Source organism: Neomonachus schauinslandi, chromosome 1 (assembly GCF_002201575.2).
Source record: "Neomonachus schauinslandi chromosome 1, ASM220157v2, whole genome shotgun sequence".
Taxonomy (NCBI): domain Eukaryota; kingdom Metazoa; phylum Chordata; class Mammalia; order Carnivora; family Phocidae; genus Neomonachus; species Neomonachus schauinslandi.
The window spans coordinates 3,078,047-3,147,917 of record NC_058403.1 but is presented as its reverse complement, the minus strand read 5'-3'; the positions used below and the strand labels follow the sequence as shown (position 1 = coordinate 3,147,917).

General features: G+C 50.6%; 2 protein-coding genes across 4 annotated transcripts; one reads left to right on the top strand and one right to left on the bottom strand.

Annotated features, from left to right (window-relative positions):
• Nucleotides 1-12,060: 12,060 nt before the first annotated feature.
• WDR4 (WD repeat domain 4) lies at nt 12,061-33,539 on the bottom strand. 2 transcript variants are annotated; one of them, XM_044913343.1, is made up of 12 exons: nt 33,415-33,532; nt 31,613-31,678; nt 30,549-30,692; nt 26,312-26,468; nt 25,471-25,583; nt 23,169-23,229; nt 19,261-19,351; nt 18,510-18,514; nt 17,428-17,492; nt 16,333-16,516; nt 15,373-15,442; nt 12,061-13,125 (listed from the first exon to the last, which is right to left on the bottom strand). In XM_044913343.1, exons 1-12 carry the CDS (start codon nt 33,501-33,503, stop codon nt 12,944-12,946), a joined length of 1,227 nt encoding a protein of 408 aa, XP_044769278.1. In that variant the 5' UTR covers nt 33,504-33,532; the 3' UTR covers nt 12,061-12,943. The 2 variants fall into 2 exon arrangements, with proteins under 2 accessions (XP_044769278.1, XP_021534831.1); XM_021679156.1 differs by lacking the exon at nt 18,510-18,514 and having other exon boundaries at nt 19,253-19,351; nt 33,415-33,539.
• Nucleotides 33,540-46,530: 12,991 nt separating this feature from the next.
• On the top strand, nt 46,531-59,279 carry NDUFV3 (NADH:ubiquinone oxidoreductase subunit V3). Of its 2 annotated transcripts, XM_021679154.1 has the most exons (4): nt 46,535-46,629; nt 47,810-47,930; nt 55,219-56,325; nt 58,498-58,729. In XM_021679154.1, exons 1-4 carry the CDS (start codon nt 46,582-46,584, stop codon nt 58,659-58,661), a joined length of 1,440 nt encoding a protein of 479 aa, XP_021534829.1. In that variant the 5' UTR covers nt 46,535-46,581; the 3' UTR covers nt 58,662-58,729. The 2 variants fall into 2 exon arrangements, with proteins under 2 accessions (XP_021534830.1, XP_021534829.1); XM_021679155.1 differs by lacking the exon at nt 55,219-56,325 and having other exon boundaries at nt 46,531-46,629; nt 58,498-59,279.
• The last annotated feature ends 10,592 nt before the right edge of the window (nt 59,280-69,871 follow it).

The following is a 69,871-nucleotide window of genomic DNA, read 5'->3' as shown; positions in this document are numbered from 1 at the left end:
CTGTGGGGACCGTGAGCACGCTGCACCGCGGGGACCTCGAGCACCCACGGCTATGGGGACTGTGAGCACGCTGCACCGCAGGGACCGTGAGCACCCAGGGCTATAGGGACCGTGAGCACGCTGCACCATAGGGACCATGAGCACGCTGCACCATAAGCCAGACCCAATCTGACAAGTTTAACTGGGCATAGGCCCAGCATGTGGGGGGACCTGCTATTTCTGCTCTTGGGGTCAGATAAAGAAAGCTGGAGAACAGAAGCAAACGATCACATGATCTTAAGTGAAGGACAGTGTCTTCCTTGTTTGCTTCGTAAAACAAGCCAAAAGCATGAAGTAGCACTTTGCACTGATTCGTAAAAACCACTTCATTTTCTTTCATCAGCATATTTCGTACAAGGAGCAGAGGCTCTGCGACGAGTGGTCTGTGAGGTGGCTTTCCCGCTCTCCTGGTGTCCCCCTCTGATAGTCTGTGTGCCGTCCCCTCAGAGAGCACAGACCTGAAATGACTGGCCCTGGAACTGCAGGCTCGCGGGACCACCTCCTTTGTCGTCATTGTCCCTGCACACGCTGACGCACACGAACCACCCGGCGGGGCACACGGATACAGATCCCTGCCCCTGCAGGCCTGCCAGGCCCCCTCGCAGGCTCTTTCCCCTCCAGATATCTTCCCTCTCCCGGCAAGCCAGCAAAAAAGCAAAAACCAGAGAAGCCATGAAAACAGCTTTATTATTCTAGTTTTTTCATTTCTCTGTCACGGAATTGGAACCAACAAAGCATAACGCCAAATGTAGGGCTTGCAATTTTCTGCTTCAAAAACTGGTAAACCCCACCGAAACTCCAAAAAGTGCCACTCTGCTTCCATTTCACAGTAAAAAGCCAGGATTGGGGGGAAAAAACGGAACAGCTTCTGACGTGGAATCAGTCTTTGTGCACGTTGGAATCAGTCTTTGTGCATGTTGGCCTCCCTTCGGGCTCCCATCCCCTCACGGTGGCAGGGGTGATGGTCCTGCCCTCCATCCCACACTGCCGTCCCCCCTTCCTAAACAGACTTTTTCAAAGGTACACAGAGCAGAGAAAACCTTTCTGAATACAGTACGATACCCAGAAATCAGAAATAAAAAGATGGGTAAATTTGGCTACCAAAAAAAAAAAAAAAAAATCTGTACTAAAAAGCAAACAACAGGGGCGCCTGGGTGGCTCAGTCATTAAACGTCTGTCTTCGGTCAAGTCATGATCCCAGGGACCTGGGATCGAGCCTCGCATCAAGCTCCCTGCTCAGCAAGAAGCCTGTTTCTCCTTCTCCCACTCCCCCTGCTTGTGTTCCCTCTCTTGCTGTATCTCTCTCTGTCAAATAAATCTTTAAAAAAAAAAATAATACTTTTTAAAAAAATAATAAAAATAAAAAGCAAACGACATTTAAAAAGCCAAAAGGAGGGGCGCCACGGTTGCTCAGTCAGTTAAGTAACTTGACTTCGGCTCAGGTCATGATCCTGGGGTCCTGGGATCGAGCCCCCCACACCGGGCTCCCTGCTCAGTGGGGAGTCTGTTTCTCCCTCCCCATCTGCTTGATGCTCTCCCTGCTTGTACTCTCTTTCTCTGTCAAACAAATAAATAAAATCTTGAAAAAAAAAAAAGCCAAAAGGAAAAATGGAAAAAATTTGCAATTCATACAACAGATGAGAGGCTAGAAAGATCACTTTCCGAAGAACCAGGCATGGTTCTGGTTGCTGGGGATCGAAAGCCTCCTGCCAGGATACCCCAAGACTTGCTGGGAAGCCACCCGCCGGGGCACCAGCAAGACGGACCAACTAGGAGCTGAGGGTGCCAGGACACAGCCGAGAGGCTAGAAAGATCACTTTCCGAAGAACCAGGCAAAGATTATTCACAGACAGCTCAAGTAAAGATGCTCTACCTCACTTACCACCAGATAAATGTAAATTAAAACTGCAATAAAAACTTCTGCCTCTGACCACAGGGAGCACAATAGCCCTTCCATCATAACCAACCGGAAGAGCGTGGGTCAGCAGTTCCTACGAAAGGCCACATCCTCGAGGATCTGCACCTAGAAGTAACTCCTGACTGCAGCACAGGAAGAGCAACGACCTCCTGAGTCAAGGTGGAGACTGGAACTCAGGCAAGGCAGCTCAAATCTGGGCCAGAGCGCCTAAGAGAGGGGTCCTCACACATGGCTGCACCCCCACGATGCCAGGGAAAGTGAGTTCTGGTAACAATCTCCATGCATCCCCTCCGACCAGTGCATGGACTTCACTGAATTTGCAGGGTGTCCAGCAGGGACACCAGGTGGATGGCATCTCAGAGGTGGGACTACTCCAGATCCGACCCCCAAGGAACTCAAAGGACTGGCTTCATCCACGGCGTGCCTGCCTACCAGAGCAAGTGAATGTTCTTTAAAGGAATGTAACAAATTGCAGCACTCCACCATGAAGACACCATGGCATCAGGCAGTCAATCAGAAACTTTCTAGATGTACTCAAGTCCCTGTATGTGTCCTATAAGCAAAAAATAAACAGTCAATAGAAGCAGACCCCAAAGTGTCAAACACAAAGGAATTAGCAGAAAAGGAAAGCAATTATTCTAAACGGGCTCAAATGTTCAAGGATTTTTTTTTTTAGTGAGCATGAGCAGAAGAGAAATGGAAAACATTTTTTAAAAACCAAAATAAAAAAATACAAGATAATAAAAAGCAAACTTACAAAGATAAAAATTACAGTATCTTTCTTTTTTTAAAAAATTTTATTTTTAAGTGTTCTCTATACCCAACATGGGGCTCGAACTCACAACCCCAAGATCAAGAGTCATAGGCTCCACCGGCTGAGCCAGCAGGGCCCTCGTGAAAATTACAGTATGATACAGAAAATACTCGGCCTTGGATTAACAGCAGCTGAGATGCCACAGAAGAAGAGATCAGGGAACCTGAAGGTGTAGAAACAGAATGTACCCGAAATGAGGCACCAACAGAAAACAGCCTGAAGCAGAAGAGCTGAGGCTCGCCGACAAAGGCTTACCGACTGGGGTGTGTCCACACCCAACAGTCTGAAACACAAGAACCCGAACTGCAGACCGCACAAGGTGGGGAAAGGGAGATATTTGAAGAATAATAGCTGGAATTTCCAAATTTGATAAAAACTGCAAATCCACAGGTCTAACAAACTCAACAAGCCGTAAACAGGATAAACACACCCCCCCAAAGCTAATCATAATCAAATTACAGAAAACCACTGATGAAGAGAAGAATCTTAAAAGCAGCCAGAAAAAAAAACGATGCATTTTCACTTATGTTGGGGGAAAAAAAAGGTGTATCAGTCAAGAGATAGAAACCACACAAATAATCTGGAAAAAGAAAAAATCTAATATAAAGACCTATTGAATAGTAACAGGTTCTCCACTGAAGTGTAAACCAACTGCAGAGAAGAGAGGAATGTGAGGTCTGGGAGCAGCCACCACCTCCAGGGCTGTGACAGAGGGTCCTGGAAGGAACAAACGTGGAGAAGCACCAGACCTCGGCCACAGTGCTAGCATCCCACCAAGGCCGAGAGTCGAGCCCCGTTGGAAGGCACAGCTGTGATGTACCGGCTGGTGGACTTTGCTGGGGATCGAAAGCCTCCTGCCAGGGTACCCCAAGACTTGCTGGGAAGCCGCCCGCCGGGGCACCAGCAAGACGGACCAACTAGGAACTGAAGGTGCCAGGACACAAGCCGGAAGCCTCCCATGGGGTGCCATGCAGACCCACCGGGAAGCCGCCCACTACCTGGGTGTCATGGAGCATCCCCCGTGCTCTGGCAGGCACACACCCCAGGAGCCTGGGAAGAAAACACTGGAACCCAGAGCAGCAGCCAGTCCTCCGGCACTGAATCCCCAGCTCTATCGACCAAGCTTGTCATCGTGCCAAGACACAAAAAGGGACTTTACGGAGTCCAGCGGCAGGGTCACAGAGCCAGGCAAAGCAGGACGCCCGGGCCCTGGAGGCAACGTGTCAGTAACTGGCACAGAGGGAAACAGACCACTGGAGGACCCTATCAGGCCAGGAGACAAGGCGGGAACACTGCTAACAAAATGAAGTCTTTTTAAACTATCCACCTCGAACCATATCCAGTGAAAGTATCTGTCCACAGTGAAGGCCACAGAAGCAGTCAGTAGCCTTCCCAATACATGGTGCTGGGCAGGTGCATGTCCGTAAAAGTGAGCTCATAATGGGTCAGGGACTTAAATGTAAAATGTAAAATCATGAAACTTTTGGAAGACTCCTAGGAGAAAACTTCTAGGATCTAAGTCTCAGCAGAGTTCTTAGACTTGATACCAATAGCACCACCCATCAAAGGAAAAGCAGATAAACCGGATCCCAACGAATTTCAACACATTTGCTCTGCTGAAAACCCTGTGTGAAGGAGATGAAAAGACCAATCACACGCAGAGAGTTTTGTAAACCATGTTTCTGGCAAAGAACTTTATACTAAAGGACTCGCAGAACTCAGTAGTAAAACACAGTCTGTTAGAAAATGACAGCCGAGGGCCATAAGGAGGGCACTTGCGGAATGAGCACTGCGTGATATATGCAGCTGATGAATCACTAAACTCTACCCCGAAACTAGCAATGCATGGTATGTTAACTCAAATTTAAATTAAAAATTTAAAAAGAGAAAGGAAAAGAAAATGACGTGTGTCGAGATCAGACATCTCACTGAGGACGCACAGAGGACACCCAAGCTCGTCCACAGACGGTCGCCACCACCGCCATCAGGGAAATGAAAATTAGAGCCACAATAAGGTAACACTGCACACCCGTCACATGGCTAAAATTAAAAACAGGGACACACCATTGGGGCGCCTGGGTGGCTCAGTCGTTAAGTGGTCTGCCTTCGGCTCAGGTCATGATCCCAGGGGCCTGGGATCGAGCCCCGCATCGGGCTCCCTGCTCCGTGGGAAGCCTGCTTCTCCCTCTCCCACTCCTCCTGCTTGTGTTCCCTCTCTCACTGTGTCTCTGTCAAATACATAAATAAAATCTAAAAAAAAAAACAGGGACACACCAAACGCTGGTGAAGATGCAGAGAAACTGGGTCGGCCACACCCAGGCGGTAGGGACATAAAATGGTACAGCCACTCGGGGAAACAGCGTGGTGCTAACAAAGCTCCGCGTGCTCTAGAGCCCCCTCAGTTGCACTCCGGGGCTTCATCCCAGTGAAAGGGACACACGTTCACACACACACACGCCCGCAAATATCCACAGCAGCTTCATGGATGATCGTCAAACACGGGAGGCGCCTCATGCCCACAGGCCACCGGGAGGCACAGCGCGCAGGAGCCAGAACAAACAAGGAACTCACGCACACGGCGGAATGTTCCAGCGCCATTAACAAAGAATCGACAGTTGACAAAACCCACAACTTGCACGAGTCTTCAGAGAACTGTACTGAGGGAAAGAAGCCAACCTCAAAAGCTTGCACGCTGCATGGTCCCAAGAATTCAAGTATCGAATTCTTGAAAGCAGTGATAATGGACACGGAGGACCCCTCGGCGGGGCAGGGCAGGCGGGAGGCGCGATGGCGACACTGGGCAGCCCGGGGGACGCGGGTGACGGGAACGTCGATGCTGTCCCCTGACCACAGCGTTCACACGAATCCGTAGGTGAGAAAACACTGCAGAGAACGTACACCGCACACAGATGAGCACATGCAGAATGGAGGAAATCTGAGGAGGGATGTGAGGCCCACGTCCGCCGCCTGGCTGAGCCTCTCCCGTAATCACACAGTGAGTCGTCCTTGGGGGAAACGGTCAAGGAAATGGGACCTCCTGGATTTTTTAATCCAACAGCTGCCTGCTAATGCACAATTATCTCAAGGTAAAAAGATTTCTAAAGCTAAGGTGATGGGGCGCCTGGGTGGCTCAGTCGTTAAGCGTCTGCCTTCGGCTCAGGTCATGATCTCAGGGTCCTGGGATCGAGCCCCGCATCGGGCTCTCTGCTCAGCGGGAAGCCTGCTTCTCCCTCTCCCACTCCCCCTGCTTGTGTTCCCTCTCTCACTGTCTCTCTCTGTCAAATAAATAAAATCTAAAAAAAAAATTAAAAATAAAAATAAAACTAAGGTGAGATAAAGTTGGCTTGTTTTTTTTTTAGAAGGACTCCTTAGCAGGTGAGCTGCGATAAAGTACATCTACACAAAGGAATAAACAGTCCTGCAAACGATAAACGTGTAGGAAAATGTAACTTTTTTCTCCTTTCCAATCTCCTGAGAACACTGCCGTCCAGCAGCGCCTCCTGCAACGGCGAGACAGGCTCTTCCTGGGCTGCCCAGCGTGGTGGACACGGGCCGCACTGGGCTGCTGAGCCCAGGGAACACGACTAGTGGGACTGAGGAAGTGAGTTTCAATTCTCATTTGATTTTAATTACTTCAATTAAATAGCTCCACATGAGACCACCTGCTGTAGGGGACAGGACGGGTATAAAGCAAAGATAATTACAGTGTGTTGAAGATTTTACACATAAATGGAATTCGGTGTGTGACGACAGTCTCGGGGTCCCTGAGACACGTCCCGGTCTGCGATTCCCTGGAAGGACCCCAGGGCTCAGCCCGTCATCACACTGACGGCTGGGATTGACTACAGAGAAAGACAAAGAGCACCGTCAGCACAGGGAAAAGGCACACGAGATGGAAGTCTGGGGACACGAGGCACAAGTGCCAATAGTGGACACGTGATGGGCTTCATGCCAACAGAGAGTGGTGACAATTGTGAAGTGTCGTGGCCAGAGATGCGCGTGAGACCTGGTGCCCAGCGTTTTCACTGAGCCTCTGCCTGCCATGCACGAAAACTCCAGACTGCCAGAGGAAAGCAGGTGCTTTACACCTGTGCCGCCCCGAACTGCCTGGGCGGGAGCCACTCCTCGGTCAGGGGGAGTCTCCCCCTGGTCTGGGCAACCACTGGGCAACACCAGCCGAGGGCCACACTGGCCAGCTGGCCTAAGGTCGCGGTGCTGGGCCTGCCACACACTTCGACAGCTGGAGAACAGGAGGGGAACGTGGTACAGTATCATTCGAAGGCAGGCCATGAGAATTGAAAGCTGCATATTTCAACGCTAATCGCTAAAAAAAGAAAACAGGTCTATAGTTAATAAACCCAAGAATGCAACAAAATGGGATATTAAAGAACTATTCGATTCATACCAAAGGAAGCTGGGAAAGAGAAGGGAACAAAACGCACGGGACAAGGAGAAAAGAAGTGACAAGATGACAGCAGACCCCATAGCAGTGAAGGTTAACTGCACATAAATGGCCTATGTCCCCTTGGAACACCACCGGCCAGGCGGGGCCACCAAGCATTGAGACGCGGCTCATCAAAGCTGGAAGGGTACTAGAGCATGAAATACACACCAGATTTCCAACAACTAACATTAGAAATAGAAAATAAAATAGTTCATGAGTAAAATTATATAGAGCCCATGTTGAAATATTTTTGCTGTGTTCGGTGAAATATATTTCACCTGCTTTTTAGAAAATTTTCAGAGTGACTACTGGAAATTTCTAAATTACTTATGTGGCTCAGGTCGTATTTGCACTGAAATCCAGTATTTTGGACATAAAAATATGTTGTCTGCAACAAACCCGCTTTATTTTTTAAGATTTTATTTATTTCTTTGAGAGAGTGTGTGAGCAAGACAGAGAGAAAGAGCACAAGCAGGAGGGAGGGGCAGAGGGAGAGGAAGAAGCAGGCTCCCCACAGAGCAGGGAGCCCGATGCAGGACTCGATCCCAGGATCCCGGGATCATGACCTGAGTGGAAGTCATACTCTTAACCGGCTGAGCCACCCAGGCGCCCCAACAAGCCCACTTTAAATATAAATCCACACATCTGAGAAAAGCAAAGGGGTGGGAAGAGGTCCCACTAACACTCACTGAAGAAACGTGCATCTGTGTTAGCATCAACCATCCAAACCTGAGAACAAGACAGACCTAGGGATGAAAAGGGACATTTCATAACCGTGAAGAGGTCGTTCAACAAGATGATGTCACATTCCTCGGTGAGGAGGCACTAATGTCAGGATTTTTAAATATATGAGACAAAACCCAGTAGGACACAGAGAACTAAACAAACCCACACTTACATTTAAATACGGATTTCAGTAATCGATAGAAGACCACAAAAATCAGGAGGAGGACTGTTCTTCCAGCTGAGGACAACCAAGACCGTCACCAACTGGACCCAACCACGCCACGTGAGCACCCTCCGGCCAACAACTACAGAACACGCACTCTTGTCACGTATGTGCGAGATAACCACCGTGCTGTATGGCATACAAGGCTCAACGAATCTAAAAGGAGTGAAATCAAAGTATACTCTGAGACCACAATGGAATTAAAACAAGAAATCCGTAACAACAAAAAACCCGGAAAAATTCGATGTTTATAAAACTAAACTACACTTCCAAATAATCCACAGATCAAAGAAATCACAAGGGAAGTTAGAAAAATACATGTCAACACATCCAGGGTTCAGGCTACAGTGCCGTAGGAAACAACAGCGTTCTAGATCAGCGTCAGAGCGAGGCGCCTCCGGAACGGCTGGCTCGGGCCGGCCAGTCGATGCTGGCTACTGGCAAGAGACCTGGGCTCCTTGGGCCCGTTGGCCTCTTCACAGGCTGCTTGAGCATCCTCATCACCTGTGGCGGACAGCCCCCGGAGGAGGCGATCCAAGCGCTTCTTTAAGGTGCCCTTGCCGAGAACAAGATCAAATTTCAGTCTGCACACGAGGTGGGCAGCTTCACCGGCTCCCACACCCCAGGTCGTAACTCCCGAGTTTGTGCCTTTGCAAAACTGACCACCACCACAACCCAAATGCTGAGTGTTGAGAACGCAGCGAATTTTACAGTCCGTAGTGAGGGGTTTGAAGTAACAGGCAGTACCATCTAAACGAAACATCTGCAGAACTAAGAGCCAGCAGTTCTCCTGAGTAGGTACCTAACAGAAATGTTTACATATGTTCCTAGACATGAGGGCCAGAATGTTCATCGCAGCCAAAATTTGGAAACTATTCCAAAGCGCACTGACGGAACAGACATGCTGCTGTGGGAACAGTACACAGAAACTAGAGTGAACCATCTATAACCCGCAGCCCCAGTGCAGATGACTGTCACCAAAAGAGCTGAGCCAAAGTGGCCTGAAGCAACACAAGGCAAGCCACCTGCTGGCCTGGCCGCCAGCTGTTTCCGGTGGGCACGGTACACATGCGCGTTCAGCTGGCGGCCGTCTAGTTGGTGCATTCTACATGCGCCTTCCAGCTGTAGCTGAATCAAAATGCACGCAGACCAAGAAAGTGCTGAGAATTGAGAAACAGGACAACCAGATTTTCTTTAAAAGATTTTATTTATTTAGAGAGAGTGCACACGTGAGTGCTCACGCGTCCATGCACGTGCGACTGGAGGAGGAGAGGGACAGGGAGAGAGAGAATCTCAAGCAGACTCCCTACTGAGCACGGAGCCCGACACGGGGCTCCATCCCACGACCCCGAGATCGTGAGAGGAGCCGAAATCAAAAGTCGGATGCTTAACCAACTGAGTGAGCCACCCAAGCGACCCACGACCACCAGATTTTTTAAGTCAATACATGAGCTGGGGGTGCCTGGCTAGTTCAGTCAGTAGAACGTGTGATGCTTGATCTCAGAATTATAAGTTCGAGCCCCATGTTGGGCATAGAGCTCACTTAAAAATAAATCTTTTAAAAACTAAATAAATGAATTGAAACAGACCCAAGGAATCTCCCCAAAACGTAAAATACATAAAAACTAAAAAAAAGGGTGCCTGGGTGGCTCAGTCGTTAGGCGTCTGCCTTCGGCTCACATCATGATCTCGGGGATCCTGGGATCGAGTCCCACATCGGGCTCCCTCCTCGAGGGGAGAGCCTGCTTCTGCCTCTCCCACTCCTGCTGCTTTTGTTCCTGCTCTCGCTGTGTCTCTGTCAAATAAATAAATAAAATCTTAAAAAAAACTGAAAAAAAGTGGAAAATAGGAGATAAATAAAATTAAAGAGGCGTGTAAGGAAGCTCAATCCTTGGCTCCCATAGCTGGTCAGCAGGCGAAACCACAAACAAAAGGCTCTGCTTTGAGCTCAGCAAGTCAGCCACGGGAGAAAGCGGGCATGAGACGTAAAAGCCTTCAAACACAGCACACGGTCATCACAGGTTGGGGTTCAGAGCGACCAACCGAAAAAGAACCGTCTGAGGCAGCTGGGGGTCTCCGGGTATGGACTAGTTACCACGGTCCCCGAGAACACGGCTCCCTCACCTTATGGAGGGACTCATTCCAGAGGCATGGACAGGGTTTCGGGACCAGGAGGCCACTTCTGCCCCAAATGGGTGCAGCCCCCCAGGAAGGCTGCTGCGGCAGAAGGGGGAGCTATGCTCCCTCCTCCCACTCCCGCCTGCTGCCGGAGCCCGAGTCAGCGTGTGCTGGGACAGACAGGGGACAGACGCACCAGTGTGGGCCAATGGAGCACGACCCATCGGCCGGCGTGATCACTGCTGTCGGCAGTCCTGGGGCTCGCGGAGGACATGGGCTGTACCAAGATGAACACGAGAAACGAGCTGAAAGCAGCAGCTGGGAGACGGGATGGGGAGAAGGGCACAGAGCGGGTCACTGTCACAATCAGTTGGCCAAGAGAGTTTAGTCTCCGTCATGTGCACGTGTGACCGTGACAAGAATGAAAGCAATTTGAAAGCAACCATGGGAAAGACGGTGATGGCCATGGCCCCCTCCTACTCCATTCTGATCCTGACCAGCTGCTCGGCACGGCCTCGTACTGACAGGCATGTCTGAGTCTCCCCATCAGGTGCAAGAGGACCCACTTTACACAGCCCCCAGCTCCGGCCAGGTGACCCAGGGACCCCTCCCAACCTGGCCCTGTTTTACAAAGACACCTGCCCACAGAGAACACGAATGAATGTTTGGTGAGAAAGAAGATCAATGTGAACACGGAAAAATACGGTTTGTTCGGTCTTTAAAGAAATGGACCAGTTCATTTTAAAACTACACGGATTTAATGGGGCACCTGGGTGGCTCAGTCATTAAGCGTCTGCCTTCGGCTCTGGTCATGATCCCGGGGTCCTGGGATCGAGCCCCGCACTGGGCTCCCTGCTCCGCGGGAAGCCTGCTTCTCCCTCTCCCTCTCCCACTCCCCCTGCTTGTGTTCCCTCTCTTGCTGTGTCTCTGTCAAATACATACACAAAATCTTAAAAAAAAAAAAAAGACACTACAGATTTAAAAGAGATCTTAAAGAAGGATCAGCAAACTTCTCCGTGAGAGCTAGACCACAAATACCTTGGACTCTGCCAGCCATTTGGTATCTGTGGCAACTGGGCCACCCTGCTGCTGGAGCACAAAACACACGGAGACGGTACCTAACGAACAGGCCAGCTGTGTCCCAGCAAAATTTTATTTAAGAACACCGGAATTTGAATTGCATATGACGGTCACATGCCACGAAATACTATTTTTTTAAATTTGTTTTCAACCATTTAAAAACATAAAAGCCATTCCGAGCTCACAGGCCATACAAAACCAGGCAGCGACAAGCCTTGGCCTGCAGGCCACTTCACAAGACACCAAAAAGACCAAACCAAAGTTCCTCCTAAAGCCAAGAATCTCAAAGCAGACTGTCAAAGAGAACTCTGCCTGTGCCCAGGGCAGTGCTAACGAGGCTCCTACAGGAGGACCCGGGCCCCAGCACCCCCATCCTGGCCCAGGCACGCCCCCTCTGCTCCTTGAACAAAACACTTCTGCCCTCGTGGGAAGGGACCTGAGCAGTTCACACACAGCACTGTGTTCGGATCAATGTGTACAGCAAAACAAGGCACTTAGGGAAAGCTGAAGCATTCCGGCTTCTGATACACAAAAGCATTTGTCTCTAGTATCCCAAAAAACCCCTCACCGAAGTCATCACGGACACACACGGGTTTCCCGTATTCGAGACCAATCACCAGGAAGTGGGTAGAAGCACAGATAACCAAAACAGCAGAGACAACTACAAAGCCCAACCACCAAAGGAACGCTTCTTCGTACTAGGGAGTCGTTTCAGTCACAAACAGTACACGCATCAAAGATGGTTTTGCTCAGTGTATTTTGAAATCAGTTCCCGATGCTGCTGCTACACATTTCCAGAAGCTGCACAAGCTCATCTTTATTAAGTGGTGACGAGAATTCGCTTGACACCCCCGGTCTCTGCATCGTGTGCACAGAGCTCACAGGGAGATCACATGCGCGTGCCGGCCGCAACCACTTCCCTGCAGATCTCCGTTACGGCCAGGGCTCCCAGGTCCTCGCGCACCCCGGGAGAAGCCGAGTCTGTGCCCTGCGCCCCCACTGAGCCCGCATCACATCGGCAGCAGCCGCACTTACACGCGGGGACCCGGCATGGGAGCAGCGCGGGTGCTGACGGAGGAACGGAGTCCTCCACCCCCCTGGCCAGTGGCCCCTGTGCCGGACAGCACGGGACACTGTCCAGAGGGAGACCCGGGGACAGAGCGTGTCTATCGCGCTGCCGTAAACACGTTCAGCATGTGGATCTCGCTGGAGGAAAACGCGTCCAGCGTTCTGGGAACAGTGCGACACCGACAGCCGCCACCGCGGGTTCCGATTTCCTCCAATATGAAGAAAAAGTGCTTCCAGGCACTTGCACTACTCACTTGTAGTATCTCTAGCTGAGTCACATGCGGCACGGCTTCCCTTCAGCCAGCGGGCGCCCGAGACACCAGGCAGGGGAGCCTCTGCGCAGCGGCAGAAAGTTCTAGAGCCCAGGACACCCACCCGTTCTCTGGGACGGCCGACGTGTGTGCTGAGCTGGTGCGGACCAGACTGTCACCAAGCATGGGTCGGGAACGACATCCCCCTTCTGCTTCCCAAAGGGAGCCTTCGGCAGGGAGGGGGCAAGCACAGTCGGCGTGGCTAGGACGAGCACCTCAGGGACGCCTCCCCTGGCTTTATCTTCTTGGCCTGCCCATTGGGCCCAGGGGGCAGGTTCTGCCGCCGCTTCTGCAGCCTCTCCTCCTTCTTCCTCAGGTAGGCTGTCACGTTGTCAAAGGTGGCCTTGTAGAGACCGCTGAAGCCCACGTCCACGCCGGCCGCACCTGCGCGGGAGGAACAAGAACAGAAACTGGGTGGGACGGGGACCCATGTGCCTGCGAGGCCCTGGGGCGGCGGGACTGGCCGGGGCTCGCGGTGGACTTGCACCGCCTGCTCCGAGGCGCCCCCGCGAGGCCCACATCCTGGTGGTCACGCCAACCGGACCTAGGATTGCTTCTAACACAACACACCAAAGCCGGATCACCGCTGGGAGACGAGGCACGAGGGCTGTGGCTTGCACGCTCATTCTGGTGGAGCTGCCCCCACGCGGAGAGCCGCCCCACAGGGGCCCTTGTGCTGGGGACTGAGGGCGGCCTCCAGCCAACAGCCAGCGAGGGAGTGAGGCCCTCGGCCAGCAGCCTGCAGGGACCAGCACGATGCCAACAACTGCTCGTGCACCTGGAATCAGACCTCGCCGCCAGGGAAGTGGTCCTCTCAGGACAGCACTGGGACACTAAGCTTCAGGACCCACACAAACAGCAAGATAAAAAGTGGCGTTGTTTTCACCCACTGACGGCAGGTTACTTGTTACACAGCAACGTAACAGATGCGGACTGATCTAAGTGTCGAGAGTTCAGATGACCACAGACCAGCCCCACAGGGTCGACCTCACCCTGGCCAGAAACTCCATAGGGACTGTTGGCAATGTGCCCACCTGTGCCCTACACGGTGACCTCCCCACTCACTCGGCTTCCCTACGCCTCCTGTGACTTTCAAGCTCAGCTGGCCTGCCTTCCCCATGCTCTCTCCCCCTGCACCTCCCCCACCCCTGCACCGTGAACAGGCTGTTTTATCTGCAGAAGCTCAGGGAAGCTAAGCCCGCCCCGGGCTGGCCCTGCCAGGCAACCCACAGCAGGACGTGCTGGCCCCAGGCCCCAGCAGGGAGGACGGCATGAGCCAGGCGGGGAGCAGGCTCGCCAGTGTCCCCGACACAGTCCTGCCACAGATCCGTTCCACAATGTTGCTGAAGCAAATGCACACAGTGCTGGGGAGGACGGAGCCCTGTCACCGCCCTAGTCCCTCCACTCTAAAAGGAAGGATGGAAATTAACCCCGGAACCCAGAACCAACAAATCACCTCAAGAATGCCTTCCATGAGACATTTAGATCACTGCTAGCTGTCAACAGAAACGGAATTTATGTTTGAATGTCCTGAATTCCGAGGAACTCTGACTTCTCCCTGGGGAATACTTTTGAAAGATGTCTTCTAAGCAATAATTTGTGTACTTAAATGAAAGCGTCTGACTCCCAATGCTGGGTTACCAGTCATCCTTCTGACAGCCGCTTCAAATCTCTGCCCAAGAAGAGCATCACGGGGTCGCTAGAGGCTGTGTAACTAAAGATTTGCCTTCCTCTACCAAGAGAAATGGAATGAGGTCGGGGCGCCTGGGTGGCTCAGTCGGTTAAGCGTCTGCCTTTGGCTCAGGTCGTGGTCCCACGGTCCTGGGATCGAGCCCCGAGTTGGGCTCTCTGCTCAGCGGGGAGTCTGCTTCTCCCTCTGCCTCCCCCCTCATGCTCTCTCTCGTGCACTCGCTCACTCTCTCAAAGAAGTAAAATCTTTTAAGGAAAAAAAAAAGAAACGGAGCGAGGTCTCCTCATTCTGACATTCCCAGACAGGAGGACTAACTGAGGGCAGCACCCAGCGCTCACCTCAGGCCCTTCCACTGACCAGGACATGTGGCTCTCATCGCCTGGCCACCCCCCTCACAGACTGCAGCGCCACAAGGAAGGGGGGGTCCTGCCTTCCCACTACTGCCTCTCCTCTTCCCTCGGCCTAGTGTTCCTACTGGGACCCACCCTGGGCCACAGAGACCCACAGGCAGTCCGCTGTTTGTCCCCACACCTGACTTCGTGGCCAGGAACCACATAACGCCTGTGGTTGCTCAGAGCCAATAATCAGGGCCTGTGAGTCGCCCTGCCACTCCGTCTGGAGGCCCACCAACTACCGGCCCCTCCCAGGGGACCTGCAACACACAGCCCTGACGGCAGAGAGGTGGACAGTACTCCAACTCTGACCCTGGTTCCCATGAAGCTCAATCATCCTGACGCGGAGGACTGCCCGGGCGTGGGTCAGCTCCTCAGTGCCCCGACCAGCTGCCGGCCTTGTGGACAGGGACACAGGCACACGCCACACATCCTGGACTCTCGCCCACAGAAGTGGCTTCCTACTGTGCATGGTATCCTGTAAGCTGGCCCTGTCCGTGGCCAATTCTGGACATCATCCCGAAAAACAGGCCGTGCTCACACTCTCACCTTCCAGCATGGCCCAATTCCCCTGAAGATGGGCGGAGACCTTCTTTAAGGCGGCATCTTCAGGAACAGCCTGAGAAGACAAACGGAAAACGTTTACCAGGAAGACACATGACCACAGCCCCAGCGCGGCCGGCAGCAGCTCCCCAGACCTGCCGGGCGTGGTCCAGGCTGCCAGGCCCTCGGGAGCACCAGGCAAAGCCGGCCAGCCGTCCCGGTGCGGCAGACACAGCAGTCACATTACGTCACGACAAAGACCCATGACGCGTGGGCTGCCAGGGACCCACACGCTGGCTCGTCCTTTTTACCTTGTCTGAGGGGCCCGGCAGGGGACACGTACAAGCTGTTCACCACTACTTTTTAGATGAAAATACCCAAAAAGTTCAGGGGCACCCCCGAAGCCCTCAGTCAAGTGAGCACGTGTAAAGCACGAGACAATCTGCACAGTGCTCTGGTGGGCTTTATCAGATCCCCTCCCCTCAGTGTCACAGGAGATCCCGGACAGGCAGGAGACGGCCCCGCTTTACAGACAGGGCAGCCAGCTCGGAGAAGGGGTAAGGTTCGCACGTCACCCGGTGAAGAGAGGCTCGCTCAGCCCACAGCCCACATGCCTCTCTACTCCTGATTCCATGCCCCAGATACAAGGCCATGCTAAGCCTGCCAACGTCAAGGACACCAACTGCTGGTTTCTCTACTAAAAAGAGAGGTGACCAGCACAATCACAAGAAAAAATAGGCCCATGAGGGAGACTATCCCACAAAGAAACACTGCAAGCATCATGACATTAGATGAGCTGGCCGGGCGCCCCGGCTCCCTGAACCCCCGGCACAAGTCCTCCAGCCACCACCCCCCAAGGACGCAGCCCCCAGCACCAAGACATGATCAAGCTACAAGTGGCACAGCTGTTGGCCCCCCCAACCCCGACCCCAGGCTTAGGGGCGGCAGGGACCCAACACGTCTCACCTGCCACCAGCCGTCCACAGGCCTGCAGAGCACAAGGGGGGCTTCCCGGAAGTCCTGCAGGACCCACAGTCCCTGGCCCTCCTCGAAAGCAATGTCCCACACTCTGTGCTGAAAAGCCAGCTGCTGTCTGTAACCCAGCTGCTGTCTGTGGGCATCGAGCTGGAAGATGTAGACAACAGGAACGCTTTCCGCAAAGAGAGAGAGAAAAATTATTACAACTACCATGAGGCCCATGTGGGTATCATTGGACAACAGACAGCAGCTCAGCACTGTGCCCGGATCTGCCCCGAACACAAGACCCAGCCACCACCAGCATCTTGACTCTAAGCCCACGAGACTCAGACAGAAACACCCAGCCAAGCCACTTCCCAACCCAAGAGCCACAGGAACCAAGAGATAATAAAGGTCTAAGCCAGTAAGCTGGTCATGCTATGACAGGGAACCAGTACGGGACAAAGAAATAAGACGTGGGGAAGGGGGCTGTCCCAACTACAGTAGCAGATGGCGCTGGGCGCAGGCACCTCCTGGCTCTAAACCTGCATCCTATTTTAAAACAAACTAAGGTGCCCTCTGCAGGCTTGTTGTAAGGACAAACTAGACAGGCAGAAACACCAGATACCTAGCCAGCACATAAACAGTGCTCCAGAACCCGCTGGGTGGCACGCGGTCCCGAAATCCTCCTCCTCACCACCACGAGCCGTCGGGTGGGTCCTACTGTGACCTGCCCTAGGTCGGGTGTAAGGGCTCTATCAAGACCAGCCCCCGGGTGGGGCTGACTGAAGCGTATTCTACAACTTTGCTCTCACCCTCAGGTGGGGCTTTATCATGCACAAAAGGCCAACTGGAGACCAGTGAATTTAAACAGCAAGTGAAAGAGCGCCACTCCACTCTAAGGAAAGGAACCCACACCCCTCAGGCAACAGCCATCCTCCCAGAGCGAAACTCACTGCAGGGACAGGTTGTACAAATAAAAGCGTGTGAAGCCTCCCAACAAGGAGACAGCACACGGGGCCAATGAACCACCCGCGTGTCCCCTCCCTTACGGCGGGGGCGTGGGGCCCTGAAGCAACGTCCCCAGCGCGTGAGCTCACCCACCAGTCACACAGCAGTGCCACGCAGCCCTCGGGGCTCCAGTAGGTGATCCTGGATGCGGCGAACCTCTGCAAGGAAAAGCAGTAACATTAACAGCACGCTCGCCTGTCAGGGACCTGACTCGGGACTATTCTGTTCAAAGCGAGATCAGACACAGCAAGATCGTGACAGTGGCCACTACGGTCAAGGAAGGAAAACAAGAAAACAGTCCTGGAACTTTCTGGAAATCAGAAAGAGAAAAGAAAGGCACAGCAAACTACCCGTTTCACAATTCCAACGTGCCACGGCAGATAGAAGCCTCTCTCGTGGCTCTGGCCTTCCTTCAATGTCTCTAAAGCCAACTGACTGGTCAAGAAGGACAGGAGGTGACAAAGAACCCAAGGGATCGTTAACAAGACACAACTGCGTGTGCAAGGTCCACACATCCCAGAGTGGGAACATCCAGATGCCAGTCAGGAGAAGTGGGAGAAAAGGCCTGATGTTCACCAAGCCCAGCCCAAGGGGAGAGGCCATGGCCTGGGGGCTCCTGAAAGGAAGCGAGGAACCCAAGAGGCAGGGCCATCCACAGCTCGTGCAGCCCTTGTGTGCCAGGCCCGAGGTCAGAAACCTACTGGTTCGTGGTTCTCTCTCTGCCTCACACTCCCTCCCCTGACCTCTGAGAAAGAGACCAAAGTCAACCTCACTATCCCAGAGCACCAGGAGGTTAATTGAGAGCATGAATGTGAAAAAGTATGTGAAAAAGTTACCAGAACAAATCAGGCATCCATGCGCTATGGCCTTGTGGGGGGTGGAGAGCACCAGGACTGCAGACACCCAAGCAGGGGGTGCCATGAGCCGGAAGCCAGAACAGCAGAGTCCGCTGACCTGGGGGCCCAGGCAGCCCCTTGGCTGGGTGGCCACAGCCCCAGGGTCTTTGAGGCTCTGGCCCATGGTCAGGCCTGGCCTGCCCACTTCTGAGGCCGAGTAAGGGCAGTGGCTAGAGAGCCGTCTCTGGGGGGAGGAGAGAAAGCAGCCATCCCGAGGATGAGGCAGATGAGCCCCTCAACTCTGGCCCAGGTCTCCTGCAGGCTGGCAGGGGGCCACACGGGGGCTCCCAGGGAAAGTGCAAAGCTCCCCTGATAACAGCCAGGACACCTGGTCATCAAGAAACCACCCCAAGGGCCAGCTCTGCGGGCCTGGAGAGCCACGTAAGCAGACTGCTCCCTCCCTGCCAGGCCCAGGGGGGCCTCTATAGGAAAACGGGTGGAGCCATCCTCAGGTGACCAACCTGGACCTCAGCCCTACAGGGCATGAGCCCAGGAGCATCACAGAGCTAGGTGTCCATGACGACAGAATCCAGAGCACCCCCAAAAGGCAACCCACACATTCTCCCCTGAAAATCTCTCACAATCAAAGGCTCAGGTGACCTGACCTGGGGATACACTGGCCAGTGTGGAGTCCCAGGGGTAAGGGGGTGGTCATCGAGATTAATCCATGACAGACAAAGGGAGAGATGCAGGAAGGGTGCTCAGCTCCCTGACTGGCTATAAACCCCTGGGGAAACTCTCTGCTCAGGCACCACTGTCTTTTCCATTTCCAAGCAGGACTGGAGGAGGCATTTCTGTACCATGGTCATTCAAACACAAATAAAGCAAGAGAAGTTATTGCCCACTTACGGGACTGGACACCTTTAGAGTTTGAAGTACATGATCTCTCCCAAACTCGATGACGTCTGTGCTGACGACAAAAAAATGTTTCCAACACAAAAGTGGTTTTGTTCGCAGGATTCCAGTGACTGAAGAGGTGCCCTATAAGCCCTGATAAACCCGAGACAGAAGCATGACGTTACCTTGTCACCCCACGGCTCCGCCGGCTCCCGCAGGCTGGTCAGGTGACAGCAGTGCAGCTCTCGGCCACTTCGGTACTCCCAGAGCCTCAGGGTGCGGTCCTGCACACAGCGCGGACAGGTCAGCACACGTGCTTGGGGGGCAGGCCAGCCTCTGAGTGCGGGGGCTTCCGGCAGGGGCTGGAATACCGCTCAGCGGCAGCCAGCGCCACGGTGCTCTGTTCTGAGGGAGGGCTGTGCGGCCACGCCGATCGTTAGCAAAACACCCGTGACCCCCACACGGCAGAATGGGCAGAAGACACGAGACAAGCTGCCTCGTTCACATGCAGGACGTCAAAGACCGCGGCTGCTGTACTCGCGCCAGGAGGATACACGCGCTTCAAGGGTCACCCATAGCACAGGAGACACGTGGGTGGGGCTGCTGAGCACGACAACTGTCCCGCTTCCCTGTTCAGGAAGGGGCGAAAAGCGGGCATCCGCCTGTTACCCGTGAGATTGTCACCTGGTGCAGATAAGGAAACTGGCATGTGTACCGAGAGCCTTAGTGCTCCAAAAATAAGCATCAATGCAAGAGAGAGCTCTATTAACAACTGCTCATCACAGATCTCACTAGAAAGACAGGACATAGAAAGAACTGCATATCTGAGAACACTCAGGACACACAGGGCATGAAACGGAGCCTAGCTAGCTCGGCCGCTCGGCCGGCACACCGGGGACCCCCATCCCGTGGACCCCCACCCCGTGCACCAGAGTCCATCGCTGACAACAGGCATGCACAGGCCCACATGCACATGAAGCCCAGATTCTGAGCAAACCAACAAGACGGCATTGACACAGCACACGCGGAGTTCCTAAATGACTGGGAGAAAAGGAAGAAGAGCAATTCCCCCAGAGCATTAAGAGCCGGGGTGTGCGGTGCTGGGCAGGAGCACAAACACCTGCCAGGAAACTACAGACATGGAGGCAAAGGCCCACCTGCCCCAACCTCCCTCTGCAGGGACTGGAAAGGGATGTTCCCGAAGCGTGAAGCCTTGAGGACAGAGACGTGAGGAGACAAGACAATGGTGAGGCCGTCTGGGAGCAGACGAAGGCAGGGGGACTGGCCACAGGAGGCCGTGACACAGAGGCTGGGCCCAGCAGGCCCGCGGCAGCACGGCCACCCGGGGGGCAGTCAGGGCGGCCGGACTCCCCACCCCTGCGGCTTACAGAGCCGCGGGTTCACCATGTGCCGCCAGGGAGCAAGAGACCGCAGTCTTAGGGACGTCAGATCCGTGCCAAGGGGCACCACCAGCCCTTCCCAGTCACCTCCCGGAACACGGGGACAGGCCTGACGCCCAGAAAGGTGAAGACTGAGCCAAGTAACCACCAAGAGAGGGCTGATCCAGATGGCCCGTGGGTGCCCGACTCCAACACCCTGGGCTCCCAGACACAGCCTCCACCACGCTGGCCAGTGCCCCGTCCCCATCATAAATGGACAGATGCAACCACCAGACATCCGCAGGAAACCTCCACGAGGAAAGGTGGACACCACACAGGGGGAAGGAAACACACATGAGCTCAGGGAGATCGAAGATCCTGCACTCGGGACCAACACAATTGGGGCCAGGACCCTGGGATCGAGCCCCGTATCGGGCCCCCTGCTTGGTGAGCCTGCTTCTCCCTCTCCCTCTGCCGCTCCCCCTGCTTGTGCTCGCGCTGTCAAATAAATAAATCTTAAAAAAAGAAAGAAAGAAAAAAGGACACTTGGAGGACGAGAAAAAGCTCGTGACAATTACCAGGAACAGCAGAAATGAAATCCCCACAGGACACTATGAAATAAAGTTGAGGACAAGTTCCAAAAAGCAGATATAGGACATGAGACAGAGGCCAAAGGAAAGAGAAAGAACCAGGCAACCAACGTAGCCCAACATCCCACAACACAGATTCAAGGAGAAGCGCCCGAGTGAGGACACTCCCGGTACCAAGAACCTTGAATCACAGGGGCCACTGACCGTGCAAGCTGGTCTCCAGAGCCCAGCCCCTATCTCCCCCAACTTCAGAGCACAGGGGCAAGAAGGCCCCCAAAATGTTCAGGAAAGGGGGAACAGATTCCACAGAAAGGACCCAAACTCAGAATGGCCTCAGATTTTTCAAGTGAAAGTGGGGAGAAAGCCAAGCACGGAAACCAACCAGAGAAAACACAGGCCCCTCACCTTCCAAATCCCTGGGAGGAACTCTCACCTCGAGCTCTATGCCCGCCCACCCACCAGTCGTTGGGGGTTAAGGGCACTTCCAGGGCCCAGGACAGCAGCCTTATGACAACACCCTCCCCCCACCTTCAGAGGCACTGCTCGGAAACACAGAAGAGAAAGACAGAGACAGACAAACACGGACACAGAGAGGATGAATATGAATATGGGGGTAGGGGTACTACGGGAGGTGTAGCCCACCAGGAAAGGGGACGACGGGCACAGAGAGGGCGGGAGGGCACACAGAAAATGCATGTTCCTGTTTCTCGACTGCTCGAGTTCTCTGGATACGCCGGGCAGCCATTAAGAAGGCTGTGAAGCCCAAGGGCACACCTTATAGGGGCGTTGGGAGCCACGGCCATTTTCCTGTAGGCCCAACAGCAGAATTTCACTTTACAAGTATATTGCTTCTGATGAAAATGCGAAGTGCACTCTGCAAGGTGTGGGGCACACGGCAGGCCACGCACCCCGCCACTGGAGCACCACCCCACCTGTATCTTCAAACAGGGTCACGGGCAAAATGCCCGAACTTGCCAAGCTAGTGCTAAAATCAAAGGTGTTCGTTTTACTTTTCTGGGAGCTTGAATATTTTTTTTATCATGCAAAAGACTGGAAGACGTAGGTACAACAAAATTCACAAAAACTGGCCACCTCTGGGGACTCCAGCCATATCTATTTTGTTTGCTATCGCAGGACCATGCACTGCTGTGAAGAACAGGACACGGGACGGCAGAAACTGTAAGAACACAAATGTGGCAAAGGAATCAAACACAGACACGCAGACAGTGGCCAGATATCTGCAGGACACTAGGGAGGCGGCTCTTCCCACCCAGAAACCCTAACTCTTTTTTTTTTTTTTTTTTTTTAAAGATTTTATTTATTTATTTGAGACAGAGAGAATGAGAGACAGAGAGCATGAGAGGGAGGAGGGTCAGAGGGAGAAGCAGACTCCCTGCCGAGCAGGGAGCCCGATGCGGGACTCGATCCCGGGACTCCAGGATCATGACCTGAGCCGAAGGCAGTCGCTTAACCAACTGAGCCACCCAGGCGCCCAGAAACCCTAACTCTTAAGAGGTCCAGGCACCTCCCGTGCAGCCCCCCCCCCACCTCCCACTGCCAGGCACCTGAGTCCCACAAAACACTAAGGGGCAGGAAAGACAAGAGGAGGAACAGGACAGAGCTTTCACAAAAAAAGAAAAAATGAGACACCATCAGTAATTCAAACCCTTCGCTTTGGCAAAAACTACTGCTTAATGAACCTTTTAAAGATTATTCCTTAGAACCAAGTCTCTGATCACTAAACCATCGAGCCCCAACTGCCAGGACATAGAAGTTTTCGTCACCAATCAAAGCCCCCACCAGGCCGGGGTGAAGAGCCAGCATGGCAGTAACTGGATGGAACCCAAGTCCCCTGGAATTCAGAAGGGGTCTTCCCACCTTCCCACCTGACTGCCAGAACAGAGGTCACAATGCTGTTACAGATGTGGCCCCTGAATGGAAGGCCCTAAGCAAGGAGCCAGCCACAGGCAGCTCCAAAATTCGGAAAACAAGCACCATCTAGTGGACAGCCACCAAGTGAAAGAGCCACAACTGGGAACAAAAGAGCTCGTGGCTGGCACACCCATCCCCCCCCGCGTGGCTCCCCGGCCGAAAGGCACCCAGAGGCACACAGGGCAGAGCGAAGCACTTACCCCAGAGGAGGACAACAGCAGCTCGGGGTGGTCAGGCACCACGAAGATGCGGCTCACAAACCTACAGGGCAAAGAGAAGCAAAGGGGGAGCCGAGTTCCAGGGAGCTGCTGTGACGTCTGCTCAACCCATCTGTCATCTCAGAGAGATTCTCCCTCCAAACCCCTGACCCCCAACAAAAACTGCCATGGCTCCCACGGGTAGCTAGACAGCACTGAGCAAGCATGAGGAGCACACCGTGCCATTCTCCGGGCCCCAACAGCCATGACAACTCCCAAGCAGGAGCGGGCCCCAGCCATGCTACTGGAAAGATCCATGAACATCTGTGTTGCTCACTCCAGCTGCCCTGCTCACAGCCCAAGACCTTCCCTGCAGGTCCGTGACGACAGGGAGCCTCGGGCGGAGACCTGCCGGACAGAGCAGGGGCAGAGGGCGAGCAGAAACGCTGGCCGGCGGACTGACTCAGACCTCCTGTCCTTTACCCCAGGGCAGCCCCGCACCCAGCGGTCCCCAGAAGCCCACCCGGGGTCCGCAGGCTATGAGCCAGCCTCTAGCCTCGCAAGGGGGGCAGCCTTCCCTGCTTCTCTCCCAACGATAACGTGACCACTAGCTCACGGCTCCTGGGGATGCCCATGACTGGCTGGCCCAAGCAGTCCCCTGACGCAAGACGGCCATTACAGAGGCCGTGAGTCACCTCAATGACTCAAGAGGAAGGAAGGGAAACCGGTTTCCACAGATTTTACACGAGATTCTTAAGCACCTACTTTTACTCCTTATTCACTCACGGAAATACCTCCTGAGCGCCTACTACCTGCCAGGCAGTGCTGAGGGCTGGCGACAGCACTGGGCGCAGCCGCAAAGGCCCCCGTCCAGGGCGCCGGCAGGAGATGGGCCAGCGGAGGCCTCGGAAGAGCGCCGCCCAACATAAACACGGTGCCGGCCACGCCGTTTACGTTTGCAAGTGACCACGTTAAGAAACAGATAGAGATGAAAATAACTGACACCCTTCTTCCTTAACTTCATTTATCCAGAATATCACCATCTAACGTACAACCTAAATTAAAAATTAGTAACACGCTGTTTTTATGGCTTTTTTATATGAAGTCTTCAACATCAGGTCTTGTACATGGCACATCTCACTTCAGACTTCAGGGCTCGGGGCTCCTGTCTGGACAGTGCAAGCTAAGAGAAAAGCGGAGCAGGGCGGGACAAGGGGGGGCCTTCCTGAGAAGGCAGGTGGCATCTAGCCGGACACTGAAGAAGTGGAGGAGAGCACAGGGTCCTGTGGGGAGAGCATGCCCATCAGTGAGAACAGCACATGCAAAGGCCCTGAGACAGGAGTGTGCCGGGTGGTGGTGGGTGGGGAGTAGGAGACCCCAGTGAGAAACAGCAATGGAGAGAAGGCCACGGGGGGCTTACAGGTCATAAGTCTGGATGCTGGATTACTAGAGAGCTGAACCAAAGCCCCCATCAGCTGTCCAGAGCTACAAACTAGGCCACCAGTGACCTTCAGAGATCACTTTACATTCTGTTCAAAACCAAGGAACAGGAGCAATCTCAAAATTAAATTAAGTCTCTCCAATATATTCCGCTGCCTCCAATAACGCAGTGTTAAACATTTTAGCAAATGAAACGAAGGGCTTCTCCTCTCCTCTGCAATTAGCCTTGAGCCCAAGAAGCCCGAGAAGAGCAGTGGGTCTCAGAAACGCCTCCCTTGCAAAATACCAAAATTCAGTTACTGAAAGAGAGCTCACCTGCCAGAAAAGAGGTCATAAAGGAAGAACCACTGCCCAGGCTTGGAGGCAACATAAGTCCTGGACGTTCAAATTACCGAAGTATGTTCCCCCTGGCACACACCCTCTACCGGCTACTGACCACTGTAGGCACTGACAAGCGTCTACGCTGAGGAAGGAGTGTTCCGGAAACAAGCCCTCACCTGGAGGCCAACATGGAAACCACTGGTGAGTGCTAACAGCAGGAGGCGGTGGGCTTAGAGGGAAGGCCTCTCACACTGAGCCCTATGCTGGCTCCCGTGGGCAGCACCACCACCACCGTGTGCGGCGACCATGCCCTGGGGTGTCAGACCTCGGTGCCAACAAGAAAACCTCTCCCTGAAACCCATGGGAAGGGAAGGGAAGGGAAGGAGGAGGCAGAGGTCCTGACGGCCCCTGGGCAGAAGCCTGCACCAAATGGGGCCTCGCCGGGGAGCAGGCAGCCCTGGCTTCGCCACCGGCTGCCCAAGCTGAGCGACCCACCCGTCCCTTGAACCTGAGCTTCCTCCTGGGGGGCAGGAAGGGGACTCACTCTGTGTGCCCGAGGCAGAAGGACTCGATGCTGTGCGGCGCCGCGGCCCAGCTGACCCGGATCTTCTCGTCCCGGTCGGCGGTGAGGACATAGCGGTCGTCGGGACTCACAGCCTACACACGGGGGTTAGAAAGAACAGACCTGCTGGTGGGGGTGGCCAGAGCTGGCCCACCCACCCCACCGCCCCAGGACCTGTCCCCAGGTATGCACGGTACCACAGCGGTGGTACCAGACACCTGTCTCAATGCAGCTCCGCCCTCCCACCACCCCGCCCCTCGTTCTCCAGCACCTGCTCGCCTTCGTCTCCTTCCTCCTTCAAGTGTCCCCATGGCCAACCCATCACCAAGTCCTGGGGGGGCTGTCCTTCAAGAACCCCTCCCTCGTTATCCCGGCCTCTCTCGCCGGGTCCCACCCCAGCTCCACCTCCCACTGGCTGCCCCCAGCCCTCACCGGGCCTCTTGGGGGAAACAGCTCCTGGCTCAGGGGTTGGAAGGACACTGAGGTGAGGCCCGTAAAGCACGAGGACAAGCTTAGGCCTTGAGATGGTGTCTGCCCTTCCCACATGCCTCCTCTACCTCGTCACCCAAACCCAGGCTGTCCCTTACTTCCGGAACCACCCAGCCACCTCCTAAGTGGCCCATGGGCATTCACCCTGTCAGCCTCACCATCCTGAATTCCATTCTCACAAACTCCTGCTCACAAATCTGCAGAGCTGTCCCTGCTACAGAACCCAAACCCCAACAGCTGGGCTCACATCCCCGGCCTTACTGCCCCATCAGACCCCCTGCCCCTGCCCCCAGCTGACTGTAGCAGACTTAAATTAGGCCCATCACCCACGTACCACATCCAACAACATCGACAGGTGCCCAAGCTCAAGCTTGCCGCATCCCTGTGGCTCCAGCACCGAAAAGGAATAAACATCCCCAGACTTGTCGGCCACCAAAAGCTTCTCCTCCGAGGCCGTGAAGGTCAGGGCCGTGCACCTCCTCACCACAGTCCTGGAAGGCAAGAGACGCCCACCATCGGCTTGCACAGGTCAGCACGAGATGGGCCGACAGACCTGCAGGCTGGCCCTTCTGCTGGTGTGTCGGCTCCACACCACCTGTCTCCCCTTCAAGTCACCAAAGGCAGTGCCAAAAAAATAAAGCAATTAAGAGAACAGAAACAAAGCCAGTGCCTTAGACCGATTTTACTTTGGAATAACTTTGCTTTTGTGACAGCAGAATCTGGGTGGTGGACCTCTAGGTGTCCAGCATGACATCTTCTCAAATTTGTTGTGTGTTTGAAGACTGTCATGATAAAATGTTGGGAGAACTGCCTCTTGACCCCAGCACCTCTACTGGGCATTCTGGGGAAAAAAACGGTCAGCTTCGTAAACACCCAGTGTGCTCTGATCAGAACCAGAAGCACACTCACCATGTAGGGCCCTCCTACCCCTGCAGCTTCCCGTCCACGACCGCGGACCCGGGGCGTGGGGGGGGGGGGCCTGCCGTGCGGGAATCCCACGTGCTGCTGGTGCACAACACCCCTGGGGATGGGGCAACACACCCATCGGCAGGCGCGGTCGCCGTCCCTCCCCCTGGGATGACTCCGGAGGAGGGCGAGCCACGGCCAACAGCATGCACTGCTGGGGACGTCTGCGTCCCGGCTCCGGCTGCGTGACAGTCACCACACTCCTGAATTCAAACCCTCGGTCCAAATTCACAAGATCTGCCTCATCTGCCCGCTGGCTCCACACCGCGCCAGCCTAAGAAACAGTTACAGCTCCCGCCACACACACACCTACTCCTCCGGGTCTCACTGCTGGTGGGGAGCGGGGTCCATGCAGCTTCCCGCCACTGGTGCTCTCACCGTTCACCTCCTTGCCACCGGCATCTCTACAGCAGATCGCGCTTTCCACAAGGCAAGACCCTGCACTTTTCATCCCACGCTAGATACCACGCGTGACCCTGCTTCACACACGAACCCCAGGCTTGTCCACGTTACCTAACTCTGTGCCTCTCCCTGCCCTCCTCTGTCACCAGAGGGGGTAGAAGGGGACTCCCTTTCCAACAAGAGCCAGTCAGCGTCTGTGCACACGGCGCTTGGCCCCCTGCAGCTGGGGCCCCCCATGTTACAGTAAATAGGAACTAGAGCTTGAAGAAGCCACATCTCCAACACGAGGACCACACAAAGACCTCCCAGGTTCTCGGGAGCAGAGGGACAGAAGGAAAGAAAACGCAGGGCAGAGGGCCTGCAGCCGCGTCCCGGGACTCCACCTCCCACAGCAGCTGAAACTCCTCCTGCGCTTACCTGAGCCGGTGGACAGTGGACAGAAGGACAAGGAGGGACATAAACACAGAGAACACAACAGAAGAAAGAGCATGGGGCTGCGGGCAAGACTAACCAACTCTCCGAGCACACGGTCACTGAAATGCCACCATACGTTCAGACAGGCCCTCACACGGCCACGCGGCCACCAGTCCGGACAGCGGCCTGGGCTGGTCCCACAGGAGTATCGGGCGTGGACTCACACGAGCACCCGCCACTGCCCCCCCACCCCCCCCCCAGCCCCAGCTCAGTCCAGAATCTTGTCCCTTTGCCTTCTGCCAGTGGAGGAACTTTCATCTTCTCGGGCCAAGTTAGTCCTGGCCAGGATTCTAGGACGCTGCTTGGCTGTACAGAGTAGGTGGGGGTGAGGGTCTGAGGGGTCAGGTCACAGACGTGGGCAGGCAGGTCATGAGACTGGACAGTGGGTGGGCTGGCCACTTTGCCCCATCAGAAGGCGTGGGCCTCACCATTCTTCGGGATCTCTGCACTCCCCCCTCCCCCCAGAGTCACGGGGTTCACAGCCCTGCGTTCCCATCCTCATGCCCCCCAGGGCCAGCCTGACCCTCTCCCCTGCGCCACCGCCAAGCAGAGCACTGCTGGTCAGGTAGCCGAGCCCTAAAATCCCCCCCCAAGCCCACCTCCAACGAGCCACACTTGTTCAACAAACTGAGTGTGGGGGGGCCCTGCAGGGCACCAAGGATACCAAGCTCTCCAACACCACACACCTCCAGCAGCCAGGCAGCTTCGGGCAGAACAATCTCATCTCCTGGGGCTCTGCCTTTCCACATACTTGCATTATTTCAATTCAGGCATTTTCTGAACCGGTGTGATTTCCTATGTAAGATTTCTCACTAATAAATGCACACATCACAAGAGAAAATATCATGTCACCCCAAGTGTCCTACTTTTAGTTCAGAAAACCTGGCCTTGGTTCTGGGCCTTTGTCATTGTAAACCGAAACCTTGAAACCAATCATTGCTATGCACTATTTCCATTTGGGCTATTCCTTAAAATCCTCCATGATGAAGCATTAAAGCCACTGGAGAGCTCCGAGCTGTGAGCAACTCTTGGTCAAATGTGGGTATCAGGAGCCCAGGACACCCCCAACACCGAACTGAACGTCAGATGCATGAAGGATGGGTGTTTTTCTGAGGAAGGGGTCCATCTGTCTGTGCCTCCCCCCAAGTGTTAAAGGCCACTGGACCAGGCAGCAGCGCATCTTACACTGAGGTCAGCATACATCCACAGGACAAGGCAACGTGAGAAAGGCAGCCCCTAGACCTGTGATGTGATCTGGCCCGACCCCTTCATTCAGTGGCTGACGCAGACGGGATGGGAGTTATCCAGGGTCCCGCAAGCAACATCTACACGCGCAACGTACCTCCCATAGGCAACACGAGGCCCTGCACACCTAATGCAGAGGTTTCCAACACAAAGCTATTCTGCTGGTATCAATGTAAAAACCAAGATGAAAAATACAATTAAGCAGGGAAAAAAAGGCAACTGCCAGCCACTGTTTGCTAAAGTATAACTGCCCACCCTGAGTGTTCTTAGATCTCTACGTGAAGACAATCGCCAACACGCTACCTTCAAAAGACAAAACAAACAAAAACACAGCATCTTCCCCTCAAACGCCCACAGACCACAATGCAGAAGGAACCAGACATATACACATAGGACTCTGTGCCTAAACACCCATCCTGAGCCTTACACTCCAGAGGCCTTGCCCTGCATTCCCCAATAGCCTGACAGCCACAGGGACGCGGTGACAGTCAAGAGAAGTCTAGATTCCTCCTTCCAGACCGTGCACAATGCCAGGAGCCCTCGGAGAACGGCCAGAGCCCCGCCAGGAGCCCTGAGCACTCGCCCTTCAGTCAAGGTGCAAGCTCCACCACAGGACGCAGGGGCCTGTTGGCAGGCTGTGTGGGTGTCCCCGTCCCAAGTTCAGGATGAAGGGCTACCCCTAAGCAGGGAGCACATACCAACATAGACTGCCACCTGCAATTTGCCTTTTTATTCTTCTCTTAGAAAATAAGATGCAAGAGGAATCCAAAAAGCACAGGTCTCCCCGATATAGGTGTGAGCCAGCTACGAAGTGAAATCCTTAACCTTGGCTGTTAGACAGTTAGACGTTAACATTATAACCTGCATGTATTTCTCTCTTACTCTCGAGGGACAGTTAAGCTGTGCAGCCTCAGGGAGGCAAGGATGAGGGGAAGGCTGACTCTGCTCCATGGGGGTGTTTCCATCCCGGTCACAGACATCATAATTCCAGCCCTCACCCACTTGAGGAAATAAAGCACTTACTATCAGGACACTGTCCGAGTAAGACAAATTTACACCTACCCAGGGCCTGTATCAGCATCACCCACCTCCTCTCCTAAGCCTGCTGATTTTCTTCATTTCTGCCAGCACGAGGCTGGAGGAACACTGGAAAGCAGGATGGCATAGTGGCCAAGGGCACCGCCTCTGGAGCCAGAGTGACCAGGGCCAGGGGCCAGCTCTGCCCTCTGAGCTGACTGACTGGGATCAGCTTCCAGACTCCCAGCAGGGATGTGGGTGAGAACAACGTCCCGCCCCCTCACACAGGGTTGTTTCGAGGGTTTAGTCAGCTAACACCGTAAGGCCCTGACAACAGTGCCTGGCACATGGCTGAGACTACGTGTTAGTCGCTTGTTCACCACATCACTGTCACTGCTGCGGGCATGCAAGTGTAAGCTGTGCGTTGGTAAATAACATGGTAATTAGTCCACGTTAGCATTTCATACCTGACACTCAGACATTGCCATGGTTTTGTACGGAAAAGAATCAGACGCTTACTGTCATCAGTTAAAGCAAAATAGCTGCCAGACTTGGAGAAGGTGGACGCCAGAATCGTGTCACTCCCCTTATCCGTGGGCTGCCCGTCCTCCCTGAGAAAGAAAAGGACAAGAATGATTAGGGATTGCCTGAGTAAACAAGGCTGCATTCCTCCAGGTTGGCCTTGTTCATTTATAACATGAGCAAAGATAGAGAATGGCATGAGGTTCATGTAGCCAGAATATAAACGCATTATTAAGCAGACAAGGGGAGGTTCAAAACAGCTCTAATTTTTAAGGAATAAATCTAACTAAACAGAAAAATCTCTCAGCACACACACCTGAATCCAAAGAGCTGAGCCAGAAAGACCCTCAGAGATCACACGGCTCACTCCCTCACAGATATGAACGAATCGAAGACTAGAGTCAAGGATTAAATCATATTAAAACAAAACTGAACCGGGACGCCTGGGTGGCTCAGTCGTTAAGCGTCTGCCTTCAGCTCAGGTCATGATCCCAGAGTCCTGGGATCGAGTCCCGCATCGGGCTCCTTGCTCAGCGGGGAGCCTGCTTCTCCCTCTGCCTGCCTCTCTGCTTGCGCGCTCTCTCTCTCTCTGACAAATAAATAAATAAAATCTTTAAAAAAAAAAAAAAAAACTGAACCATAAGACCAATTCTACTAGAAAAAGGCACCATACAAAATTATCACACTCTGCTTTCCTTATCTTTCAATTAACTAAAGCTAACTTAAACGCATTTAAAGTTACATTGCATTATTTCAAGATGCCCACAAGAGTTAGTTACTGACAGAAACTGGAATTATTTAGAAAAATCCTACTATTCTTAACACCATATTTAAAGTTAGTTCCACGTTTCTTTGCTGAGGTCCTGGTTCATCCACAGGACAGTATAAATGGAAACAAAGAATTCTGTGCAGAAGCAACTTACTCGACACAACAATTTACTTCTTAGGCTACCCTGTCCCATTTAGTCCAAGCATGATTAGGCCTGAAGAGGCTGCCCCATCAGCTCACCCTTTATTCTCCTGTGACTTCTTTTCTGCAGTGCTGCAATCATACGTGAAGAGGACGTCATCATCACTAAGGAAAAACAGAAAGATTTTAAAGGGAGCACTTCATGAACAAAAATGTGAGGTTTTTTTTTCCTGGAGCACAAATATTCTCATACTCAATAAATTAAGGGTTTTATCCATGACAAGAAATTGTCTGGGTCCAGTACTTCAGAGAAAGGCTAAGGAGCTTTAGTTGCTTAATCTTTTCAGATTTGCCATACACAACTGGCATGGTTCCATACCAAATAATCTGTTAAGTAAAACAAATGAGAAAAACTCAACAGGAAGTAATACATGATTCTTTTACTCCCAAAAAAATCAATGCAAGATGGTTATGCTAGAAGAAATTATGTTCTGATGTTTTTTGGTGAGATTCCTGCATCTCAATTTAAAACTGCCACCATTTAAAAATGTCTCAACTACCCAAGAAAGCTCCCATGGCGGCCAAGCACCTGCCAGTACTGGAGTCAGACCCTAAGCTCTCTGCAGTTTATGCCCATCTCCTCCCTTCCAGTGCTTGGCAGAGACCAGATATCTTGTACAAACTCATAGCCTTTGAAGTAACTGTGCTCAGACTCTTTTCCCAAGGAACACTGTGGTGTTGGAAAGAGTAGTTCTCCCAGTCAGAAACTTTGCCACCACCATTCTATTTCCTCAAAAGGCACACAGAAGAATCATATTAAAAAAAAAAAAAAATGATGGGGACGCCTGGGTGGCTCAGTCGGTGAAGCATCTGCCTTCAGCTCAGGTTATGATCCCAGGGTCCTGGGATGGAGTCCTGAGTGGGGCTCTTTGCTCAGTGGCGAGTCTGCTTCTCCCTCTCCTCCCTGCTCGTGCTCTCTCTCTTTCTCAACTAAAAAATGAATCTTAAAAAAATGATGGGTTTATTGCATTTGATATGAATCAAATGTACTATCAAGTATAATAAACCCATGTCTCCCAATGGCATGCGTTAGATACCATGAGCCTCTAAAACTAATCTGGAATATACCACAAGTTTGTGAGTAAATGTTTTGTGAAAACTAAATCTAACATTAAGTTGGATTTCTGAAATCCAGCTTTGAGCAAAGAGCAGAGCGTATTTACATTTGACAGACACATGCTCCGTTTCAAGTATGAATCCAAACTACCCGGGAAAGAAGTAAGGGGCCGAAACTGACCATGGGACAAGACTACTCGATCAACACTTATTGTTAAAAACCCAGGGTGCTGTGTGAGAAAGAGCATGAAATTGGGGAAAGCTAAAGCAGAACCGTGTGCAGGCGCACTGGGGGGAAGAGGGTAAGACCTAGAGCGAGGCGAGGCGAGGCAAAGCGAGGCGGGCGGGGGGGGGGGGGGGGGGGGGGGGGGGGGGGGAGGCAGGCGCCACGTCCGGAGACGGAGTGCGCCCGGGACTCAGGCCCAACCCGGTCCCCAAGGGCAGGAGCCGCCTTCCTCCCGGCGCCCGAGAGCCGGGGTGGCCGCCGACCCAGAGACCGCGCGGTGGCCGGGGCCTGGCTCGCGTCTCCCCACGTGACCCGCCCGAAGCGTCCCGAAGCTCCCGACACCCACGCGGCCGAGAACGCGGGGCCCGCGGGCGCCGGCGAGAGGCGCGCCGGGGGCGGGTCTTGAGAGAAGGCGCGGGCACGCGGCCTGATCGAGGAGAAGGCGGCGGCTGGGCGCGCCGGGGGTCTCCCCAGGGCCTCGCGGCGCGAGGAAATGATTCTCCAGGCCCCGACGCGCGCCCGCAGCCTGGTCTCCCCGCTGCAGGCCCAACCCCCTCACCTGCTCGCAGTGGAGGTGGCCAGGAACCGACTGCCGCCCCGCACCACCAGCGCCTGCCCGCACAGGGCCAACCCCGCAGAACTCGCCATGCGCCCTCCCGCCGCGCCTCCCCCCACGTGCGCCGCCGAGCCCCTCTTCCTGCTGGCGCCGCACAGTGACGTCACGCGCAGGCGCCGCGAGGTGGCGCCACTCGGCCCGCCCCCACGGTGGCCGAGGCCCCGGACATGCGCAGAAGGTGCGTTCCGCCTTCGCCGGCTTGGTGGCGTGTTCTCTGTAGGTGGCGGGTTTAGTGCAGTGGGAATATTCGCCCACGTGGGAACGCATGCTGAGCGTTGCTCTTTTCCTCCACACTGGGCAGGGCCGCTTCTGGATCTTTCTCCGCTGCAGCTGGGCGACGTGGCCCTGCTGGTACCTGCTGGGCTCTTAGTAAGCGTTCCTGCAAGAGGTGGGTGGGGGTGAGCCTGCACCTGTCCGGGGTGGCTCAGAGTTCAGGCGCTGGAAGGGAGCCTCCGCAGCTTCCCCTCGGAGGTCAGCCCCAGGCGCCGCAAGTCTCTCCCACCGCCAGAGATAGCTCTTTGCCCGTGTTCTTTTGTTCATGGAGTTCGAACAAGGTGACTTCTCAAGACACGCCGCCCACACGCCCCATCCTGTTCATCTAGTCACTTAAATCCCTCTGCTGCACGCCCCTTTTCTCCATCTCCGTGGCTTCCGCCACCATCCAAACCACAGCAGTCCGCAGCTTTGCTAATCCCCGCAGCTGCCCTTGTCCCCCACCGATCTGCTTGCCACACCGAAGCCAGAGAGATCCTTGCAGAACACAGATCTGATCATTGCATCCCCCTGCTTAAAACCAACAGGTGGCTTCTCGTTGCTTTCATGGCAAAGACCCAAGTCCTGATCATGCTCTAGCGAACCGCCTGTGGTCTGGCTCCCATCTACTCCGCAGCCTCTTTCATTCTCTGTGCTGTAGCCAGGACTGCCCTTCATTCACTGGCACAATGCACTCACTCGAGGGACTTAGCACATGCCATTGTTTCTGACTGAAATGCTCTCCCCGGCACCCTATCTATTTACTGTAACTAGTTAATTCCAGTCACTCGATTTCATTTCAGTGGCATCATCAGTCAGGGAAGCTTTCCCTGCCTTTCCATTATTTGTATTCACGTTTATTTGTTTAATGTCTCTCCAAGACTACAAATGCCTAATTTTGCAGGTTATGGTCATCCCAACTTGCAGCACAATACCTGGCAAGAAGTCAGTGCTCAATCAATATTTGCTAAGTACATGAATGGAACGAGTAACTGTCTTAAAGGAGCAGCTACTGTTACAGAAGAGTGAAGGCGTAGGAAACTTGGAGAATGCTGGCCCTGACCCCACCTCCTGTATGACTCAAGGATGAATTTATACCCAAAATCAAAGGCAGCTGCTGTATCCACGGAGGGGTTGCTGCTGGGCAGTAACCACAGTGGAAGCAGGAGACTTCCCAAGGTTTCTGAAAATGAATCTGTGAACATCTCTATTAGACTAATCTAGCTGGCACAGTGGAAGTCCATATGCGTGGTCTGGGGTGTTTTTCAGGCATGCCAGTGAGGTTACCGTTTCTCTCCTGGGCAGGATAGTAATACTAGGACCATAGAGATCCTAGGCAGGGGCCAGTCATCACTAGGCTCATGAACAAATTCAACTTCCTTTACAGTCGTCATTTACATCTTAGAAAATACTCCATGACACACATTCTAACAGATAAAATTAACTATAATACACCTATTTGAACTGACCTTGAAGTTTGCCTTCGTGTTATAAGTTACAACCTAGAGAAGTAAGTACAATTTTTGAAAAACCGTGGAGACTGAATAACAGAGATTTAAGGGAATTCATGCATTATATCACAAGATGCGGAGCATGCATAAATGAAAACTTACAGAACTGTGCTTGATCATCAGACGTAAACACAGCCTAGTCATTCTGATCTTTTTGAGGTGATGAACCATGTGCCTCACGCTCTGAATTCTTACAGTACTTGTGCCAACAAGATTTATTTGCCTAAAGATCTTTTTCTCAGCAAAGTCCAGGATAACCCAAGCCTTTTCTTTGTAATTTTAATCCAGTCTGAGTTGAAATGGTGTTAAGCTTATTTTTATTTTCACAATTTTCCCTTTTGTGGCTCCTCTGGTGCTACTTCAGTTCATCTTGTGTGGGCTATCAGATGTTAACGCAGGTCCATGAACGTGTTGTCTGAGGCCTCTTTACCCGTCATTACTCTTACATATATGTGTAAACTATTTCAGCATTAATATGATGTGTTGATATTTTACTATCTAATGTTCTTAGTATATTACCCCAAACCCACAACTCAAATTTCAGTTCGTATAATTTGGGGTTTTTTTTAATTTGTTAATGTAGCTACTAAAGTTGTAACCAAGTTTTTACCTCTGAAATTTACAAAACGATGAGGGCATATTCATCGTTTACAGCTTGGATAAAATTGGAGAGCCCTTAGGTTTTGTCCCATTTCCCTTGGTGATTTTCTCAAAGGAGTCAGCTGTGTTGATAGTAGCTGTAGTTAGTAACTGTTTTAGTAACTGTATCCATTTTCTGTTGTCATAAAATACATAGTAAATACATAACAAGTACTATATAACAACAAATTGTGTAGCCTAAAACAGTAATAATTTACTTAGCTCACAATTCTGCGGGTTGGCCATTTGGGCTGGTCTTAGTTGGCTGTCTTTGCTCATGTGTCTGTGGCCTGCCACCTGGTTGGAAGAGAACTAGCCAGTCTAGGATGGCCTGGGACAACTTGTCTCCACTCCATGTCATCCTCCAGGAGGGTACTGGGGCTTACCTACATGGTAGGCACAGTCAGGAAAAAACCCACAGGCCTTGTGAGGTCCAGGTGTGGAACCAGTGTACTGTTTCTTCTGACACATCCTATTGGCCAACGCAAGACACAAGGGCAACAAGATCCAAAGGCGGGGGAAATAAACCCCCTCTTGGTGAAAGGAGCATCAAAGTTGCATTACCGAGGTCCTGGGTAAAGGGAGGGGTGGAGAATTGAGGCCATTTTTGTGGTCAAATCTACTACAATCCATCCTTTGGCCCCAATTATTCACATTTCTCCACCCAAAAAAAACCTCACTTCCTCCCAAGATCCCCAGAAGTCTCACCCAATCCCAGTACCAGGCTCAAAGTGCAGGGTCTCATGATCTATACTAGGTTGAATGTGGCTCCTCAGGTGCAGTTCCTCTTGATCCACAGATGGATAAACTAAAAATATCAATTATCTGCCCCCCACACAGCATACACTGGTCAAAGGGGAAAGGACCACCACAGTGAATACTTCCATTTGAAAAGGAAAAGAATGGGGGGTCCCTGGGTGGCACAGTCGGTTAGGCATCCGACTCTTGGTTTCGGCTCAGGTTGTGATCTCAGGGTGGTAGGATCGAGCCCCGCGTTGGACTCCACACTCAGCATGGAGTCTGCTTGGGATTCTTTCTCCCTCTCCCTCTGCCCCTCCAGCCTGTGCACGCACGCGCGCTCTCTCTAAAAAAAATAAATAGATCTTTAGAAGAAAAGAAAAAAGGAAGAATGGGTGCACAGAGCAATCACTGGTGCAGAGCAATTCCTAAATCCATAGGGATAATGTTCACAGGACCATAGGACAAGGGAGTGCTCCCCGATGAGGCTGAGTTCTGCCTGCTGGGAACATTCCCCAGGCTGTACCCCAGCGCGACTCTTACCTCTGCGCTCCTGGAGATCCCTCCTTTTCCAACACCTCTTGCTCACTCTGAAAAATGTGCCCTTTGAGCAACTCTTAAACTCTTACTGCCCTTAGCAAATTGGGAGCCCAGAGGCCTTTTTTCACTTTAAACTGTCCAGTCCCCTGAAGGTGGTACTTTGTTCATACAGTTCCCTTAAACACTTTGTGAAGATGTCAGCATTGTGGCTGAATAAGATACCCCTCGCCATGTCCCCCCACTCAACAGCAGTTCAGCATCCATCCACAGACAGAGTGCCTTTCTGGGAACTGTGGGACCCAGCCCCACACACGAAGGAACCCAGGCAGTCTCACCCACCCACGTGTCCGGTAATAGGCACACAGACTTTGGTCCCACCTGTGAAGCTTGCCATGGCCTATGAAGTGGCTCCACCCCCTCTTGGCCATGCTCTGGGAGCCCCTGGAAAACACCATCTTAGACAATCCCCCCCCCCAAAGGAAAGAGCTTTTGTGGAAGCCCAGGTTTCCAGCAGACAAATTCCAGCACATCGTTAGAACAACAACAACAAAATATATGAGTTTGGGTGCATTGGAGAGGGTAAGAGGAACAGTGTGACTTTACCCGTATCATCCCTCCCCCAGGGCCTTACAGCTTAGCATCAAGAGAGAGCTCCTTAGCCCAGGATTTCTCTCACAGGGGAAAGCGAGAGCATGTGAGTGAGCACCTGACTTCCCCAGCCATGTGAGATGCTGCCAAAGACACCTGTGTCTCTAGCCTCTTCCAGAGTATTGGTCATGAGTACTGGGGGCAGGAAGAGCTAGGAGAGCAGCAAATAGAACTCTCAGGGGCAAAAAAGGGGCCCCAACACTCCCATCAAAAAGCCTGCCCATGAGCCACTAGGGACACCTTGCTCACAGATCCCCCAACTGGCCCACTGGCACCCCCAGGGCTCCATGCACCTCACCCCCACACACTCCCACACTGTGACCAGCTCCCTGTGTGCACTCCCAATGGCAGTAAAAGTGAGTTTCGGCAAACAGCTAGTGAGCACGCACAAATAATGGGCCCAAATCTGCAGGCCAGGGAGAGACCACAGCTTGAGCACCACCTTGGGGAAACAAAGGGGAGGCTGTCAGCACTCAACCTAGTTAATTGTGGGGTGGAGAGAAGGCATACAAGCTTAAGAATCAGCCACAAGAGGGAGCAAGAAATAAGAAGGCACATCCACCCGAGGTCTGGGATCGCCCCAGAATCCCTAGCAGGGCTGAGGGAAGGTATTTCTCTCCCAAAGGCAGTTAGTAGAGTCCAGAGGAGGGGATGGCAACTTGAGATGTGAACACAGCAGCGCCAGACTTCAAGGAACATGCAAAATCAAAGAAACATGATGCCACCAAAGGATCATAAGAACCTTCTAGCAACCACCCCCAAAGACTTGGAGACCTGTGATTTACCTGATAATTCAAAATAGCTGTTTTCAGGAATGAGCTACAAGAAAACAAGCAAACAAAAAAGACAATTCAACAAAATCAGGAAAACAAAATATGAACAAAATGAAAAGCCTAGCAAAGATGGAAATCATAAACAAGAACCAAACAAAAAATCCTGGAGCTGAAGAATACAGTGAATGAAGTGAAAAGTGCAATGGAGAGCACCCACAGCAGAATGGATGTAGCAGAAGAAAATCCGTGAAGTGGACAGGAACTTGGACGTCATCCAGTCAAAGGAGGACAAAGGAGAGAGGATGAGAGAGTGAAGAAATCCCGGTTGACCTGTGGGACCAACAAAAGAAACAGTCTGTGATTTATTGGAGGTCCAGAGAAGGAGAGCGGGAGAAAGCGGCAGAAAGCTTATTTAAAAGAAATAATGGTGGGGCGCCTGGGTGGCTCAGTCGTTAAGCGTCTGCCTTCGGCTCGGGTCATGATCCCGGGGTCCTGGGATCGAGCCCCGCATCGGGCTCCCTGCTCGGCGGGAAGCCTGCTTCTCCCTCTCCCATTCCCCCTGCTTGTGTTCCCTCTCTCGCTGTGTCTCTCTCTGTCAAATGAATAAAATCTTTAAATGAATGAATGAATGAATGAATGAATGAATGAATGAATGAAATAAAAGAAATAATGGCCGAGAACTTCCCAAATCAGGGGAGAGATTTGGACACTCAAGGTCCTGAAGCTCATGGGTCACCAAACTCAACTTGAAGAGATCCTTTCCAAGACACATTATAATAAAACTGCCAAAAATCAAGGACAAAGAGGGAATCTTAAGTGCAGCAAGAGAAAAGAGGCTTGTAAGTTACAAGCTACCCCCATCAAGCAATCAGCAGATTTCTCCGCAGGAGCCTTACAGGCCAGGACAGGGCAGTACGGTATAGTCAAAGGAAGACCCTGCCAACCTAGAATCCTCCACCTGGCAAAGCTGCCCTTCAGAAATGAAGGGGAGATAAAGATATCCCAAAAGACAAAAGCTGAGGGAGTTCATCCCCACTGGACCTGCTCTGCAAGAAACACAGAAAGGAGTTTTTCCAGCTGAAATGGAAGGACGCTAACCAGTAATGTGGATACACAGAAAAACATACAACACATGGTAAGGGTGCGGGGGCAAAGTCGGATTCTGGATCCTGCTAATACTCTAATGTGATGTGCTAACCACTTAACTCTGTGTAAAGGTTAAAGGACAATAGAATCCAAAATACCTGCAGCTACGATCATTTGTGTATGAATATAGAGAACATGAAGATGTAAACCGTAACAGCAAAAACATCCAGGGGAGGATGTGGAAAGGTAGAGATTTTGTATGCAGTCAAGTTGTAATCAGTGTAAAACTTACTGTTGTATCTATAAGGTGGTTTATTTAAGCCTCATGGTAACCACAAAGCAAAAACCTACAGTAGATTCACAAAGGAGAAACAAGGGAATCAGAGCTTACCACTGTGGAAAATCATCACTCCACAAAGGAAGGCAACAAGAGACTGTCCAGGACATTCCTAAATAGATATAGATATATAGATATTCATATTGATATATATAAATATATACTTGATATCCATGTATATATGAATATATTCAATATATATTGAATATGTACTTGATATATACCAAGTCATTTCACTGTATACCTTAAACTTACACAACATTATATATATCAATTATATTTCAATAGAGCTGGAAAAAAAAGAATTTCCTTAAAAAAATAAAGTCATGGGCGCCTGGGTGGCTCAGTTGGTTAAGCGACTGCCTTCAGCTCAGGTCATGATCCCGGAGTCCTGGGATCAAGTCCCACATCGGGCTCCCAGCTCAGTGGGGAGCCTGCTTCTCCCTCAGACCCTCTCCCCTCTCATGCTGTTTCTCTCTCTCTCTTTCTCTCCAATAAATAAATAAAATCTTAAAAAAAAATAAAAAATAAAGTCACTTGTATTTTCCCGTCTGATGTGGTTTTGACATGTTATAGGTGGAGTTACATTTTCCCCCAAAAAGACAAGTTGAAATCCTAACCCCTGGTACTTGAAATGTGACCTTATTTGGAGATAGTCTTTATAGAGGATTTCAAGTTCAAATGATGTCATCAGAGCAGGCCCTAATCCAGTATGACTTGTGTCTTTATAAAAAGGGGAAATTGAGACACAGAGACAGACATGCACAGAAGAAAGACACACAAAGAAAAACCATATGAGGACAGGCAGAGATTGGAGCAATGCAGCCACAAAGCAGGGAATGCCAGGGATTGGTGGCCACCCCCAGAAGCTCGGGAGAGGCAGGGGAGGATTCTACCCAGGGTCTCAGGGGATGCTTTTCCCGCTGCCACCCTCATTTAGGACTGTATCCTCCAGAACGGTGAGACAACACCTTTCTGTTGTCTTCAGCCAGCCAGGCTGTGGTCCTTTGTTATTGTAGCTCTAACAAACTAATACAACATACATTTGTATTTTGAGGACAGTGCTATTCTAACAACTAAGTTCTTACTCCATGCCAGCACTCAGCTCTTCACCCTTACTTGGTAGTGATGTTTGGCCATTAGAATGTAGGCTAGGCAAGATGTCCATCGACAGATGAATAGATAAAGAAGATGTGGTATATATATACAATGGAATATTATGCAGCCATCAAAAGGATTGAGATCTTGCCATTTGCAACGACGTGGATGGAACTGGAGGGTATTATGCTGAGCGAAATAAGTCAAACAGAGAAAGACATGTATCATATGATCTCACTGATATGAGGAATTCTTAATCGCAGGAAACAAACTGAGGGTTGCTGGAGTGGGGGGTGGGGTGGGAGGGATGGGCTGACTGGGTGATAGACACTGGGGAGGGTATGTGCTCTGGTAAGCACTGTGAATTGTGCAAGACTGTTGAATCTCAGATCTGTACCTCTGAAACAAATAATGCAATATATGTTAAGAAAAAAGAAGAAGAAGAAGAAGAAGGTAGCAGGAAGGGAAGAATGAAGTGGGGGAAATCGGAGGGGTAGACGAACCATGAGAGACGATGGACTCTGAAAAACAAACTGAGGGTTCTAGAGGGGAGGGGGGTGGGAGGAAGGGTTAGCCTGGTGGTGGGTATTGAGGAGGGCACGTTCTGCATGGAGCACTGGGTGTTATGCACAAACAATGAATCATGGAACACTACATCTAAAACTAATGATGTAATGTATGGGGATTAACATAAGAATAAAAAAAAAAAGAAAGAATGTAGGCTAGGCTCCAGTAATGGCCCACTTGATGAGGCAGGAGAAACATGAAGGCATAGAGCTGGGTTATATATGTAGGTTCATATACACAGGATCTTGCCGGACAAACCTTTTCATCGTTTCAGTATACGGGAAGATAGAATTTCTAGTAGTATTGGAATCTGTATCTTTTCCATCAAAAAGTGGGCATCTAAAACTACCATATAACTTTGGGGCACCAAATAAATCACTCGTGGCTTTTTTACTCATTAAAATGCATTATGAAGTATTTCATACATATCAAAAATACACAAGAGCAAACATTCCTGTGCCCATAGCACACCGTAAGAAACAAACAAACATTACTAAAAGAAGACAAGTCCCAAGGCTCCCTTCCATATGGACCTCACCCGTCCCTCCACCCCCTCCAGAGGTAGTCACTAACCTATTCTGGGTGGCTCATCCTTGTTAGTGAGTAGGAAACTTTATGTTCTGGATACCGATTCATTATGAGTTAAATGATTTCCCAGTTTGTGTCTTGTCTTCTTACTTTCTCTACTGCCTTTTGCTAAACAGTTTTCAATTTTAATATAAATAGATTGGAATGTCCTATGCCATGGGAAGTATGTGTGTATGTTAACCCCAAATTCAAGAGAGGGTAGGCCTTGAGACATTTTTTTCCCCACCCAGTGCCCAGGCTGAGATACACATTTCCTGTTACCTTTTTTGCAAGCAGGTGGCTTTGCCCATGTTCACCCTGCCACTGAGGGGCAGCTCTACAAGGGCTTCCTCCTGTGCTTCCCAGCCCACTCCCAGGGCTCATGGCTCCAAAGTCCTCTTGACATCAGTTAAACCAAGACTTAAACTTACTGAGATCAGCAAATGCTCCCAGAGCAATGTGACTTCTTGTGGTTTCTTGCTTGTGTTTTAGTCCCTGGGAACACACACTTCCTGTGGTCCAGCACATTCCAAACGATGAAAAAAATGATCACACTACTCTCTCACTCTCTCTCTCTCAAATAAATAAATAAAATCTTAAAAAAAAAAAAAAAAGGGCGCCTGGGTGGCTCAGTTGGTTAAGCAACTGCCTTCAGCTCAGGTCGTGATCCTGGAGTCCCAGGATCGAGTCCCGCATCGGGCTCCCTGCTCAGCGGGGAGTCTGCTTCTCCCTCTGACCCTCTCCCCTCTCATGCTCTCTCTCACTCTCTCTCTCTCAAATAAATAAATAAAATCTTTAAAAAAGAAAAAAAGAAAAAAATGATCACACTAGACCAAGATAGGCAGCACTGAAAAGAGCCTGGTGGACACAAACACCAAATCAATTCAGGAGGAATGCACACTGACCCTAGGGCTTGGGAATTCCCACAGATAAGGGCCCAGAAACACATGAGTTTCAAGTCCATCATGACACAGCAATCATGGACAAGAGCACGGATCTGGACATGGGAACAGAACTGATCATTTGAAATTATGCTTGTGATATTTCACCCAGCATTGTGAAATATTCGGTAGTCCAGCGGTTTTTCATAATATCTAGTGACCAGATACTCTCAGAGACAGAAGTCACTATCTGTGTTTTAAAAGATAGTTTAGAGGCTCCTGGGTGACTGAGCCAGTTGAGCATCCGACTCTTGATTTCTGCTCGGTCATGGTCTCAGAGTTGTGGAATAGAGCCCCAAGTCAGGCTTCATGCTCAGCAGGGAGTCTACTTCCTCCTCCTCCCTCTACCCCTCCCCCTGCACGCTCTCTCTCTCAAATAAATCTTAAAAATATATATATAATTGAGGGGTGCCTAGGTGGCTCGGTCAGTTAAGTGTGTCCCTTGATCGCAATTCAGGTCTTGATCTCAGGGTCATGAGTTCAAGCACAGCATTGGGCTCCATGCTGGGCATGAAGCCTACTTAAAAAACAAATAAATAAAATAATAATAATAATAAAACATAGCTTAGACATATTCAATTTCACTTTAACTTTCCTTATTTTGTCTTGACAAAAAAAAAAAAGCTTTTAAATTTACTTTTCCTATTTGCCGAGCTGTTTTTTCCTTAAAGATTTTATATTTATTTATTTATTTACGAGAGAGAGAGAGAGAGAGAGAGAGCACACATGAGCAGGGGGAGAAGCAGAGGAGGAGGGAGAGGGAACCCAAAGCAGACTCCTTGTTGAGCATGGAGTCTGACTGGGGGCTTGATCCCTTGATGGCAAGATCATGACCCAAGCAGAAACCAGGAGTCGGATGCTTAACCCACTGTGCCATCCAGGCACCCACTGAGCTAGCTACCTGTTTTTATTTTCTCTTATTAAAAAGAAAATTATCTTACTAAGAGTAAAGCATACTATATATGGCCATCCTGAACAGTATTTAGGAGCACCTGGGTGGCTCAGTCAGTTAAGCATCTGACTCTTGATTTCCGCTCAGATCATGATCTCAGTGATTGAGTCCCAAGTTGAGCTCTGTGCTCGGCATGGAGTCGGCTTGAGAATCTCTCTCCCTCTACCTCTGCCCTTCCCACTCATGCTCTCTCTAAAATAAACAAATAAATCTTTAAAACAACAACAACATTTTAAAACCACAGTGTTATTGAAAGCTTTGTGAAAAAACAAAAAAAAAAAAAAAGGAAAAAACCATGCTTCATTTGAAACACCTAATTAAGTTGTATTAATTTACATAGAAAAATGGCATAATACATTTCCTTTGGGGCTTAAAAGGAATGTATGTCTTAGACAAGAATGCAGAGCTAGGGCATGTGTGAGGATGGCAGGAACCTGAATATTTTTATTTTCCTTTTTGGCCTAAACACCTTTGAGTTCAGGGTTGGGTCCAAGTGATGCTCCATTTTCTAGTTATCTTGAAAAGAAGTTTAATTTGCCCTTAGGAGACTGAAGGGGGATCTGGAGTAATTTAGATAGACCTTTATGTGATTAATAAGAAAATATATGCCAACATAAGTTTTTGAGGTTTTTGTCTAAAAACTGCTGAGTTAGTACTTGCTAGGCAAGGTGATGGGTGCAGGAGAAATGATATCTAGTCTACAGTTTTCCAGCTGATTAGAAAACACGATCTACTCCCCTTTCCACAAATACTCGTGAAAACAGGGTTCCTCTCTCTGGCTTCTGCCTCTTTGATTTTTCTGCAAAACCTTATATTTGCCTCTTGCACTTGGCCCTGTTCTTTCTGTTCCCTTTGTTCTAATGTAGTGTAGGCCCACCTCGACTGCCCTACCTGAGTACATTAGCTTCCTAGTAGGTCCTGCTCCCTCCAGGCTCAGACAGTGGTCTTCCACATTTTTGCCATAGTTACCTTCACACACAGTCATGTTGCTTCTTTAAAAACCGCCAACATGGCTACCCCCACTCGCTGTGTCTCTTCTCCAGGGCTCCCCTCAACCTATGTGCCCTCTCCTCAAGCCACTCTGGCTGGTGACCACACTGGTCCCAATGGGGTTGGCCTCTTCGTTTTATTCTTGAAGCTGACATTTTATTCTTGAGGCTTCACAACGCAAGCCTGAACTTTCCACTGGAGTCAACAGAGTGAATTTGGTTTGAGTAAAGGATAGTTCTGTTGGGGCACCTGGGTGGCTCAGTGGGTTAAGTGTCTGCCTTCTGCTCAGGTCATGATTCCAGGGTCCTGGGATAGAGCCCCATGTCTGGCTCCCTGCTCAGCGGGGAGCCTGCTTCTCCCTCTCCCTCTGCTGCTCCCCCTACTTGTTCTCTCTCTCTCTCAAATTAATAAAAAATTTTTTAAAGGATAATTCTGTTATTAAGGTTTTCCCTTCTCCTGGAGAGACCAAGGACCTCTTTCTCATTATTATCCTAAGACCTCAGATTGTCCACTGCCACCCTGGATGACTGGTGGCAGGTCGCATTGCATTCACAGGGCTCCAGAGTCCCCTTTGATAAGGGTCTGGGGGCACCTGTTTCTGCCCATTTATCTTGACCCCTGAATGAGTCTCCACTTCGCCCGGGTGGAGTCAGAGGAGCGGGCACGTTCATCTTCTAGGAAGCACTGGACAAGGCAGGAGTGCGGGTGGGGGGGGCACGATCAATAACGGAGCGAGGGGTCAGTAACTACGCCTGCCCTGCTATTACGCCTTACTTTGGGGGAAGTCTTTGCACTGCAAGCCATAAACATTCAGGTAAAATAAAGCTTGCACTGCTGACACGCCCAGCTCCGGCACTGGTGCTGTCATGGGCTCAAAGCATGCCCACGGTCCCGCCCGAGGTGGCCTGCAGGATGGGCAATGAACAGCGGTGACCACTGCTGACCGTGTGCATCGCAGGATGGGGTCCGACCTGACGCCGCCCAGTGGCAGCCGAGGGAGGCCGGGCGCGCGCTGAGGCCCGGACCTAAAGTGCCGCGGGGCCACCAAATCGACGACTCTGGGTCAGGGCCAGAGTCGCCAGGTCACGGTCTGAAGTCTGTGCACCTGGGGAAGAGACACTGGCAGACGTCGCGCCGGCCCTCCGGAGACAACGACACCGCAAGACCACTCCAACGGCCACGCGCGCAGCCAGCCCCGGGGCCCCTCGGACGAGAACCGCCCCGCCGGTGACTGGCAGCTCCACCTGGGGGCGTGGCCTGGGGCGCCGAGCTGGGAGCCCGGAGGCGGCTGGGATGCGCCCGCAGGCCCCGGCCTCTGCCCCGCTCCGCCCCGCCCCCGTGCCTGCCTGTGATTGGTGCCCTCGGCCCAGGGGCGGGACCTCGGCGGTGGAGCGCGCGCAGCGGTGGCGTCAGTCCGGGTGCGACCTCCGGCGCGTCGGGCCGTCCCCCGGCGCTCCCCAGTGTCTCAGTCATGGCGGCCTCGCTTATGCTGCGGCAAGGACGGTCCGGGGCGCTGAAGGTAAAGGGGAGCCGGGCCGGCGGCGGGGAGGCCGTGTAGGGCCAGGGCCATCTCCGGCCGTCCTGGTGGGCCGTTGACCCGCCTCCCGGGTGCAGGAGAGGACCCCGGGCCGGAGCAAGTGGCCGTGGGGCGGGCCTGGCGGGCCGGCGAGCGGGCGCTGAGCCCGGCCACAGCCCCTTGGCTGACCCTGATCACCTGAGGAGCGCCAGGCGCGCGGGGCCGGGGCCACGGGGCAGGTGCGAGGGCTCCCAGGTGTCAGAACCGTTAAGGACAGCGTCTTGACCTCTTGTTTAGCCCGGAGAGGAGAGGAGGGGACTTTCAGGTACCTGGTTCACCTGGTAACTTACCGGGCAGCCACTGGGAAGTCAGCCTACATTACCCCATCTGTGAAAAGAGGAAGGAAGAAGGGCTTTCTTTTTCCATATAGAAAAAAATGTAAGGCCCCTTAATTGTAAGTTTTAAACGGCTCTTACTACAAAAGCACTAACTGTTCATTGCAAAGTAGAGTATAGATAGATGGGGTTACCTGTTTCAGAGAGTCCGCCATTTAGTCCTTGAAATACCTGCTTCTAAATGATTGTTTCAGCTCTCATGTGTACACATAGACACGTACTTGCAGTCATAAACATAGAAAACATATTTTTACCTTCACATATGTAGGAGAGGCACCTCTGTTCTTTATCCAGCTTCTAGAAAAGTGCTCAGCCCATAGCAGCTCTTAGTAAGTACATGCTGAGTGAATTATCAGTTTATAAGATGTTTGCCACTTACAATATAAACAGTTCAGAAGCAGTTATTATTCGTCTACATCATTATTAACAGCCAAATAGTATTTCTTCTACTTAGCGTTCTAAGTATAGGAAAACATTTTACAAAAAAATCAGAGTATTTTGTAGGTTAATAGGTAATTGGGGACTACAAAAAGTGTGCACGGGAGAAGATCTGTTTTGACATTTCTTAGAGTTACATAATTAATAATGACTGTCCTGTGGTTTTTTTTTCTTGCAGTTTTTTTTTTGTATTTTCCAAAAGTTCCATAACACATACGTTATGGAAATTGTAATAACTATGAGAAATATACCATATGAATGCTAAGTAATAACACATAGTATTTCTATGTTGTAACAGCTTCTAAATGGCATTACTCTAAAATGTCCATATTTGTTAATTCTTCTGTCAGACTATGCTCCTAGAAGCACGAGTGTTTCGAGGACTTGCTTCCACGGTTTCTCTCTCTGCAGAATCAGGGAAGAGTGAAAAGGGACTGCCACCGAATTCCAAGAGGCAAAGTCCACCAAAAAGTAAGATTTTAATGATAGTCGTAAGGGAAAGAGAATGCAAAGCAAATGAATCAGTGTGCTTTCCAAGCATGAAAAGTTTTACTAACTACGTAATTTGATTCTTCATTTCCAGCAGTGTCCAGATTATAATCAGACATAAGATCTGTGATGGATTTTAGACCAAACATATCAGTCATGTAACAGTCTTTGACTCAATATTTAGCCCCGAACCAGTTCTGCTTGTGTTTTCTAAGTGCCATACTCTAACACGCAGCAAGGGGATGCGGAGTGCAAAGGCGGGGGCATTTAGATGGCCCAGGTACAGATCCCACACTCCCATGGTAGCTCTGAACTCCACCTTGCTTTTCTTTTTTAAATTTTTTTTTTTTTTAAGATTTTATTTATTTGAGAGAGAGAGAATGAGAGACAGAGAGCATGAGAGAAAGGAGGGTCAGAGGGAGAAGCAGACTCCCTGCTGAGCAGGGAGCCCGATGTGGGACTCGATCCCGGGACTCCAGGATCATGACCTGAGCCGAAGGCAGTCGCTTAACCAACTGAGCCACCCAGGCGCCCCCACCTTGCTTTTCTTCCCCCAGTTGTGGCTTTTCTCAGCGTCTCTGAAACTCAGATGTGGCTTCCCAGGCTTTGGTTGGCCATGGTCCAGGGTTGCAGGCATCTTTTTATGACCGTGGAGAGGGAGTTAAGGGCAGGCACCGTTCTCCATTACAACTTACTTTGATGAAGCATGATGTCTGATCTGTTTCCAGCTCTTTTCATAGTCATTTTGATTGTTATTGCTGGTTTTTACTTTTTTTTTTCCCTCCTGAATACCAATGTAGCATATCCTCATGGAAGGAAAATAGAAAGTGCGACAGTATATTTTAAATACTTCTAGGAATTTTATTTTCTACTCCTTGTTCATTACTAATAACTGATTATAGGGGCATCTGGCTGGCTCAGTCCCTGGAGCATGCGACTCTCCATCTCCAGGTTGTGAGTTTGAGCCCCACATTGGGTGTAGAGATTACTTAAAATCTTAAAAAATAAAAAAATGAAAGATGTATATGTACAGTCTCTGCAAACCTTTGACTTTTATATGTGGTTCAGAATGATAATTTGAGTTTGTCTTATTTTCATCATTTACCATTTCCTCAGTTTGAATATTTGAAAGTGCTTAGATATTTTTTGTTTTATCCCTCCTTGGAGTGCACACAAAACCACTGGTAGCATTTAAAATATTGGCCCAGTTGAGTGCCTTGCTTCCACGCCATCATGACTGCCTTTCATGCCCCATCGATTGAGGAAACACCCCTTCCTGATGGTGGCTCATTGCCTGGAGGCCTGAATGCAGCTCAGGTGAATTCTGTTTAACTCAGAATGTTCTATTCTGTTTAACTCAGTCCAGTTTTAAATCCAGTGTTCTTTCTTTTTTTTTTTTTTAATGAAACCAGAGTGCCATGATCACTCCTAAAAAAACGTTTACAGCCAGGATATCGGTTCAGTTCTGCATTATGCCTGGCACATTTTTGACATTCTTTCACTGTTTACTGATGATTAGTTGCATCTCATTACTAATGTTATCGCTGCCTTTGGTGAATTTTAGTCTTGTGTCTGCTCTCCTACCTCCTAGGTTTATGACACTGAACTAATGAATGAATGGAATGGGGTGCTGGGTCATGGGACAGTTTTGGGTGCAGTTATGAGAAGGGAGCACTGAGCTGGGAGTTGGGCTTGGGCCTGTGTCGTTTCCGCCCTTGGACGCAGTACCTCCCTGCCAGAGCGGAGCCAGCGCAAGATGCGCGTGCGTGCTGTGTCCATCATAGAGTGCTTCCAGGTGGGAAGACAGGATCCAGAACCACAGTGTCTCTAATGCACATTACATTTATGTCCCATAATTTTTTTTTTAAAGATTTTATTTATTCATCTGAGAGACACAGATGCAGGGAGAGAGGCAGAGGGAGAGGGAGAAGCAGGCTCCCCGCCGAGCCAGGAGCCCGACGCGGGGCTCAATCCCAGGACCCCGGGATCATGACCCGAGCCGAAGGCAGACGCTCAACCATCTGAGCCACCCAGGCGCCCCTGTGTCCCATAATTTAAAAATAATTTTAGGGGCGCCTGGGTGGCTCAGTCGTTAAGCGTCTGCCTTCGGCTAAGGTCATGATCCCGGGGTCCTGGGATCGAGCCCCGCATCGGGCTCTCTGCTCGGCAGGAAGCCTGTTTCTCCCTCTCCTACTCCCCCTGCTTGTGTTCCCTCTCTCGCTGTCTCTCTCTCTCTCTCTGTCAAATAAATAAATAAAATCTTTAAAAAAAAAGACAAAAACTATCATTATAAAAAAAGTTATGGGGCGCCTGGGTGGCTCAGTTGGTTAAGCGACTGCCTTTGGCTCAGGTCATGATCCTGGAGTCCCGGGATCGAGTCCCACGTCGGGCTCCCTGCTCAGCAGGGAGTCTGCCTCTCTCTCTGACCCTCCCCCCTCTCATGCTCTCTATCTCATTCTCTCTCTCAAATAAATAAATAAAATCTTTAAAAAAAAAAGTTATAATAATTTTAATCCGTGTATGAAGATGCTTCTAAATTGACATGTGCAGGTCTCCATGTCTACCTGAAGTGTCAGTACTTAAAAGACTGGTTGAGTGTCAGATGCACCAATGCTTTTTGCCTGCTGGTGGCACATTGCCAGCTTAAACCCCTGTCCACTCTCAGTGGCTTTGGAAGCTCTAACAGAAGTTGCCTGCATGCAGACTGGTCCCTGAGCACTCACCCTTAGGGTCCCATCTCTAGTCAAAGGGACTGCCTCAGAGTCAGGAGCCGGGTATTACAGAACGCCTTCTGCCTCATTCTCTCTGGAGCTCCAGCTTCTTATGGCCTGTGCTTCCTTCCTGCGGGGACCCACCAGTACAGATATGAGTCCAGGGTCTCCTGGTAGGTCCCCCCTCCCACAGAACTGCCTGGCTCCCTGGCTTTGATGTTCCTTTGAATCCGGGCACTAGGCTGAGGCTTACCACAATCTGTATTCAATCATTGACTGCTGTGTCGCTTTTTAAAGAATCTGCCAGGAAGCCAAAGTTAATTATCCATTTCAAGTCCTTATTTCAGTTTGAAACGTGAGGAATCTCTGGAAATAGGGATTCTTTGTGTTTAATCCTAACCGACGGTGCCAGGCACTGTTCCATGCACTCCATATAGTCTCTTGTCTGGTCCTCACAACCCCGTGAGTAGATACTAGTAGTATCCCTGCAACGTAGATGAGAAAGTAGAGGGAAGAGAGCCATGAGCTGCTCAGGGTCACACATATGTCGGTAGCGGAGCCGGTCATGAACCCAGGTAGTAAGCCCCCACTGTCTGTGTTTTTAATCACTGTGCTGTCTTGCCTCTGAAAAAAATCTAGATTCTCATGTATTCATTAAAAAAAAAAAAAACTTTAGGGGCACCTCGGTGGCTCAGTCGTTACGCATCTGCCTTCGGCTCAGGTCATGATCCCGGAGTCCCGGGATCGAGCCCCGCATCGGGCTCCCTCCTCCGTGGGGAGCCTGCTTCTCCCTCTCCCACTCCCTCTGCTTGTGTTCCCTCTCTCGCTGTGTCTCTGTCTGTCAAATAAATAATTAAAAAAAAAACAAACAAACAAAAAAACTTTATAGCCCTGTACATCTAAAAAAAAAAAGCTTTTAATTAGCATATAAAATTTGAGTAACTGATTCCTTCATGTTGTCAAAATGTGCGTTTGTTTTTGAATATGCTTTGTTTCCAAGATGAGTTTTGCGACCCAGTGAGAAGATATGGACGAATTCTAAGGTGGCTAATCCATTTCAAACACCAATAGTCATTTTTGCCTTTAATAGGGAGACTACTAGGGGTGCCCGGCTGGCTCAGGGAGCACACGACTCTTGATCTCGGGCTTGTAAGTTCGAGCCCCACATTGGGTGTAGAGGTTATACTTAAAAATAAAATCTTTAAAAAAAAAAAAAGCTTTGATAGGGAGACCACTAAAAACTTGAAGGTCATGCCCTCACTTTTCAACTGAGCAGAAAAGAGATTCGGGAAATGTAAGTTCTGTTTTGAGAGGAGATAGAGAAGCAGTAGGACTTCTCTCGGTGCTGTTACTAGAATTTGTAGGCCTTTATTGTGCGTAGGCTGTTATGGTCATTTATGTGATCCCTCACAGAGTAGAAACAGTCCACAAAAGTCCCCGGTTTGTGCTGTGAAACAGGCCTCCGTGGCTAGACTTATTTACGTAGCGTTGTGCTTTCATATGATTTTCAAGGAAGGCCAGCATCAAACTAAAATATAGAGTGTATGGGCACCCTGCCTCTAGATAGAAGTAAGAGACTTCATGTAAACAAACCAGTAGGGTCATAAAGTGAGAGCCCTCATTCCTCTACATCAGAGGGCTGTTTTTCGGGTGACCTCATTCTGCACTGCACGGTTGGGTGCAGACTCTGGAACAGCGTTTACTAGTGGCAGCTCCAGATCATTGCGGCAACTTCCTTTTGAGTCACAAGAGGACACTGGGCCCGGGCTGCAGAGGGCCAGAAATTGGCTGTCATTAAAAAGCAAAATGCAGGGGCACCTGGGTGGCTCAGTCGGTGAAGCATCTGCCTTCAGCTCAGGTCATGATTTCGGGGTCCTGTGATCAAGTCCCCACATCAGGCTCCTTGCTCAGCGGGAGTCGGCTTCTCCCTTTCCCTCTGCCCTTCCCTCCAGCTCATGCTCTCTTGCTCTCTTTCTCTCTCAAATAAATAAAATATTAAAAAAAAAAAAAAGCAAAATGCGGGGCACCTGGGTGGCTCAGTCGTTAAGCATCTGCCTTTGGCTCAGGTCATGATCCCAGGGTCCTGGGATCGAGCCCCGCATCGGGCTCCCTGCTCGGCGGGAAGCCTGCTTCTCCCTCTCCCACTCCCCCTGCTTGTGTTCCCTCTCTCGCTGTGTCTCTGTCAAATAAATAAAATCTAAAAAAAAAAAAAAAGCAAAATGCATTACCCTGTTTTAGTCTATTAGCCTTTCTATGAAATTCTTCCAATAATTTAGCGTGAATAAAAGAAACCTTAAAACATTCTTATTTCAGGGTGCCTGGGTGGCTCAGTTGGTTAAGCGACTGCCTTCGGCTCAGGTCATGATCCTGGAGTCCCGGGATCGAGTCCCGCATCGGGCTCCCTGCTCAGCAGGGAGTCTGCTTCTCCTTCTGACACTCCCCTCTCTCATGCTCTCTCTCTATCTCATTCTCTCTCTCAAATAAATAAATAAAATCTTTAAAAAAAAAAAAACATTCTTATTTCATATCATAGAAATTTCCTTTTCAAACAGAATTTCTAAATGATATCACTGTTGATCCCATTTGAAATTTTCTTTCCATTTTCAGTAGATGATAAACCAACCTATAGTGTGATTTTGGTAACTTATTTGCAGTTTTTTAAATCTCCACAACATATTTTGGAAGATTCAGGCATTGTAACTTTTCTATTCAAAGCAGCCTATCTAAGATGCGCCTTATTTTAACTTAATTTTTCATACTTGGAAAATTTAGGCTCCACATAAACATGGATGAATGATAGAGGTGAGCAGGCTGGGGGGTGTAGGGGCCACGAGGAGTTTCTGAGCTGATTCAGGTAGAATTTAGAGAGAGAGAGAGTTCAAGTGCATGTACACTCCTTCGCCTCATTTTTATGTTTAACGTGATCCTGGAGTTCTGTGTGAGTTCTGAGAGTTAGCTGCATCAGCACCTGCTCGGCATTCAGAATGCAGATTCTGGGCTGGTAGGTAGCCACAGCCTCAGACGTGGCATGGAGGAGGTGGTGCTGCTGGTGCTGGGGGAGACGATGGCGGAGGGGGAGGTGATGGTGGAGGTGGTGGTGCAGGTGGTAGGTGTGAACAGTCACTCTGCTCTGCCGTGCCGTCGTGCCCTTTCACACTGCCCATTTTCCTCTCTGTGGCCCATGTCTGATTTGTGGTTACTCCTCCGTTTTCTGTGATCATTTCCTGTCATTCTGTCACGTGCAGGTCCCTGAGCTCAGAAAACAGTGAGAACCTGCTGTGGATACTGGTAAGACAGTGAAGTTAGGAATACATTTTTTCCACTTGAGAGAAGTAGGATTGAAATCTCTTCAGTATCAAATAGACTCCTACACTTGAAAATAAAGACTCTGCATTTGGAGTTTGCTCATCTGTAATGTATTTTTAAGATTTGCTTTAGATTTGGAAAGTAATTTTAACTTAGAAACACTTGTCTTATCTTTTTCCTCAAATCTGTATGGTTAGAAAAGATTTTCCACCTGAGAAAATTGAATGAAGTTGGTTCTAATCAATGTACTATGCAATTTTATTTTTTTAATAATTGACTCTACAAAATGCAAGGGTTTTATATTAGCACTTACTCTTTTTTTTTTTTTCCAGCTTAAAACCTGCTGTTTCCAATGATATACACATCAAGTTATTTTAGACTTTTTTGGTCATGTAATACTTTTCTCTGGCTAAAGAAGTCCCCAAATGACTTGTGATTTTGAAGGACTTCTCTTCCCCATGGGGCACATTCATTTGAACGAAATTCTTCCCACCCCATGACCCCCCCAATGCTCACACACACATATGCATACACCCAAATGATGCAAACCAGGCTCTTGTCCCTGTTCTGCTCTACTGTTTTGTTCAGAAAGTTCAGGCTCATCCAGTATGGATGACTTTCTTAATATTTGAGAAGCATCAGTTTTTTAAAGATTTAAGAAATTACACATTTTTTTTTTTAAGATTTTATTTATTTATTTGAGAGAGAGTGAGAAACAGCATGAGAGGGGAGGGGGGTCAGAGGGAGAAGCAGGCTCCTCGCTGAGCCGGGAGCCCGATGTGGGACTCGATCCCAGGACTCCAGGATCATGACCTGAGCCGAAGGCAGTCACTTAACCAACTGAGCCTCCCAGGCGCCCCAAGAAATGACACATTTCTAAAACCTGTAGTAGTCATTTGGAAATATCTTAAGTTTAACCATTTGAAATTTGGATGAAATAGTAGTTTAAAAATTATCATCAAAGAAGCTCTCATTGTGAAAAGTGGAGACAAGTTTGTTACTTCTGTTGGTAAAAATCCCTGTTTTTAAATTTTTTAGCTTCAAAGAGAAACATATACATTCCTTACTGTTCTCTTGTCGTGTGGCTTGGCTTTGACCTAAGAATGTGTTCTCGTGGAACATTTCTTAGGATAATTACATTGAAGATATTATAATAACAAGCTGTTAATAATGAAATGTCTGTGACTTACTGATGAATTTAGATTGTTTTACAAAATATTGAAAATAATATTCCTCTTTATGCCATTTCCTAGATGTAGTGGAACCAAAGGAGAGGGGCAAGCTACTAGCCACCCCAACAGCAGCTGAATTGTCCAAAAACTTGTCTTCACCCAGTTCTTACCCATCAGTTGTGAATCAGGGCGGGATGGTAGCTAGCCCTCGCCCCAGTCCCGATGATAGCATGCTATTCACAGATGAAGGGGTTCCAGAGTTTTTGTCAAGAAAGACTTTGGTAGAGTTTCCTCAAAAAGTTCTGCCTCCATTCAGAAAACAGGGTTCGGATTCAAAAGCTCTTCAGGAGAACAGGAGAGGGACAGATGATTCATCGTCCTCTTCGTCTAGCTCCTCCGACTCAGAGTCTGACGAGGAGGGCAGCGCCTCCAAAGTTGATCCTCAGATGATGAGGAATGGCAAAGGAGGGCTTCCAAAACCGCAGGCCTCCCGTTCCCTTGAAAACAGAGCCCCCAAAATTGCAACATCAGCCAAAGAGAAGACCCAGTCACAGCAGGGACAGCCAGACCCCAGCCCTCCAGAGAGACCCCGTCAGGCAAAGAAGAAAGGGCCCACTGTGAAGCCATTAGAGGACAGAAAAGACACTAAACCAAAAACCACAACACCCAAGTTACAAGCAGACAAAGAGTTTATGACGCAAAACGTCAAGGAAAAACAAATGGAGAAAATATTTAGATCAAGTGAAAAAGATAAAGAAAGTCAAACGCCACCTGAAGTTAAAAAAGTCTTAGCTGACCGTACAAAGTCAAGATCGTCTACACGGCCGGCTGGCAGCCCGGTGCCCGTGCAGTTGTCTGAAGGAACCGGAGAAACCCGAGCGGCAGGACAGCTGCACGCACCTCCTGCGACCAGAGAAAGGCATTTGGAAAAACAGGTATTGGAACATGATGGAGAGGTGGCATTTCCCCCCGTCGACAAGGAAAGTTTGGGAAAGCAGGTAACGGGAGGAATCCTGAAGGCTCAAGAGGAGATTTTGGAAGACCAGGTACCAGGACGACATCTGAAGCCAGCTCCTGTTCCTAAGGAAGGCGTTTTCGAGGACGAGACCGCAGGCCCGGAGCTTGAGGGAAGAGACGAGATGGCTGTAGAGTCGGCGCCTCGCCTGGAAGAGCCGGACGACACACAGGGTATAGCTTGACTTGTGCTCTCTTGAGAACCTCCTTTCCTGTGTGGGTGGCGGGCCGCTGGAGGCCCATGCGGTGTGCACAAGTGTTCCAGGTAGTCGGCCCGTTCCGCGGTCTCAGCTAAGCAGAGGATGCCGTGATTGTGAATACTGCACACCTTAGCACGGCCCCTGGGGCACTTTCCGCTGACTCTGCAGTGGAAGTGGGAGCGCTGGGTCATTTCTGCCCCCCGGCACCTCCCTTAACTTTGGAGGCGGTCCACGGGTCCGTTTCGTGAACCTGCCGAGCCTCTTCTCAGAGGAAGGGGTCCCGGGTGACGCCCTCGGCCGTGCTCGCCCTGCTGGGAGGGTCCGAAGGGCAGCTGCTCGGAGCAGTGCCTTCACATTCCTTAGGCCTGAGGGGCAATCCACGTGTTAGGAATCAGAGCAGGAAGTGACCCAGGGGCAGCCCAGAGCCGCTTCCATCTTCTTTCCACCGGATGACGTTTCCTTCTCTGATTCACCCGGAAAACACAGTGGGCTGCTTTGTTTTTCCATACTGAATTTTTATGAAGGGCTATTTTGCTATCATAAATGTTTAGTATTTTATTCCTTTTATGCTGCCGTCTGGCGGTGCACTGACACTTACAGAGGCATGTGCAGTCGGGGGTCCTGGCGACGCAGGGAGGGCAGGCTCCGGGTTCAGAGCCTGGTTCCGCAGAATGCCTGTAAAATGCATTACTAACAAACCCGGCCCCTTCCTGTTTGCTCTGCAGTCTTCCTAAAGCCTCCCCCTTGCCTGATGTTATGTGATCATTGTTACTGGTTACTGGTTATGTGGACAGAATTTATGTGTCTTCTTCCCTCCGTTTTCTCCCTCTGTTATTAATACGCAAAAGTGCCCACGCTTGCCAGACTGGTCAAGACATCAAGAACCGCATTTCCTGATTCTACTGCTTCAGTCATTCTGCTATGAACTGGAGAGGAATGCCCAAACCTTTAGGATGATGACAGGGTTTTCACATTGCAAACCATTTTGAAAACAGTTTGCTTCTAATTTTTCATGGACATGTCCTTTTCCCCGCATCCCTTATGCCCTTCGGAGGCTATGGCCACCACCACCCTGGAGCACAGCCCATTGGCGGGTGTCCCTAAGTCTTCCTGCTCCCGCCGCCTGGCCCCTTGCCCTCTGGCGGGATTGATTTTCATACAAGTTTTCTGAACCCACATTTCCCTTCAGTTAACACCATCCCTGTATCTGCTTTGAAGATGTCCCTACCCCACATTGGGAGTCTCTGCTCCTTGAGATTGGGAAGATGTCAGGTCTGAATAAGACATCGTTTTTGTTTAATACAACTGAACACATGAAAAACAAAGCTTTTGATATGAATTCAAATAGGGAAACTATTTAGGTTATTTTCTGTGCAGCCCGTGTAGAAGTTGGGAGAGCCCCAGTGGCAGAAGTCTAGGATCAGCAGGCACATCACCCGGCCCTCTGCCCGCCACCCCCACAAGCCACACCTCGTGCCCTCTTACCACCTGGCCCGGGGCAGGAGAGCTGCATTTCTTTTGCTTCAACCACACACTTTTAGTTCTACGATTACCAAACATTTTTTCTCCACGAAAAGAAAGAAAATCTAGTTTGTATATTTTCATCTGAATCTAAAGTATACCAACAACTTTTTCAGAAAACGTTGAAAACTGTACACCTCATTTCCATTTCCCCTTAAGTTGGTTGTTATGTTATTACAACAGGGTCTGTCTAATTTTCTTGTATCCAGAGACTTAACAGCCTTAACTTAAAGCTCCTGCTTTCTGTAAATGGTTTATTTCTAAGACAGATTTCTAATAGATCTGGTTTTTTTTTTTTCTTGCATCTTTAAGTGGCCTGAAAGTCCCTCCATAACCATTATAGGCATTTTCAAAATTCTGCCAAGTACAGGACCTAGAAGTCTACAAAGTCAGGTATTAGGACACATCGTAAGAACCATCCCATTGCCCCCATTGTGAAGGCTGTGTGTTTTAGAATACATTTTCCTTGATTTGGCTTCTGAAGATCCTGTTGCTTTCACAGGTTTTCTAATTAGTTTATTTCAAGCAGGGTGTGTGAGGAATGCTGGGTGCACGGGTGTCTGAGTTGAGCCCTGCGGAGGCACTTTCTGTCCCGTGTTCTCACAGGCCTTGCTTTTCCCCACAGAGCCTGCTCAAGCCGCTGGCCTTGCCAAGCCATTCGATAACACCACGTACAGGAACCTCCAGCACCATGACTACACCCCGTACACCTTCTTAGACCTCAACCTGGACCTGTCCAAGTTCAGGATGCCTCAGCCCTCTTCAGGACGGGAGTCACCTCGCCACTGAGTGCTCCCTTGAGAGAGTAAACCTTCTGGTGTCTGGGCAGCAGAAATAAAATCCGCACCAGTCATGAGGCCTGACGTGTGTAATCGGTGTCCCTTTTACCGTGAACAGTGAATTAACAACACTTCTCTTCGTTCAGCATGCATTTAGAAACATCTGTACAGAAGGATTTTTCTCCCATGATCCATAACCTCAGAGAATTGTAGGCACTTTCCATCACTGTGATCCCACTATGTCGAATCCCTGGCCAGTTTAACGTTAGTCTGTTTCACCAGCTAGGTGTTGAGAAATGTAATGATAACTTCTAATTTGGTAGACCTAGTTCTTGATAAAGCAAAATTAGGAGTTTTACTAATTTTAACTACTGTACTGCAAAGGAATTAAACATTAAATATAGCACTTTATTATTAGAGAAGGAACAGAATCCTTCTGTTCACCTGAACTAAGTATTAGATGTAGACTCAGGGAAGTTTTCAGCGGTGGGATTAGGGAGAGGTGAAAGTTTCGTAGGGTCCAGCAGAGCAGCTCTGCCCCCAGATGGCCACCGTGGACTCTGAGCTATTTTGGCTACAAAGGGTTTCTGGGTTGGCTGAGTGACCTTCCAACGCTCATGATAATGTCACTCACGTGCCTGGGGATGTAAGTGGTGTGAACAGGCTCAGGTGTGCGTTGGGTGGTGTGTCTGCACTCACACCCCCTGGGGATGAAATAAACCATCTCCTCGGAGAAAATTACAGCTGGAGGTGAGGTTACTCCCCGACCGCAAGAGCGGACATGGAAGATGGGCCCGTTTGTTAGGGCAACACGGCTCCACCGGAAGGGGAAGCCCCGCCCCCTCCACGAATCCGTGTCATTTTCATGGTCCACTTTGTTCTCGGGCGGCCCTTGTTGATGTGCCCAAACTGCATTATCTCACTTCGTTTGAATTCTGGTCGTTGGCCTCTATAGTCAGTTTACAGCAAACAACATAGTGTATTTGTAATTATGTCTCATTTCTGTAATCCTGCATTGCTTATGTTAGTCCAGGTAAGTACTGAAATTGAAGACTAGTATTGTGATTATCTGCCTCGCGTCTTACTGCTTCTGAGGGCTTAGCATCTCGGTGAGATTCTCCTCATTACATTTTTTTATTGTAAAAGTAGTAAAACCATGTTACCCAATAGAAAGGAAATGGGAAATACCGGGAATCCGCCTTGCCACCCTCCCTGGATTGCCGTCCTCCCTGGCCTGCCCGGACGGACGGCTCCCTACAGCACAGAGTTTGCTCTCTGGGTGTTTTCATGTCCTAGCCGGCTTCACAAACCGGCCACAGGACGCGCGTGGGCTGTGCAGGGGGCGGTGGAGTGCAGAGCGGTGCGTTTCCCTGGGCTGCTCCCGCGGCGGGGCCGGGACTCTTGACCGAACAATGAGTAGGAGTGTATCTTCATTTGCATGAAGTTTTTCCCTGGTCATTTTCCAGTCCCTCTGGGAGCTGGTTCCCTCTCCGACCTCCAAAAACCCTGGAGAGCCAACACAAGGGGCGCTGGCCACGGCTGTGTGTGTAGGACCTGCCGGGGTGCGTCCCCTGGCAGCGCGACAGTGGCCCACGGAGCCCGGGTTCTGGACCCAGGCTGTCCCCCTGCTCTCTTAGCCCTGCCAGAAACGTCTGTGTGACCAAAGCTCATGCCGTGTTCTGTACTGTTTCCTTAAGATGGATTTCCAGAAACCGCTCTGATGAATCACATGTGATTCACAAACATTTGTATTGCTTCAGTTTACACAAGGTTTTAATTTTTTTATTTTTCATTTTTTATTTTTTAAAGATTTTATTGAGAGAAAGAGAGAGAGCAAGTGGGGGGGAGGGGCAGAGGGAGAGAGAATCTCAAGTAGGCTCCCCCTGAGCGTGGAGCCCAATGAGCTTGTGCAGGGGGGTGGGGGCTCGATCCCATGACCCTGAGATCATGACCTGAGCTGAAGCCAAAAAGCCGTCCCTCAACCGACTGAGCCACCCAGGCACCCCTCCATAAGGCTTTTAAACCAGTTTAATAGGTTTGAGTTAAAGTATTTTATTTTCTTTTGGATTTTCCCTGTCACCTGAACTGTGGCATCTTTCTGGATGTTTGCTTTCTTCCACCTGTTAAAATAAACACCCTTGGACTGAGGGGATAGTACGTACAGCAGAAGTCCCCTCTCGCTTATTACGTATTCTTGTCCTAATGTTGACTGGCAGCTGGTTGGTAACTGAAACCCAGCAGATGATTGTGTGGCTTTTCTGATTCTGCTTCCAAGCACATGCTTCATGTGTGAATGGTTGGTGTTCTCCTGCCTGTCTCACAGGTAGCATCCAAAACCCAAGGAAGTGCTCCTTAGCTCACAACTGGCCACCCAACACCATCCTGCAGCGGCCCCATACCTTGCACGTGGGAAGCCATCAGACGTTTGTAAAGTGAGTTCACCAACACCACAGAGCTTACTGCACCCTCAGGCCTGACACAGGACGTGTCTTCCTGGAAAGCAGAGCCGGCAGATTTTCTGTGAACGCAGGAGAGGGAATATTTGTGCAGTCACTGCTGTGCGGTCTTGTGTTCTTACAATCCTTTCAAAAATATGAAACCCATTCTCAGCTGTGGGCCTTTTGCAATGGCAGAGAGCAGGGTTTTCCGAGGGGCCACAGTATTGAAGGGGCTGCCAGAGGCTACTTAATACAAGGGCGGGCTGGACACTCAGATCGCTGGTGTGTATCAGGTGCTCAGCACCCAGCTTCTACTGCCTCCTCTCCCTGACCACTGTCCCTTTTCCCTCTGCCCGTCTTTATTCTAGAAAGGATCTGAAACACAGACTAGGATATAAGAATTAACCGCTAACGTGGGGTTCCTTCCAGAGCGATGTCACTCTCCTGGGCCTGTAACCAGCACTGGTGTAAGTGCCCACTGTATGCTAGGCCTGGGTCTGGGTCACAGGTTCAAAGACAGTGAAGACCTCTCCCAAGCCCCAGCGTCGGGAAGGAGGCACGTGGAAAGTCGTGCGAGGTGATGTGCGGAGTCTAATAGCGGAGGTGCTGTCTGGGAAAGAGGAAGCTGGGTATTGATCAGAGAAAGCTCTGTGGGACAAGATGTCTACCCCAGATGTTGACAGGTGACCGGGAAGCCCCAGGGTGGTCTTAAAGGTGTCGGGATGGGTATATGCAAAGGCCCGGATGAGGACCCTGCTGCAGGCCACGGTTTGAGAGGGGACACACAGCAAGAATGGGGGCTGAATCATGAAGCTTGGGCTCTGTGTTAGGTAGCTCAGCCACCATAACAAAACACCACGACCGGGGGCTTCAGCAACAGAAGTGTGTTGTCTCTCAGTTCTGGACATCAGAGATCAAGGTACTGGCTGAGGCAGTGCATAAGGTCCCTGTTCATGGCTTGCGGATGGCCACCTTCTTCCTGTGTCCTCACACTGCAGGGAATGGGAGCGAGCAAGCTCTCTAGAGTCTCTCTTAATGGGACCCTAACCCTTCTTGAGGGCCCCACCCTCAGAACCTCATCCAACCCTAGCTTCCTCCCAAAGGCCCCACCTCCAGTCACCAGCACATTGGGGTTTAGGGTGTCAACATAGGAACTGGGGGGAGACACAAAAATTCAGTCTTAATAAAAACCTAATTTTTCTTAAAGCTTTTGTTTACAAATCTTATCAACCTATTTATAAATAAATTCCAATTTTAATGAACATTCCTAAACTTAAAAAGTAAATTTTATTGGACATGTGTTTCTTAGTGAAATGTATTGGAACTATTTTTTTTTTCAGTTAGTTCCTATATCCATGGATGCATATTACTTAAGGCTAGAAGGGGTTCAATGAAAATTAATAGCAAAAAAAAAAAAGAGTCTAGAACAATTATCGAGGATGGATTCAGGTTTTGTGGGGCCTGAAGCTCATAGAATTTGGAGGGCTATTTTTTTTTTTTAAGATTTTATTTATTTAATTGACAGAGACAGCGAGAGAGGGAACACAAGCAGGGGGAGTGGGAGAGGGAGAAGCAGGCTTCCCACTGAGCAGGGAGCCCGATGTGGGGCTCCATCCCAGGACCCTGGGACCATGACCTGAGCTGAAGGCAGATGCTTAATGACTGAGCCACCCAGGCACCCCAGGAGGGCTCTTTTTAATAAATATAATACAGACTTAGGAATTCAAAGTCAAGTGTGACAGTGAATATTATATAGGATGAGGAAAAATAGCTTACGAATTTTAAAAGCTGGTAGATACTATAAACCTCACAAAATCCAGAAAACATTTTAATTAACCACTTGACATACCTCTATGTGTGTCAGGCAGCTAATAAAAAAATAACTTTGGGGAGTGCCTGGGTGGCTCAGTCATTTAATCTTCTGACTCTTGATTTTAGCTCAGGTCATGATCTCAGGGTCGTGAGCTCGAGCCCCGTGTTGGGCTCAGTGCTGCCGAGCACGGAGCCTGATTCGGGGCTCGATCTCACGACCCTGAGATCATGACCTGAGCTGAAACCAAGAGTCGGATGCTTCACCTACTGAGGCACCCAGGTGTCCCTGGGCTGCATACTTTTGACTGCTTCTTCACATGAGAATTTCATAGCACTGTTTTGCTAGATATAAAGATAATGCCATCTTTCCTCCAGCGTTGTTGATCAAAATTTGGTTTTGGTAGTTTAGATTCATAAACGTGGCTACACACAGATGTCTTTCTGTTTGTAATGCTGCTTCAAACACCAGGATTCTGATAAACTTTATTTCACATGATCCCGTCAAAAAAGGAAAAGTAAGGCCCATGTTTTAACTGCATCTGCTCGACAGAGAGAATTCCCTTTGTCTAGGTACTGGTGGGAACTGAATCCTCTGATACGAGTTTTCATGAGTAAAAGGCTTTCACGGGGCACCTGGGTGGCTCAATTGGTTAGGCGACTGCCTTTGGCTCAGGCCATGATCCCAGGGTCCTGGGATTGAGCTCCGCATTGGGCTCCCTGCTCAGTGGGGAGCCTGCTTCTCCCTCTCCTGCTCCCCTGCTGTTCTCTCTCTGTGTCAAATAAATAAGTAAAATCTTTAAAAAAAAAAAAAATTTTTTTTTAAAGGATTATCTACTGAGTAGCTTCTGTTCCATGTGCTTCAAAACCTGCACACACATTCTGCCCCCCGCTCAGGTACTTCTGGTGCCAAGGTCTCAGGACACTGCCCCATCACATTTGTGGTCACACCACACGTTCATAGCCATGCTTTGCATTCCTGGTCACGTGACATGGTCATAGCCGTGTTGGCGATCACATACGTGTTCATACCATGCTATCCCCTCTGGTCATCACCTTCACATTGGAGCACCTGGCGAGTCCACTCAGTGCGAACCAGGAGTATGGAAACCATTCCCACACCAGACAGCTATCAGCAGCTTAGCTACCCAGGGGAGTCAGTGTGCACCCATAAATACACCCCCCTAAGCCCAGAGTAAGTATACGCCCCCGGGCAGGCAGGTCCCAACACGCCCGAGGCACTCCAACACCAGACAGGGCAAATGGGACTGACCACGCTGGAGTGGAGAGAGGAGGTGGTCTGCAGTGATTGGGATCCACATTTGCAAATGTGACACTGGGTGACCATGGGAAGCTTTGGCCTGAAGCTTGTCTCCGTGGCCTCACGGGAGTGCCCCCACTGGGCAGGAATAAGTGTCCCACTTGCTCACACTCAGGGCTTAGGGATGGCCAAGGGCATCTTCACACTAAAAGCCATAGCACTCCCCTGTGACATTGATCTACATCTAACCTGGACACGTAGGAAGGAATGAGCGATAGCAGGTAAGATTGCCCCACATCAAAAGTGAATATGGAGGGCACCTGGGTAGCTCAGTCGGTTGAGCATCTGCCTTCGGCTCAGGTCATGATCCCGGGGTCCTGGGATCGAGTCCCACATCGGGCTCCCCGCTCCGCGGGAAGCTTGCTTCTCCCTCTCCCACTCCCCCTGCTTGTGTTCCCTCTCTCGCTGTGTCTCTCTCTGTGAAATAAATAAAAAATCTTAAAAAAAAAAAAAAGTGAATATGGATTTTCGGCATTCAATTCTCAGTTGGCAAAAATGAATGCCTATGTTTCCCCCACAAGTCTGGAGAACCCACAAAACATTCCATGGGCCCCGGTTCTGTGCCTTTTACTTGAGGATGTTACCGTGATCTGTCAGAAGTCAGTGTGGACTTTTCCCCGTCTCCCTGAAATCACAGACCACATGCAGCCCAGACTCGGTCAGTGAGCACACGTGCTTCTTCGTGGCGAAATGGCAGAAGATGCCCCTCGGCTGGCGTTCCCCGCATGCTTTCTGCAGATACTGGATGCTACTCGAGCTCTGTGGACATGGACAGTGCTGTGAGGGTTCTTCCGTGTCTGCTCGGCTGTCTGGGCACTCCCCACCCTCTCCCTAACAGGAGATGCAAGAGCCACTCTGACCGCCGATCTCATGCCCGCGGCCCCGGATGCACAGCACCCTGCCACAGGCTGAAACATCCGGGGGTCACAGCACACTTTATTCTCAACAGAAATACATATGTGAGGCCAGGAGGACAGCTCTACATGGGGTCAGGGTGCCCTAATTCCAGGGGCTTCCTCCAACATTGGGAGCTGCTGCTTTACGTGGTGCCCCAGAAACATGTACATCTCGGGGCAGATGCAGCCAGTTCGGCTGCTAGATGGGTGAAAAGTCAGCCTGCCTCCCATAGTGAGAGGAGGCTGCTGGGGGGGGGGACAGGGGTGGGCCCTCCAGGGCCTCAACTGTGCCGGCAGAGCGCAGTGGAAGAGGAGGGGTGCAGACTCATTCCCTCCAAACTCCCTGGGCCGTGCTTCCTGCAGCATAGTACAGATACCTCTCGTTTATCCAGGGTTGGGCGCTTGCAAATCCAGTACAAACCTAAGTCACATGGGAATCAAACAGGAATGTTGCCAACGAACCGCCTTCCTTAGCCACTGTGGGTGGAGGTGAAGACCGTACGATAGGCGTCCCAGAAGGCAGGCTGTTGGGCTCCGTGAAGAAGCAGCTTTTCTTACCCAAGAGGATGAAATGTCTCTCCTGTCACCCTCACCTGCTGGATCCCCAGCCCAGCAGGGACGCAGCGGGTGGGACAAATCGGGGGACGGAACATAGCCAGGGGCAGGCGTGCCAGTCTAATGTCTCAAACAGGCACCCAGCAGCTTGCAAACGCACGAAAGGGGCAAAGGTGGGAAGAGAGGAGGGAGGTTTCTCAGCATTGTCATCGGCAGTCGAGGCCTGACCACCACCTGGACCCCCTTGGCAGGAGCACCAAGTGGCTGAGGACTCCAGCCCTGCCCCGGGGGCAGGACCAATCCTTCCACATTGGCACCCACTAGCCTTTCTTTCTTTCTTTCTTTCTTTCTTTTTCTTTCTTTCTTTCTTTCTTTTTCTTTCTTTCTTTCTTTCTTTCTTTCTTTCTTTCTTTCTTTCTTTCTTTCTTTCTTTCTTTCTTTCTTTCTTTCTTTCTTTCTTTCTTTTTCTTTTTTTCTTTTCTTTTCTTCTTTCTTTCCCTGGTTTTGAAAGCTCATAAAATCCAAGCTAATCAGAGCCCAGGTTACAAGTATCTCTTGATGTTTTTAGTTCATTGGAAGCCTTGCCAAGGTTTTTATTTTTAAGTGTGGGGCTTAAAATATCCCCTCCTCAGCTCCGAGCCAGCCAGGGGAAGCCAAAATAAAACACCATCTTCTTTGGAACATATGGCAAGTCACTGCTGCCGGAATAAGGGAGAAATCAGAAGAGAAAGGATGTTCTGGTACAAAATAAGAATGTAGGTTTAATGCATGGAAATATGCAAAGCTTCGTGCCACCAAGGGCTGTTTTCTGAGCGCAAAAATGTTAACTACAGAGTTTACGAGAAGAAGAAAGGGGGCAAAGGCATTCTTGAAAACTGACCCAGACCCCGTCCGAGACCCGCGCACAGGAAAGGCCCGAGCGAGGCTCCGGCAGCTGTGGGATGCAGCTGAACCATTCCACGCTGTCCTCAGCGAGATGCTTCTGCGGGAGGAGCCCCTGCCTTGGCCTGCATGGTTCTTAAAGCAGTTCCCTTTCTTTCTCCTGCCTTTCGGGTCCCCCGCTTCGTCCCTTCACTAAAGCATCCCGCTGCTATCACCAGACACACACGGTTGCAAACTAAGGTCATCTGCACTCAGGGGGCGCAGCTCACGGAGCTCATGGTGCTTGAACTGTTTTTAAGGCTTATTTTTCAGCAGCTTTTGACGTTCTCTGTATTTTTTTTCCTCAGTCTTTTGGTTATTTAACCTAAAACCATAATTATCTTTCCGTGCTCTTAGCATTCTGGGGGTTTCCATTTCTCTCTTGTCTTTTCAGCAAATGCTGTATTTATTATTGTTGTTCTTAAAGAGCTGACAACGCAGAGTAGGACATTTTATGTAGTGTTACTGGAGGGCAACGTTTTAGATATTCGAATTTATTATTGGAGTTCGAGTGTCACTAGAAAAAAATGCATACGCCAAAGGAGACTGTTGGTAGTGTGATCCTAGAGGCATCCGGTTAATATATAATGTATAAGTCTGCGTAATGGATACTTTTTATTATTCATAAAATTTTCAAATGACTCGCAGATGTGCACCCCGCAGCTGTCCCCCCCTCACTAATGGCCTAAGGCTCTGACTCAGAGAGGAGTTTCGTGCCAAAGGATTCTGGCAGCGACTACAGTCCTTGTGATATTCCCAGGGAGGAAATCATCCATTGTCAGCAGGGGTGATGATGACAGACCAATAAAAGGCCAAGTGGGGAGGAGCCAGTGAAGACAGAAGACCGGACTGGGCATGTTCAGAAGGCTGTTTTCGAGCTGCTTTCGAAAAAAAATGTATTGTCTTCAAAATTCTTTCCAGTGATTTACCTGAGTCTGCTTCTATCTACAAAGTCTGCTCTTCCCCCCAGGACAGAGGCCCAGGGGCACCTGGCCCCTGCCTCCTCTCCTCAGGGGCCTCTGCTGGCCTGTCCTCTCACCTGGACCTGATCTGACCAGAACCCCTGGGGCGTCTCCGTGACAACCCTCAGTGCTGGGCAGGTGGCCCCTGCTCCCGAAGGGCCCCCACCACCTCTCACTAGCATGGGCTGCTTTCTGCTGCCCCTCCCCATTCCCGGGAGCTGGCCGGGGCCAGGGGCATACAGAGCGCCCTCGGCTTCAGGCATCTGAAAACACTTTATTGGGGCGCTGGCTCTGGGCTGCCAAGGGATGCTGCGGTGTTAGTTCTTTTTTTTTTTTTTTTTTTAAGATTTTTTATTTATTTATTTGAGAGAGAGAGAATGAGAGACAGAGAGCATGAGAGGAAGGAGGGTCAGAGGGAGAAGCAGACTCCCTGCCGAGCAGGGAGCCCGATGCGGGGCTCGATCCCGGGACCCTGGGATCATGACCTGAGCCGAAGGCAGTCGCTTAACCAACTCAGCCACCCAGGCGCCCGCGGTGTTAGTTCTTAACACAAGGTGATCAGGAGCTGGGAGCCCATCCAGAGAGGGCAAGAGGGGGTTGCAGTTTCCAGAAGCCAAGGGGGTAGATGAATGCCGGAAGCGTGGCAGTGGGGCAAGGGACACAGCACCCATGGGGACCTGGGCTTGAGCGCCACCTTACTTTCCTCCTACCCTCTGAAATCTGGCAGAGCCTCCCATTGGCCAGCCCACCTGGAAGCCGGAAGGAGGGAGCCCAGGGAGCAGCCCGCGCTCAGGCCCAGAGCAGGAGGGAGGAGGGTGAACAGACCTGCAGGCACCGGCACCTCTGTCTTCCCTGGGGACCCAGGGCCAGCCTTCCTCCTTAAAATTGTTGGAGTGCCTTGAAGAGTCTGGAAGGGACACCTCTTCCAAGGGATAGTGGGCACCTCCAGGGACACTGAGAGTATTTTCATTTTTATATTTTTATTTATTTGCTTCTATACTTGAGCTTCTAACAATGTGTGTGTTGTTCGATAATAAAATCTAATACACCCGTTTGAAAACATAAAGCAGTAACACAGGGAAACACACTATAGCAGCTGAGCCATCCCCAATCCGTCCTCCAGCTCTGACCAGGCCCCTGGGGTGCTGTGCTGAGACCCGGGGCTGGATGCAGGCCTGACCGCTGACCAGCCCACAGTGCACACTACGCCGGCTCGGGGTGCTCCTGCTGGGACAGGCAGTGTGATTCTGACAGCCGGCTCCCGGGCTTAGTGCAGACTCCACAGCCCCCGCACCCCAAACTGCCCTCACTCCACACGCCAACTGCACTTTGGGGGCTCCAGGCCTCTCGTGCTTCTGACCCACTGGCTACAAATTCGAGAATTCCTCCCACCCCCTCCAGTTCAACCATTTGCCAGAACGCCTCACAGAACTTAGGAAAGCACTATAATGGTGGTTATAGCTTTACCGTAAACGATACCGTAAAGTCCAGACGGGCCTCGAATGCAGAGCTTCACGCCATCCTCCTGGCACATCCCTGGGTTCCCAGCCAGGAAGGGGGCGCGTGGGATCGCTGGTCACGTGACGGAGCTCAATCTCCAGCCCCTCTCCTCCCTGGAGATCAGAAGCTCCACCTGGTATCACTTGGCTCAAAGTCCCAACCCTCTAGCCCATGTTGGTCTCTCTGGCAGGAAGGGCTCACATCCTGAAGCTTTGTATGGGTCGTTGGTCACCTCCATAGCATAAACTCAGGTGTGGTCTAATGGTTTGGAGGCCCTCTCCCAGGAACCAGCGACAGAGACCTGCCAAATTCTTCCTGTTACGTGCCACTGACTTCCCAGTGGCACAGCCAGGGACCAGAGGGGCCACGTGAAAGCCACAGCCCCGTGGGGAAACCAGAGGACGTGGACGCATCTGGCAGTGCTCCCCTGACGGGCACCCATGGGTACCCAGAGCTCAAAAATTGGTCGGGAGAAAACCCAGACATCTAAGATTCTTCGGGGGAGACGGTGTTGGCTGTAAATTCTGACGGAGATGCGGGCATTCTCAATGCAACAACAAAACCAAGTAGGGTCTGCTCAGAGGTGCAGGTGACCAGAAGGTCCCACATTTATTCTTTATGACTCCATATGTTTGGAGTAAACTCTTTTAACTTATTTATTTTTTTAAACTTTTTTTTTTAAGATTTTATTTATTTATTTGACAGAGACACAGCGAGAGAGGGAACACAAGCAGGGGGAGCGGGAGAGGGAGAAGCAGGCCCCCTGCCGAGCAAGGAGCCCGATGTCGGACTCGATCCCAGGACCCCGGGATCATGAC

Excerpts from the sequence above, each read along its gene's own strand:
- WDR4 (XM_021679156.1), bottom strand. The coding sequence starts at position 33,503 with ATGGCGAGTTCTGCGGGGTTGGCCCTGTGCGGGCAGGCGCTGGTGGTG. Across the intron at positions 31,679-33,414 it reads GCCACCTCCACTGCGAGCAG|TGATGATGACGTCCTCTTCA; the intron begins GTGAGGGGGTTG and ends GTTTTTCCTTAG. Across the intron at positions 13,126-15,372 it reads GAATTGGGCCATGCTGGAAG|GTGCGGCCGGCGTGGACGTG; the intron begins GTGAGAGTGTGA and ends CCTCCCGCGCAG.
- NDUFV3 (XM_021679154.1), top strand. The coding sequence starts at position 46,582 with ATGGCGGCCTCGCTTATGCTGCGGCAAGGACGGTCCGGGGCGCTGAAG. Across the intron at positions 46,630-47,809 it reads GACGGTCCGGGGCGCTGAAG|ACTATGCTCCTAGAAGCACG; the intron begins GTAAAGGGGAGC and ends TTCTTCTGTCAG. Across the intron at positions 47,931-55,218 it reads GAGGCAAAGTCCACCAAAAA|ATGTAGTGGAACCAAAGGAG; the intron begins GTAAGATTTTAA and ends GCCATTTCCTAG.